Source organism: Salmo salar, chromosome ssa07 (assembly GCF_905237065.1).
Source record: "Salmo salar chromosome ssa07, Ssal_v3.1, whole genome shotgun sequence".
Taxonomy (NCBI): Eukaryota; Metazoa; Chordata; class Actinopteri; order Salmoniformes; family Salmonidae; genus Salmo; species Salmo salar.
The window spans coordinates 34,700,330-34,772,418 of record NC_059448.1 but is presented as its reverse complement, the minus strand read 5'-3'; the positions used below and the strand labels follow the sequence as shown (position 1 = coordinate 34,772,418).

The 72,089-nt window shown below is 41.5% G+C and overlaps 1 protein-coding gene across 1 annotated transcript; it reads right to left on the bottom strand.

The window, feature by feature from the left end:
* Positions 1 to 28,494: 28,494 nt before the first annotated feature.
* On the bottom strand, positions 28,495 to 61,122 carry LOC106609088 (bromodomain-containing protein 1). The gene is made up of 12 exons (XM_045722510.1): positions 58,755 to 61,122; positions 50,803 to 51,608; positions 48,211 to 48,376; positions 47,768 to 47,899; positions 47,448 to 47,576; positions 46,483 to 46,795; positions 45,782 to 46,215; positions 36,887 to 37,258; positions 36,604 to 36,631; positions 36,043 to 36,152; positions 29,267 to 29,421; positions 28,495 to 29,004 (listed from the first exon to the last, which is right to left on the bottom strand). Exons 1-12 carry the CDS (start codon positions 58,893 to 58,895, stop codon positions 28,821 to 28,823), a joined length of 2,970 nt encoding a protein of 989 aa, XP_045578466.1. The 5' UTR covers positions 58,896 to 61,122; the 3' UTR covers positions 28,495 to 28,820.
* Between the last annotated feature and the right edge of the window lie 10,967 nt (positions 61,123 to 72,089).

Sequence of the window (72,089 nt, the reverse complement as noted above, 5' to 3'; positions counted from 1 at the left end):
TCTAAAGAGATGAGTCTAGGAGGAGCTAAGTGGAAATATAAATGTACCAAAGCACACTGGCACCTAGATGTTGGAAACATTTAATGGATAATAAATTCAACTTCCATGCAGCTCGTAAATGAAAATAAGTGCGACTGACAAATTTAACAAATATTAGCACACATATGCAAAGAATATTATTTTTGATTGCTACTCTTTTCTTTATGAACTGGTTTTGTGTTTGCATGCAAAGGATATTCTCAAGTGTGTTCTTTCATTATTTTCTCTGAAATGTGCATGTTCTCTTTTCACACAAAGATTATGGATATTATTAATTGCCAAGAGTAACATACTGAACCACTACATGTAAAGGTACAGCTATGTTAAACTACATTAACATCTGACACTGCAATTTCTATGTTGATATCACATGAAAATCAAAACCTAGTCATGTCAGGCTTGTTAACACTTTATTAATATCTTCTCTCTTGAGGGTTGTCCACATGAACAGAGGCTCCAGGAGACCTCCAGCTGCACTAACCTAAAAAGCCTCCGCTCTAATTCATTAATTAGCATTTGACGCTAACCAGGTGGTTCTTCTCCAAAGGGCCTTGGCTCACATTAAAGGGCCTACGTTGGTGTAGAGAACATAACCCCGGAGGACACCCTGCTGGGCTGCCCACTGAGTAGAGCTATAGATACTTTCTTTAGAGCTATTCACAAAGGCCTGAGGTGTTTTCAGAGAGAGAGAGAGAGAGAGAGAGGATGGTTATAAAACCTTCATAATAGAAATGTATTGTGTAGGATATTATTCTCAGTTACAAACATATTGAGTCTGCTCTATATTGCATTTCCACCACACTGACAAATACAACACTAGAACATTTCACAGATGTTGCTAGGCAGATAAAAAGTGACATGTAAAAGGTAAACACATACAGGGAGAAATGGGGAGGGAGGGGCGATGGAGGAAGTGAGAGATAGTAGAGAGAAAAAGAAAGAGCAGAGAGAGGACTGCAGCCAGGACCAGGCCATTATTCTGCATCCCTTGGTAATTTGTAGGGTAATGTCCCATCCCTCCATCCCTTTGTTCTCCAATCAATAGTCTCCTCTCCGAAAGGAGAGGAGCGAGGCAACAGCCTTTATTCAACATTAATCATTTAACACTTTAGGCTGGTGGGAACTACAGCTTATTAAAACACTATCACTTCAAATACTCAGAAGCAACATGCAGGGAAATAAAGCATCTGGCAGCAGCATTTAGGTTTTAGTACAACAGGTCCATTCTGGTCTAGAGACCTTCTAGCTAACAAAGGGATAGAAATGTGAGAAGGAGGAAGGGAGAGAAAGAAAGAGTGGGAAGGAGACCAGTTATTATAGTTATTTCATCAGCTAGGTTATTGAGAGAGGAGAACACATTCTATTTTATGGTAACAACCTGCCTATAGCACAGAAGTAGACATTATCCTCTCTCTCGGCAGCTAGGGAGAGCTCCTCCTAAAATAATTTTGTTTTTAGTGAACAGTATTGTTGTTTTAATGCAGTTCATGTTTTCTCCACATCTGGAGGGACTAGGACATATTTAAAAAGCACAAGCTTCTCACAATAAGTTGGGTGAATTTTGGCCCATTCCTCCTGACAGAGCAGGTGTAACTGAGTCAGGTTTGTAGGCCTCCTTGCTCACACACACTTTTTCAGTTCTGCCCACAAATATTCTATAGCATTGAGGTCAGGGCTTTGTGATGGCCACTCCAATGCCTTGACTGTTGTCCTTAAGCCATTTTGCCACAACTTTGGAAGTATGCTTGGTGTAATTGTCCATTTGGAAGACCCATTTGCAACCAAACATTAACTTCCTGACTGATGTCTTGAGATGTTGCTTCAATATATCCACATCATTTTCCTCCCTCATGATGCCATCTATTTTGTGAAATGTACAAGTCCCTCCTGCAGCAAAGCACCCCCACAACATGATGCTGCCACCCCGTGCTTCACGGTTGGAATGGTGTTCGGCTTGCAAGACTCCCCCTTTTTCCTCCCAACAGAACGATGGTCATTATGGCCAAACAGTTCTATTTTTGTTTCATCAGACCAGAGGACATTTCTCCAAAAAGTATTATCTTTGTCCCCATGTGCAGTTGCAAACCGTAGTCTGGCTTTTTTATGGCGGTTTGGAGCATTGGCTTCTTCCTGCTGAGCGGCCTTTCAGGTTATGCCGATATAGGACTCATTTTAATGTGGATATAGATACTTTTGTACCCGTTTCCTTCAGCATCTTCACAACGTCCTTTGCTGTTGTTCTGGGATTGAGTTGCACTTTTCACATCAAATTACATTAATCTCTAGGAGACAGAACACATCTCCTTCCTGAGCGTTATGATGGCTGCGTGGTCCCATGGTGTTTGTACTTGCGTACTATTGTTTGTACAGATGAACATGGTAGCTTCAGGCATTTGGAAATTACTCCCAAGAATGAACCAGACTTGTGGAGGTCTACAATAATTTTTCTGGGGGTCTTGACTGATTTCTTTTGATTTTCCCATGATGTCAAGCAAAGAGGCACTGACTTTGAAGGTAGGCCTTGAAATACATTCACAGGTACACCTCCAATTGACTCAAATGATGTAAATTAGCCTATCAGAAGCTTCCAAAGCCATGACATCGTTTTATGGAATTTTTCAAGCTGTTTAAAGGCACAGTCAATTTAGTGTATGTAAACATCTGACCAACTGGAATTGTGATACAGTGAATTATAAGTGAAATAATCTGTCTGTAAACAATTACTTGTGTCATGCACAAAGTAGCTGTCCTAACCAACTTGCCAAAACTATGTACAATATTCCCTGATTGGAGACAAGAATACAATCTCTGACATGCTCTTCTATACAGAGCATACTGCTGCTTGGTATTCTGCCGCGTGAAGGCACTTTGACCATGCCAGAAAGAGAGGAATCACTAATGGTCGACAGATCTTGGTGTTTGATGAACAAGAGCCTTATAATGGACCCTTAACCATTAACACCTACAACAATGGCACCGTAATGATTTATGGCCTATAAGCTGCACTTATCCTCTATATACATGAGTTTACGTCACTGAAAAAGCTAGCAGACACCTTGAAAGAGAATGAAGTGTAACAGAGTGCCAATCAGAAGACTGACCTGATAAGAAATCAGTTAATTTCAAAAGTCCCCCACCCCCCCCACCCTCATATCTAACCAAGCCAGCATAGCAAACATGAAGAGTGACTACCTGCACCAGCTGTCCCAGGCCTTTGGCATCATCTCCCTACTGGAGGTAAAGGTGAATGAGCTTCGTGGTGAGGTGACTGTTCTGAGGCAGGATAAGGAGGAGCTCAGAGAGGACCATCATTAGTAGAGAGATAGCTGACATCAGGGAGGAGCTACAAAGAAAGTTACCTACAACAAACCTCACTACCACACCCTCACATCCCCTCATCGGCAGGACCACTGCCAGCGGAGCCATGCTGGGACCCTCACGAGAGAGGAAGACAACAAAAAGTCCCCAGCCCACTCCATCCAAAGAACATAACTTAGGACACCACAACCCACAACTGCAACACACAGGCAAAGCACACCATGTTCTTCATTTTATATGACTCCAATGGGATATTTCTCAGGAGAGAAACTGTTAATCCATGGCATGTCAGTCAGAAAGCTATTATGCCCAACAACACCAAGTGCCTTAAATTCTGTCAAGCAAAAAATTGAATGGGGCAAACCATATTATAATTCACAAATCTGGCATACATCCTCCAAGATCACAACCACTAGCCCCCAACCAGAGTGACCAGCACCATCGGGCCCCATCCAGAATGGCCAACACCACCCTACCCCATTGGGCCCCATCCTGAACAGCCTGCACCATCGGGCCCCTTCCAGAGAGGCCAGTACTTGGCGATCCCATTCTGTTAGCTTGTGTGGCCTACCACTTTGCGGCTGAGACGTTTCCACTTCACAGTAACAGCACTTACAATTGACTGGGGAAGCTCTAGTAGGGAAGAAATTTGACAAACTGACTTGTTGGAAAGGTGGCATTCTATGACAGTGCCATGTTGAATGTCACTGAGCTGATAGTGTATATTGGTGACCTGAACATTGACTGATTATAATCTAGTTGTCCTCTCAAGAGGAAGGTTTTTACTGTGACTAATTCCTGCAACATGACCCAGGTTATCACTCAACCAACTAGAGTGTATACCAATAGTGTTGGATCTGTGATATCCACTTGTGTTGATCATATCTTCACTAATGCTGCAGAGCTTTGCTCCTACACAATATCAGTTCCCATTGGCTGTAGTGACCATAACATTATGGCAATAACAAGGAAATCCAAAGTAACACAGTACTTTGGAGTTGTTTATAAGAGATCATACGAAATGCTTTCTCATTAATCTTTTGTTGAAGACGAACAGGTTTTAATGTTGGTCGGTGGAGGAGAATCCAGATGCAGCAGTTGGAGTATTTGTATAATAATTATTGCCAATTGTTGACAAACATGCACCTGTTAAGAAACTAATTGTGAGAACTGTTAGAGACCCCTGGATCAATGATGAATTGAAAAATTGTATGGTTCAAAGAAATGATTTGCTGACATGCTGTTAATTGAGAAATTGTCACTAAACGTAACAAATTGCGTTACCAAAACAAGATAAATGACAAACTATGGAAAAATACTTGAGCCCTTTAAATGATATTATGGGCAGAAACCCCAATTAATCTCCTTCATTCATTGAAGTTGATGGGTAATTTATAACAAAACCTTTTGATATTGCCATTAATTTCAATGACAGCTAAAGTAAACAAATTGACAAGTGAAATGACAACATTTGTTTATTGAAGATCTAATAATGAAAGAGAATGCTGTTTTGAATTTTTTGGTTTGTGTGGAAGAAGTGGAAAAACAATTGTTATCCATCAATAATGATAAGCCACTTGGTATAAACCTAGATGGGAAACTATTGAGAATGGTAGCAGACTGTATTGCCACCCCTATTTGCCATGTCTTTAACCAAAGCCTAAAGGATTGTTTGTGTCCACAGGCATAGAAGGAAGCTTAAGTAATTCTACTACTTAAAAAATAGTAAAGCACCCTTTGCTGGCTCCAACAGCTGCCCAATCAGTTTGCTGCCAGTTCTTAGTAAACTAATTGTTTGAACAAATACAATGCTATTTTTCAAAGAAGAAGTTAACTACTGACTTTCACCATGCGTATAGGGAAGGGCACTCAACTTGTACTGCACTGACTCAGATGACTGTCTAAAATAAATGGATAATAATATGATAGTTGCAGCTGTATCGTTAGATTTCAGTGCAGCCTTTGATGGTATTGAAAAAAACTTTACATCACCTGCCATCACATGGTTGGAGAGTTACTTATTCCAATAGCACTCAGAAAGTATTCTTCAATGGAAGCTTCTCTAAAATCAGATATGTACAGTGCGGTATCCCTTACGGCAGTTGCCTTGGGCCATTACTCTTCTCTATTTTTACAAGAAGCTAAAATTACTATGTATGCTGATGATTGCACACTGTACACATTATCACCTACAGCCAGTGAGCTCTCGAAGACTCTAAACAAGGAGTTAGTCAGTGTCAGAATGGGTAATTAACAAAATGTCCTTAAAAACGTCTAAAACCAAAATAATTGTTTTTGGTTCGAAGAACCTCAACTGGGGATGTGCATAAAGGGTGTGACCATTGAACAAGTTGAAGAAGCTGAACTCCTAGGAGTAACATTGGATGGTCAGTGCCTTCAGAAAGTATTCATACCCCTTATTCCACATGTTTTTGTTACAGCCTGAATTCCAAATTTATTAAATATATATTTTTCTCTCACCCATTTACAAACAATGACAAGAGTGAAAACATGTTTTTAGATTTTTTTTCAAATTGACAAAATGAAGTGCAGAAGTCAGAAGTTTACATACACCTTAGCCAAATACATTTAAACTCCGTTTTTCACAATTCCTGACATTTAATCCTAGTAAAAATTCCCTGTTTTAGGTCAGTTAGGATCACCACTTGTGAATACTTATGTAAATTAGATACAGTTGAAGTCGGAAGTTTACATACACTTAGGTTGGAGTCATTAAAACTTGTTTTTAAACCACTCCACAAATTTCTTGTAAACAAACTATAGTTTTGGCAAGTTGGTTAGGACATCTACTTTGTGCATGACAAGTAATTTTTCAAACATTTGTAAACAGACAGATTATTTCACTTATCACAATTCCAGTTGGTCAGAAGTATACATACACTAAGTTGACTGTGTCTTTAAACAGCTTGGAAAATTCCAGAAAATGATGTCATGAGTTCAGAAGCTTCTGATAGGCTAAGTGACATAATTTGGGTCAATTGGAGGTGTACCTGTGGATATATTTCAAGGCCTACCTTCAAACTCAGTGCCTCTTTGCTTGACATCATGGGAAAATTAGAAGAAATCAGCCAAGACCTCAGAAAAATAATTGTAGACCTCCACAAGTTTGGTTCATCCTTGGGAGCAATTTCCAAATGACTGAAGGTACCACTTTCATCTGTACAAACAATAGTACGCAAGTATAAACACCATGGGACCACACAGCTGTCATACCGCTCAGGAAGGAGACGCGTTGTGTCCTAGAGATGAATGTACTTTGGTGTGAAAAGTGCAAATCAATCCCAGAACAACAGCAAAGGACCTTGTGAAGATGCTGGAGGAAACAGTTACAAAAGTATCTATATCCACAGTAAAACGAGTCCAATATCGACATATCCTGAAAGGCTACTGCTCCAAAGAAGCCAATGCTCCAAGCCGCCATAAAAAAGCCAGACTACGGTTTGCAACTGCACATGGGGACAAAGATCATACCTTTTGGAGAAATGTCCTCTGGTCTGATGAAACAAAAATAGAACTGTTTGGCCATAATGACCATCATTATGTTTGGAGGAAAAAGGGAGAGGCTAGAAAGCCGAAGAACATCATCCCAACCGTGAAGCACAGGGGTGGCAGCATCATGTTATGGGCGTGCTTTGCTGCAGGAGGGACTTGTGCACTTCACAAAATAGATGGTATCATGAGGGAGGAAAATTATGTGGATATATTGAAGAAACATCTCAAGACATCAGTCATGAATTTAAAGCTTGGTCGCAAATGGGTCTTCCAAGTGGACAATGACCCCAAGCATACTTCCAAAGTTGTGGGAAAATGGCTTAAGGACAACAAAGTCAAGGTATTGGAGTGGCCGTCACAAAGCCCTGACCTCAATCCCATAGAAATTTTGTGGGCAGAACTGAAAAAGTGTGTGCGAGCAAGGAGGCCTACAAACCTGACCAGCTTTGTCAGGAGGAAATGGGCCAAAATTCACCCAACTTATTGTGGGAAGCTTGTGGAAGCTACCCAAAACGTTTGACCCAAGGTAAACAAATTAAAGGCAATGCTACCAAATACTAATTGAGTGTGTGTAAACTTCTGACCCACTGGGAATGTGATAAAAGAAATACAAGCTGAAATAAATAATTCTCTCTACTATCATTCTGACATTTCACATTCTTAAAATAAAAGGGTGATCCTAACTGACCTAAGACAGGGAATTTTTACTAGGATTAAATGTCAAGAATTGTGAAAAACGGAGTTTAAATGTATTTGGCTAAGGTTTATGTAAACTTCCGACTTCAACTGTATTTGATAATATCTATATTGGTCAGTCCAACATTGCTTTTTAATTGTGTCATGGAAATAAATGTTTTTCCTATTATCAAGTAATTTACCTATGCCTTTATTTTTTCCATGTGGAACAATTAAAAAAATTGGTGAATTCTGAAAAGCTATCCAAAGATTTGTTCCATAGGATTGTGCTTTTAGGGAGTGATATTGGTTCTTGTAGAATAAGTTTAATTTTGTTCCATATTGTTATAGTGTTTTTAACTATTAAGTTGTTCATGGTCTTAGCTTTATCATTTGAAAATAGACATGTGAATAGATTCTGGGGATAAGCATTGCGTCAGGGTTGTTGAGTGTAAGAAGGCTGTAGGATCAGTCCAACTTTTATTTAATTCTGATTTATATGTCTTTCAGAGAAGTTTTTAAAGAATAACATTTGGCAGCAATTACAGTGTGAGTCTTTCTGGGTACGTCTCTAAGAGCTTTGCATACCTGGATTGTACAATATTTGTCCATTATTCTTTTCAAAATTCTTTAAGCTCTGTCAAATTGGTTGTTGATCATTGCAAGACAACCATTTTCAGGTAGATTTAAGTCAAAACTCTAAATCGGCCACTCAGGAACAAACACTGTCTTCTTGGTAAGCAACTCCAGTGTAGATTTGGCCTTGTGTTTTAAGATATTGTCCTGCTGAAAGGTCAATTCATCTCCCAGTGTCTGGTGGAAAGCAGACTGAACCAGGATTTCCCCTAGGATTTTGCCTGTCTGTTTATTTTTTATACTGAAAAACTCACCAGTCCTTGACGATTGCAAGCATACCCATAACATGATGCAGCCCCCACTATGCTTGAAAATATGGAGACTGGTACTCAGTCATGTGTTTTATTGGATTTCCCCCAAAAATAACACTGTATTCAGGACAAAAAGGTAATTGTTTTGCCACATTTTCTGCAGTATTATTTTAGTGCATTGTTGCAAACAGGATGCATGTTTTGGAATATTATTCTGTACAGAAGTATTTGTACATTTTATGTGGACCCCAGGAAGAGTAGCTGCTGCATGTGCAGTAGCTAATGGGGACCCTAATAAACTAAACTCTCTCGCTCTCTACCTCCCTCATTCCCTTTCTCCTGTCCTCCCTCCTCGTCTCTCCTTCCCTCCTTCCTTCCCCACTCTCTCTGTTAAAATTGGGAGCAGTGTGTGTTTTAGTGCCACTGCAGCAATGAGTGATGGGGATACAAAAGCACAGGGAGGCAATAGTAACCAGCCATGCAGTATAAACCTGGAAAGAGGCTCAGTGTATATACAGTGCATTTGGAAAGTGTCAGATTTCGTCCAGACATGACGCTTGGCATTCAGGCCTAAGAGGTCAATCTTGGTTTTATCAGACCAGAGAATCTTTAGGTGCCTTTTGGCAAACTGCAAGCGGGCTGTCATGTGCCTTTCACTGAGGAGTGGCTTCTGTCTGGCCACTCTCCAATAAAGGCCTGAATGGTGGAGTGATGCAGTAATGGAAGAACCTTCCAGAAGGACAACCATCTACACAGAGGAACTCTAGAGCTCTGTCAGAGTGACCAAGAACCTCCCTGACCAAGGCCCTTCTCCCCCGATTGCTCAGTTTGGCCGGGCAGCCAGCTCTCCACCAATCAGGCCTTTATGGTAGAGTGGCAAGACAGAAGCCACTCCTCGGTAAAAGGCACGACAACTCGCTTGGAGTTTGCCAAAAGACACCTAAAGAACTCTGACCATGAGCAACAAGATTATCCGGTCTGATGAAACCAAGATTGAACGCTTTGGTCTGAATCCCAAACGTCACGTCTGGAGAAAACCTGTCACCATCCCTATGGTGAAGCATGGTGGTGGCAGCATCATACTGTGGGGATGTTTTTCAGCGGCAGGCACTGGGAGACTAGTCAGGATCGAGGGCAAGATTAACAGAGCAAAGTACAGAGCGATCCTTGATGAAAACCTGCTCCAGAGTGCTCAGGACCTCAGACTGGGTCCAAGGTTCACCTTCCAACAGGACAACAACCCTAAGCACACAGCTAAGACAATGCAGGAGTGACTTCGGGACAAGTCTCTGAATGTGGTTGAGTAGCCCAGCCAGAGCCCGGACTTGAACCCGATCGAACATCTCTGGTGAGACCTGACAATAGCTGTGCAGCGACGCTCCCCATCCAACCTGATAGGGCTTGAGCGGATCTGCAGAGAAGAATGGGAGAAACTCCCCAAATACAGGTGTGTCAAGCTTGTAGCGTCATACCCAAGAAGACTCAAGGCTTTAAATCGCTGGCAAAGGTACTGCAACAAAGTACTGAGTAAAGGGTCTGAATACTTATGTAAATGTAATAGTTACGTTTTTTATTTTAAAAAATGTGCCGAAATTTTCAAAAATCTGTTTTGCTTTTTCATTATGGGGTATTGTGTGTAGATTGATGAGGGGAAAAAACTTTTTCATCCATTTTAGAATAAGACTGTGATGTAACAAAATGTGAAAAAAGTCAAGGGGTCTAAATACTTTCCGAATGCACTGTATATTGACATTGTCATGACGTTGGCCTCTGAGTACAGGGAGGACAGTTGACCCCCTCCCCCCAACCTACCTCCCCCCACCCAGGCCCTGTGTGAAAGGGTTGTAAAACTCTAAGAGGAGAATCTCTTGCCACATGGCCCATAGAGAGACATAGGAAATTCTTCCAACTCACAGAATTGGGGAGCCAAGCAACATTTGTGTTCTGGAGAAGGTATGGAAGACTGGTGAAGAATCCAGCTACGAACTGGTCCGCTTGGTACAATTTTGTGATACTCAGAAGAGACAATATAGCCATATTACCATAAAACTGTTTATATAATAGCCTCAGCGATGGGACTTGCTTCCAAATGGTTGTATAGAATGTATTAACCTGTTTAGGATAGGGGGCAGTATTGACACGGCTGGATAAAAAACATACCCGATTTAATCTGGTTACCACTCCTACCCAGTAACTAGAATATGCATATACTTATTACATATGGATAGAAAACACCCTAAATTTTCTAAAACAGTTTGAATGGTGTCTGTGAGTATAACAGAACTCAAATGGCAGGTCAAAACCTGAGAGATTCCTTTACAGGAAGTGGCCTGTCTGACCATTTCTTGAACTTCTTTTCCATCTCTATCATTTACTAAGGATCTCTGCTCTAACGTGACACTTCCCACGTCGTCCATAGGCGCTCAGAGCCCGGGAAAAAACAGAATGTCGTCATTCCAGCCCCAGGCTGAAACACATTATCGCCTTTCTCAAGTGGCCAATCAAGGGACACTGGCTTATGCGCGTGACCCCGACCGCCCCCGCCTTTGGGATTTTTTCCTCTGTTTGCCGAAAAGGAGATTCCCTGTCGGAATATTATCGCTTTTCTACGAGAAAAATGTCGTAAAAATTGATTTTAAACAGCGGTTGACATGCTTGAAGTACGGTAATGGAATACTTAGAATTTTATTGTCACGAATTGCGCCATGCGCGCGACACTTCTTTACTATTTCGGATAGTGTCTGGAACGCACGAACAAAACGGCGCTATTCGGATATAACGATGGATTATTTTGGACCAAACCAACATTTGTTATTGAAGTAGCAGTCCTGGGTGTGTATTCTGACGAAGACAACAAAAGGTAATCAAACTTTTATAATAGTAAATATGATTATGGTGAGTGCTAAACTTGCCGGGTGTCTAAATAGCGAGCCCGTGATGCCTGGGCTATGTACTTAGAATATTGCAAAATGTGCTTTCACCAAAAAGCTATTTTAAAATCGGACATATCGAGTGCATAGAGGAGGTCTGTATCTATAATTCTTAAAATAATTGTTATGCTTTTTGTGAACGTTTATCGTGAGTAATTTAGTAAAATGTTAGCGAATTCCCCGGAAGTTTGCGGGGGTATGCTAGTTCTGAACGTCACATGCTAATGTAAAAAGCTGGTTTTTGATATAAATATGAACTTGATTGAACAAAACATGCATGTATTGTATAACATAATGTCCTAGGGTTGTCATCTGATGAAGATCATCAAAGGTGAGTGCTGCATTTAGCTGTCTTCTGGGTTTTGGTGACATTATATGCTGGCTTGAAAAATGGGTGTCTGATTATTTCTGGCTTGGTACTCTGCTGACATAATCTAATGTTTTGCTTTCGTTGTAAAGCCTTTTTGAAATCGGACAGTGTGGTTAGATTAACGAGAGTCTTGTCTTTAAATGGCTGTAAAATAGTCATATGTTTGAGAAATTGAAGTAATAGGATTTTTAAGGTTTTGAAAATCGCGCCACAGGCTGGCAGTGGCTGTTACGTAGGTGGGACGAATTCGTCCCGCCTAGCCTAGAGAGGTTAATAAGGATAAAGCTATTTGTAATACATTGAGATGCTATGTACTGATGTTAATGTGATAGAATTATATTTCTGTACCAAGCTTAACTCAGTCATCGGCATGCCCCCAGGGACACAGACAGGACCAGGCGTCATGTGACAAGCCTGTTCTATGTTCACTATAAAACCCACCCTGATTTACATTTCTGGAGACCAGGCCTCCACTCCATTGCGAGTTGGCCAATAGGTTTGACCATCCAATTCCGCTACTGAAAGTGAACTATACTACGTGGTTAACTTTTAGACTATTGATACTGACAGAATAAGAACAAGTCTTTGATATTAATTAATAGTCTGCAGCTAGAAATTATATCATTGAACGCGAAGACCGACGAAACATCCATTCTATAACGACATTAATGAATGTCGCTTTGAAAGATCCATTCTAACCGAGAGAGAGAGAGAGAGAACGCGGACAAAACTCTCCAACAGAACGACGCTCCAACAAGGATCCCGACGACACACTGAGCGTAAATATATATTGATTGCAATTGTTCCCAAATGAGTGAGCGTTCATGTGCAAAGGATTAGCATGTCAATTGTTAATATTAATGAACTCTGTGTACCTCCTCAGCTGAACTTTTATGACCCATTGTTGAACAAGACACCAGCCATGCCTGTTAGCCACTAGGGCACATTACTCTACCAATTCTTTGTGATGATAATTACTGTTTGTATACTTTCTGTGAATTACTTAGTTTAGTAAATAAATGATTTTAAGACAATTGATGTATGGATGATTTTAGTAAAGACTGGGTTCGTGCAGATACAACAATTTACGACGTTTGGAATGAGACTGGACGCGAGGTAAAATACACCATTTAAACCAGAATATAAATCGGCCTATACTATAATATATAATGTTATAATATAGGAAAGTTATATTAGGAAAATTATAACTTTGTAATCTGAATATTTTCCTTGGTGCCCCGATCTCCTAGTTAATTACAATTAAACGATGAATCAGTTTGATCGCGTGATAATAATTACAGGGAGTTAATTGACAAACATATCTTCAGTTTAATGGTACCCCAAAGACACGACAACATGATCCCATATAAAAAGGTGATTGTAGAGATGGTTGGTGCTTTCATATTGGACTTCAATCAAACCCACCATAGCAATGTTTATGCAGTGTCTTTGTTTACAAACTTCCCCCTGCACTTCAGAGGATGATTGAATAGATAGAATTGAGTTCTTAGAAAAGTTTGGAATAAACTCATACTGTAGTTTACCATCAGGGAACAGAGTGTGATTGGGTTCCGTGACAAGCCTGCCTCATATCAACGTTTCATTTCATATGTTCAGTCCTTTGAAGGAAGAAACATTAGTGGAAAAACCAGACTACTCTGGAAAAACCAAGCGGTGATGATGAAAGTGATGATGGCTCAGTGACTGCAGGTGCATCACTGTCTATAATCGCCTCAGCTCTGCATCCACGGGTATAAACAGGCAAGCAATACCCCACACACACACACACGGCAACCGGTAGTGCACATAAAACACACACATGGCATATATTATGTATTATTTTCACACAGGAATGTGCATGTGCACACAAAAGCACATAAATACACACCTTTACTCATACTTACACATAATCCCCAATTTGCCCTTACACTCCCTGTCCATCCACACATGCAAAGACTTACGCAGCTTTCCACACCTCACACTATGACACAGATCCAGAGAGAGACATCCTACACTATTCATGCTCTCAGATAGGTAATTATGTTTCTGTTTGTTAGAAAGAGAAGGTGGGGTGGAAAAGAAAGAGAGTGTAAATCTAATAATTCTTACAGAACAGGGCCTATGGCGAAGCCCTATAGGATCAACTCCAATTGTGACTAGATGCACATTAAGCCCTGTCACTCAGTAGCAGCACTACACTGGCTGCCCTTCGAACAGAGAGAGGAATGTTGATGACACTAGTGGTGGAGGTGGAGGGGGAGTTTCTCTCTTAGGAGCAAGAGATGAAGAGTGTAAACTCACGCATGCACACATGTGCATGTAAGGACAAACACGCACACACATGAAAACAAATGTGCACACACGCAAGGGATGAAGCATGTAGAAACGCAAGTACACACACACATCTGACCCATCATCCACGCCCCGACACCAGGCACCGTACCACAGCCAATCAAACACCGAAAACAACATTATGCCGCACTGAGAACACTACTTTGTGCCAAATCCAACACATATGTGGACACACACTACAAATACATGACACACACCCATCCAAAAGCAATGACGAGTCACTGTTTGATTAGGTTACCTTTCAGAGCGAAAAGCTCATATAGTAACGTAGTCAAAAAGCATTTAACGAGTCTATTTACTTTAGTGCTGGACTTTAGCTAACTGCAGAAGTAATTATCCTTCACTTCAAAGGCTCTGTCCCAAACGTCACTCTATCCCAGCTTACGTAGTGCACTATATAAGGAATAGGTTGCAATTTGGGAAGCAGCCCGTTCCCACAGCTTCCTGTGCAGACTGAAGCATGACAGATAATTGGCTGACCACTATGCTGCTGCTGTGTTTGATGAAAGGACATGTGAGAAGAGCCCCTACAGGTTGGGTACTAAACACACACTCGCACATAAGCATTTGCACTATCACACACACACGGGAATGCACACACTCGCACACAAACAGGCTTTTAATATGAGAGATAATGGGGATGCTACACATAGGCATTAACACCTTCAACCACTGAATGACTGTTAATAAAGGTGCTATAGACATATCTATCTTGGCAAAGCCCTGCAGAAAGCGAGTAAAATCAACTTCACCCCGAATTCCATCCTCTGGCCGCAGGTACAGCCAGCCAAATGTAAAAACCAACAGTGGCAGAAATTATTTTATTCCAAGTGCAATACTTCAGATGCACAAGATGTTAGCCTAATATACACTTTAAGCACTAAGACATGCAAATGTAGGCCCAGCCTTACTCAGACATTTTTAGACCCTTGCACTACCCTACTGACTTGTTTGTAAATATTCCGTTTTTTTCTGTTGTTGTGTTTTACATTTTAATATGTGATCGTGTCTGTATGTACTTTGACTGCTGCAAAATGAATTGACTCGAGGACATTAACATATATTCTGAACAACCACAGTTTTTCAGGGCAACATCCAAGCCGTTACACCAGAGATCCAAACCTCTTAACAAAGTATCTTCCGTTCAGATGCAGACTATGGATCGCTACAATAAGACGAAAAGAGAGTGTAATGGAATAATGCCCATTGGATCAATATATTAAATGTATGGGAAGTCCATAACACCATGATCTGCCTTGATTCAAGACAGTTAACTCCTTTCACCTCATGACATTAGTAGAATAATATCTAATCACATTTGACTCAAATGGATACATAATGCAGTTGTTTGACTGAAGCATGTGGATCCATAGTGGGCATGATGTCATGCCAACAGCATTGTGTTTGAATTTATTTACTCACCTGACAATAATTCTCTACTGTTCTTTGACATTCAGAGATTGAGGCAGCATTCCAAATGGCACTATATTCCGTATATAGTGCACTACTACCCTATGGGTACCGGTCAAAAGTAGCACACTATAAAGGGAATAGGATTCCATTTGGAACACACTCAGAGACAGACTATAAACTCAGGAAAAAAAGAAATGTCCCTTTTTCAGGACCCTGTCTTTCAAAGATAATTCGTAAAAATCCAAATAACTTCATAGATCTTCATTATAAAGGGTTTAACCTCTCTAGGCTAGGCGGGACGAATTCGTCCCACCTACGTAACAGCCACTGCTATCCTGTGGCGCGATTTTCAAAACCTTAAAAATCCTATTACTTCAATTTCTCAAACATATGACTATTTTACAGCCATTTAAAGATAAGACTCTCGTTAATCTAACCACACTGTCCGATTTCAAAAAGCCTTTACAACGAAAGCAAAACATTAGATTATGTCAGCAGAGTACCAAGCCAGAAATAATCAGACACCCATTTTTCAAGCCAGCATATAATGTCACCAAAACCCAGAAGACAGCTAAATGCAGCACTCACCTTTGATGATCTTCATCAGATGACAACCCTAGTGACAACCCTAGGACATTATGTTATACAATACATGCATGTTTTGTTCAATCAAGTTCATATTTATATCAAAAACCAGCTTTTTACATTAGCATGTGACGTTCAGAACTAGCATACCCCCCGCAAACTTCCGGGGAATTCGCTAACATTTTACTAAATTACTCACGATAAACGTTCACAAAAAGCATAACAATTATTTTAAGAATTATAGATACAGACCTCCTCTATGCACTCGATATGTCCGATTTTAAAATAGCTTTTTGGTGAAAGCACATTTTGCAATATTCTAAGTACATAGCCCAGGCATCACGGGCTCGCTATTTAGACACCCGGCAAGTTTAGCACTCACCATAATCATATTTACTATTATAAAAATGTCATTACCTTTTGTTGTCTTCGTCAGAATACACACCCAGGACAGCTACTTCAATAACAAATGTTGGTTTGGTCCAAAATAATCCATCGTTATATCCGAATAGCGGCGTTTTGTTCGTATGCGTTCCAGACACTATCCGAAATAGTAAAGAAGTGTCACGCGCTTGGCGCAATTCGTGACAATAAAATTCTAAGTATTCCATTACCGTACTTCGAAGCATGTCAACCGCTGTTTAAAATCAATTTTTACGACATTTTTCTCGTAGAAAAGCGATAATATTCCGACAGGGAATCTCCTTTTCGGCAAACAGAGGAAAAAAATCCCAAAGGCGGGGGCGGTCGGGGTCACGCGCATAAGCTAGTGTCTCTTGATGGGCCACTTGAGAAAGGCGATAATGTGTTTCAGCCTGGGGCTGGAATGACGACATTCTGTTTTTTCCCGGGCTCTGAGCGCCTATGGACGACGTGGGAAGTGTCACGTTAGAGCAGAGATCCTTAGTAAATGATAGAGATGGAAAAGAAGTTCAACAAATGGTCAGACAGGCCACTTCCTGTAAAGGAATCTCTCAGGTTTTGACCTGCCATTTGAGTTCTGTTATACTCACAGACACCATTCAAACAGTTTTAGAAAATTTAGGGTGTTTTCTATCCATATGTAATAAGTATATGCATATTCTAGTTACTGAGTAGGAGTGGTAACCAGATTAAATCGGGTATGTTTTTTATCCAGCCGTGTCAATGCTGCCCCCTAGCCCTAACAGGTTAAACACTGTTTCCCATGCAATCAATGAACATGCACCTGTGGAACGGTCGTTAAGACACTAACAGCTTACAGACGGTAGGCAATTAAGGTCACAGTTATGAAAACTTAAGACACTAAAAAGACCTTTCTACTATGAAAAACACCAAAAGAAGGGTCCCTGCTCATCTGCGTGAACGTGCCTTAGGCATGTTGCAAGGAGGCATGAGGACTGCGGATGTGGCCAGGGCAATAAATTGCAATGTCCGTACTGTGAGACAGGACGGACAGCTGATCGTCGTCGCAGTGACAGACCACATGTAACAACACCTGCACAGGATCGGTACATCCAAACATCACACCTGCGGGACAGGTACAGGATCGCTTTGGAGGTGGAGGGTCCGTCATGGTCTGGGGCGGTGTGTCGCAGCATCATCGGATTGAGCTTGTTGTCATTGCAGGCAATCTCAACACTGTGCGTTACAGGGAAGACATCCTCCTCCCTCATGTGGTACCCTTCCTGCAGGCTCATCCTGACATGACCCTCCAGCATGACAATGCCACCAGCCATACTGCTCGTTCTGTGCGTGATTTCCTACAAGACAGGAATGCCATTGAGCACATCTGGGACCTGTTGGATCAGAGGGTGAGTGCTAGGGCCATTCCTCCCAGAAATGTCCGGGAACTTGCAGGTGCCTTGGTGGAAGAGTGGGGTTACATCTCACAGCAAGAACTGGCAAATCTGGTGCAGTCCATGAGGAGGAGATGCACCGCTGTACTTAATGCAGCTGGTGGCCACACCAGATACTGACTGTTACTTTTGATTTTAACCCCCCCCCCCCCTCTTTGTTCAGGGACACATTATTCCATTTCTGCTAGTCACATGTCTGTGGAACTTGTTCAGTTTACGTCTCAGTTGTTGATTCTTATGTTCATACAAATATTTACACATGTTAAGTTTGCTGAAAATAAACGCAGGTGACAGTGAGAGGACGTTTCTTTTTTTTGCTGAGTTTAGTAATCAGGTTATCAACTACAGTTATTAAAATGTTCATTAGCTAGCTACTAGCAGCAGCCAATTCCAACATGCATGGCTGCATAGAAATGTAATGTACAACCGAATGAAATTATAAGACCTGCATTTATATTCTTTTGAAGTTGTTTGTTTGGCTTACCTTGGAAACACTCAATTCCTACTTCCCCTCTATGTGATGTTTTTGCGGTTTGCATTAATATTTATATAAAATGTACATCGGCCCCTATCCAGCCTAACTAGTGTTTTCACCATAGCTACTGGAAAGTGGGCTTATTGGGGGGAGAAGGTGGGATAATGCTGAATATTTGCCAGTTTGAATGTTTCTCAGTTGAAAGTTAGACCGTTTGTGTGTTGTTTATGGAAGACATGCAGTTTTTAAATATACATTAATTGAAATGTGCTACAACACACCTCATAGCCTTTTCCTCTGGTCACAAATGTTCCTAAAGAGAGATTCCTCTCATCAATTTGAATGTCTTTCACCTGCAGAATTTTGACATAACCCAAAACGTGTGTGTGTGTGTGTGCGCTTCATATGCGTGCGTGCACTCACGTGCAACAATGTGAAATGCATTAAACCACTGACATTTCCTATTCCTCCCTAAGCCAGGTTGGTGACACATCAGTATATTGGTGAGATTATGCATTCATCCCCTGCCCTCCTCTTTCTCTCTAGTTGCCACTATGGTTTCACCTGCTGGCTGCCTCCATGCCATCCTATCAACGTATCAGGCAGGGTGATGTCACACACGTCGAGCCTCAGGCCCTGCCATGCTCTGCAGCCTGCGGCATGGTGTGTGTGTATGTGAAAGAGAGAGCTTCTCTCGCTGTGTGTGCGTGTGTGTATGCGGCGCACACATGCCACTAGGCTAATTAGAGGGCTCTTAATTCTGTCAAAGTCATTTGATGACACTGATGTGACAGATTGATATTCACGCTTAACTCTCCCGTCCTCTCTCTACCTGAGTGCTTGCTGTTGTGTTGTTTGCTTCCCTACACAATTAGTATCGGATTGTTGATGGTTGGGGACTGAGTGAAGAGGTCTCACTGTGCAACCTGATGATTAGGAGATAGGTATATTCCTCCAATGTCACCAGCAACATTTTTCAAATCGCATTAAAATACCATAAAACTATAGGTTAACCCTTGTGGTATGGGTCAGATTGACCCGCACAGTTTAAACACACTCAAGACAGTCCAAGAATCAAGTAAAAACAGCCAAAACATTATTTTGTCTTTTCAGACCGTTCGTAAAGAAGAAATAGAAGAACATTTGATTTCAAAAACTATTTGTTAAACATATTTCCTTTCTCACAAACAAGCATTTTCTGTCTGGAGCTCATTTTGAGTGTGTGTGTGTTTCACCCAAACATAATTATAAAAGTGCAACCAGAACCAGTCAAAACAAAATACAAAGACACTTGTTAATTTTGGACCTGTGCAAATATCTGAACAGATGAAAGCCTCCGGGTCAAAATGACCCACATCATGTTTGTATACAAAATCTACACAGATATTCCACAACACATCAATGTCTCCACATTTTGAAGTTAGGTTCATGACCCTAAATGAGGAAAAGTCTTTTAATTTCATGGAGAAAAAGAGAGGTTAACTAGTATTTTAGACAACAAGTGGAAATGGGTCAAATTAACCCGCAACTTAATAGGAGGGTTGCTCTTTCATTCAGTGGTAAAAAAAAACAACTATATTTTCTCTGAACATGTGGTCCTCGGTTGGTAGAGCATAGTTCTTGTAATGTCAGGGTAGTGGGTTTGATTCCCGGTTCCAACCATAAGTAAAATGTATGCACGCATGACTATATGTCGCTTTGGATAAAAGCATCTGCTAAATGGTATATATTGTATTATGTGAAATCCATGCAAGCTATTGGAGTGTCTTCATGAAAATATACATATCATAAAGCTATAAAAGGGTTTCAATATAATAGTCTATGATTACACCTGGCTTCATCTGTGTAGTATGATGTGAGAGTAGAGTAAGCCTCAGTCTGCATTCTAAATGGCACCCTATAGCCTATGTCATCCTGTTGTATCCTGTACACGTGACAAATACATTTTGACTTGATGTAGGGAATAGGGTGCCATTTGGGACAAAACCTCAGTTATAGTTGTCTTTTGATTAATTCAATTTGCACCAAAGAAAACAAGTGATAGACTACAATAAAAACAAATTAAAATAGGGATCATTAATAAACAGTTATTTGTAATGGGTGTTTTTACCATATGCTGACATGATATCTGGTATGTGTACAAGCTGCACGTTAACCAAGCTGATTCTCTAGCACACCTAACATAGCTGATTGAGGAATCTGTTTATGCCAGGGATCATGCCTTCTCATTTTCTATAGAGCCACAGCGCCCCTATGTGAACAGCCGTAGAATGACACCCTATATGAATCAAATGATCAACCCTTAAATTTCCAATATCCCATGCCTCCACAAATCCAATGCTTTTAGATTTGTGGAAGTATTGAACGAGTGCACACTTCAGGAGAAAGGAGATGCAGGTGCTTCTACACCTGCATTGCTTGCTGTTTGGGGTTTTAGGCTTGGTTTCTGTACAGCACTTTGTGACATCAGCTGATGTAAGAAGGGCTTCATAAATACATTTGAATGATATTATTGGGACGGACCGTCTGTTTGAATGAGCATCCTGCCTCCCTTCTTCCTTGAAGTTATCACTGATCTCAAAATAATTGGATCTGTGAAAGCTAGTATAGCCATTGCCTCCAACTACTATATGTACTCACCTGCATGCACTCACCTGACAAAGACGTCTTTGAAGTCGAAACAATGTTGATTTTGGTGCAGGAATAAAGCACTGGAGAGCTGCAATTTTCTGCATCATTCCTTTTACTCCCCCTACTGTATTAGATTGAGGGAATCACTGATCCAGCACTATGAAGGTAGAAATTAGGAAATTTTAACAGTATTCAAACAAGGCATTAATTAATTACTCTAACCTTGCATAATTGTCAGGTAAGCAAGTATTGTCTGGTCAACTGCGGTTAATGGGATGGAAAGTGGGTCTTCCAAAGCTGGCTGTCCTCCATTTCAGATGCAATCTCATCCTTCTTCAGTTTGATGTCGCTCCTGAGCTGTTCCATATGTGATCTCTGAGCGTCAATACTGCTGAAAGAGGCATAGCATGAGTAATGGGTACAGTCCTGTTGAAAGATATTATGATACAATCTAAGAGATGACATTGCTCATAGTGATTTTACATCCTTGTCTTTTTATTATCTGTGTTTTGATAATAAAAAAAGGAAACAGTCCCAGCAAGACACGATAAAAAAAATCTACTAAGTATAAAAGTATCAAAAACTACTCAATGCTACCCAGAAAAAGAACATACAAAAAAAAAGAATGTTGTGAAGTCTACAGCTAAACCGTCAAAATGACCCAGAAGTAACAAAGAAAAAAAACAACCCAAGGATTCACCGCAAAATTTACCAATAACCACTATAAACTCTTACATGATTCTCCAAATATAAAGTAATGCAAATACTTTACAATAAATAACAGGCACATCTTCCTACGTCTACAATAAAAGTTCCTAGAAGTACAGTGAAATTACAGTCAAATTCACTTTTCACAACTGTTTGCAATAAACTTTCACACCACAGGCACAAACAAATCAAAGAATAAAATGATCTGGGCAGCAAGTTTTTTGGTTTCTTGAGAACGCACTTTTGGTTTCCATAACAACAAAACACTTCCCAACATGTGAGCATCTGAATTATACAGATATACAGTTGAAGTCAGAAGTTTACATACACCTTAGCCAAATACATTTAAACTCAGTTTTTCACAATTCCTGACATTCAATCGCAGTAAAAATTCCCTGTCTTAGGTCAGTTAGGATCACCCTTTTATTTTAAGAATGTGAAATGTCAGAATAATAGTACAGAGAATTATTTATTTCAGCTTGTATTTCTTTCATCACATTCCCAGTGGGTCAGAAGTTTACATACACTCAATTAGTATTTGGTAGCATTGCCTTTAAATTGTTTAACTTGGGTCAAACGTTTTGGGTAGCCTTCCACAAGCTTCCCACAATGAGTTGGGTGAATTTTGGCCCATTCCTCCTGACAGAGCAGGTGTAACTGAGTCAGGTTTGTAGGCCTCCTTGCTCGCACACGCTTTTCAGTTCTGCCCACAAATTTTCTATAAGATTGAGGTCAGGGCTTTGTGACGGCCACTCCAATACCTTGACTTTGTTGTCCTTAACTTCTCTAGGGTAAGGGGCAGTATTTTGACGTCCGGATGAAAGGCGTGCCCGTAGTAAACTGCCTGCTACTCAGGCTCAGAAGGTAGGATATGCATATTATTAGTAGATTTGGATAGAAAACACTCTGAAGTTTCTAAAACTGTTTGAATGATGTCTGAGTATAACATAACTCATATGGCAGACAAAAACCTGAGAAAAATCCAACTGGGAAGTGTGGAAATCTGAGGTTTGTAGTTTTTCAAGTGATTGCCTATACAGTATACAGTGACTTAGGGTTCATTTTGCACTTCCTAAGGCTTCCACTTGATGTCAACAGTCTTTAGAACGTTGTTTCATGCTTCTACTGTGAATAGGGAGAGAACAAGAGCTCCTGGAAGTAGATGAGTGAGAAAATGACATGAGCTCAGAGGCGCACCCTCACGTGAGAGTTAGCTGTGTTCCTTTTCTTTTTTGAAGACAAAGGAATCGTCCGGTTGGAATATTATGGAAGATTTATGATAAAAACATCCTAAAGATTGATTCTATACATCGTTTGACATGTTTCTACAAACTGTAGTATAACTTTTTCGACTTTTCGTCTGGACTTAGTAAGCGCGTGCCTTACATTTGGAATAGTGAACCTAACGCGCAAACAAAATGGAGATATTTGGACATAAAGATGAACTTTATCGAACAAAACAAACATTTATTCTGGAACTGGGATTCCTGGAAGTGCATTCCGAGGAAGATCATCAAAGGTAAGTGAATATTTATAATGTAATTTTTGTCATTTCTGTTGACTCCAAAATGGCGGGTATCTGTATGGCTTGTTTTGAGATCTGAGCGCTGTACTCAGATTGCAAATGTTTGCAAATGTCTGATTTTGTATGTTTGCCCACTTACAAAGAAATTATCAGTCTATAATTTTAATGGTAGGTTTATTTGAACAGTGAGAGACAGAATAACAACAACAAAAATCCACAAAAACGCATGTCAAAAATTTTATAAAATGATTTGCATTTTAATGAGGGAAATAAGTATTTGACCCCTCTGTAAAACATGACTTAGTACTTGGCCACCAGGCATTTCTTGTAGTTGGCCACCAGGTTTGCACACATCTCAGGAGGGATTTTGTCCCACTCCTCTTTGCAGATCTTCTCCAAGTCATTAAGGTTTCGAGGCTGACGTTTGGCAACTCGAACCTTCAGCTCCCTCCACAGATTTTCTATGGGATTAAGGTCTGGAGACTGGCTAGGCCACTCCAGGACCTTAATGTGCTTCTTCTTGAGCCACTCCTTTGTTGCCTTGGGCATGTGTTTTGGGGCATTGTCATGCTGGAATACCCATCCACGACCCATTTCCAATGCCCTGGCTGGGGGAAGGAGGTTCTCACCCAAGATTTGACAGTACATGGCCCCGTCAAATGATGCAGTGAAGTTGTCCTGTCCCCTTAGCAGAAAAACACCCCCAAAGCATAATGCTTCCACCTCCATGGTTGACGGTGGAGATGGTGTTCTTGGGGTCATAGGCAGCATTCCTCCTCCTCCAAACACGGCGAGTTGAGTTGATGCCAAAGAGCTCCATTTTGGTCACATCTGACCACAACACTTTCACCAGTTGTCCTCTGAATCATTCAGATGTTCATTGGCAAACTTTAGACGGGCATGTATATGTATTCTTGAGCAGGGGGACCTTGCGGGCGCTGCAGTATTTCAGTCCTTCATGGCATAGTGTGTTACTAATTGTTTTCTTGGTGACTATGGTCCCAGCTGCCTTGAGATCATTGACAAGATCCTCCCGTGTAGTTCTGGGCTGATTCCTCACCGTTCTCATGATCATTGCAAACCCACGAGGTGAGATCTTGCATGGAGCCCAAGGCCGAGGGATATTGACAGTTCTTTTGTGTTTCTTCCATTTCCGAATAATCGCACCAAATGTTGTCACCTTCTCACCAAGCTGCTTGGCGATGGTCTTGTAGCCCATTCCAGCCTTGTGTAGGTCTACAATCTTGTCCCCGACATCCTTGGAGAGCTCTTTGGTCTTGGCCATGGTGGAGAGTTTGGAATCTGATTGATTGCTTCTGTGGACAGGTGTCTTTTTTTTACAGGTAACAAGCTGCGGTTAGGAGCACTCCGTTTAAGAGTGTGCTCCTAATCTCAGCTCGTTACCTGTATAAAAAGACACCTGGGAGCCAGAAATCTTTCTGATTGAGAGGGGGTCAAATACTTATTTCCCTCATTAAAATGCAAATAATTTTATAACATGCGTTTTTCTGGATTTTTTGTTGTTGTTATTCTGTCACTCACTGTTCAAATAAACCTACCATTAAAATTATAGACTGATAATTTCTTTGTCAGTGTGCAAACGTAAAAAATCAGCAGGGGATCAAATACTTTTTTCCCCCCACTGTATATGTTTGGGTAACATGAACATTTTTGTTTTATTCTATAAACTACTGACAACATTATTCCCATATTCCAAATAAAAATATTGTCATTTAGAGCATTTATCTGCAGAAAATGATAATTGGTCAAAATAACAAAAAAAAATAACAATAACAAAAAAATGCAGTGTTGTCAGACCTTGAATAATGCGAAGAAAATAGGTTCATATTAATTTTAAACAACACAATACTGATGTTTTTAACTTAGGAAGAGTTCAGAAATCAATATTTGGTGGAATACCCGATTTTTAAAAATCACAGCTTTCCCTCCACCAGTCTTTCACATTGATGTTGGGTGACTTCATGCCACTCCTGGCGCAAAAATTCAAGCAGCTCTGCTTTGTTTGATGGCTTGTGACCATCCATCTTCCTCTTGATCACATTCCAGAGGTTTTCAATGGGGTTCAGGTCTGGAGATTGGGCTGGCCATGACAGGGTCATGATCTGGTGGTCCTCCATCCACACCTTGATTGACCTGGCTGTGTGGCATGGAACATTGTCCTGCTGGAAAAACCAATCCTCAGAGTTGGGGAACATTGTCAGAGCAGAAGGAAGCAAGTTCTTCCAGGACAACCATGATGGCTTGATTCATGCGTCCTTCACGAAGACAAATCTGCCCGAATCCAGCCTTGCTGAAGCACCCCCAGATCATCACCGATCCTCCACCAAATTTCACAGTGGGTGTGAGACCTGGAGAGGCCTGCAAGCCAGTGTCTCACGCCCACTGTGAAATTTGGTGGAGGATTGGTGATGATCTGGGGGTGCTTCAGCAAAGCTGCTTGAAGTTTTGCGCCAAGAGTGGCATAAAGTCACCCAACATCTATGTGAAAGACTGGTGGAGAGCATGCCAAGATGCATGAAAGTTGCGATTGAAAAATCAGGGTTATTCCGCCAAATATTGATTTCTGAACTCTTCCTAAGTTAAAACATTAATATTAATTTTTAAACAATACAATATTAACATATTTTCTTTGCATTACATGAGGTCTGACAACACTGCATCGTTTTTGTTATGTTGACCAGCTGAGAAATGTTGTCAGTAGTTTATAGAACAAAACAAAAATGTTAATTTTACCCAAACACATACCTATAAATAGTAAAACTAGAGAAACTGATCATTTTGAAGTGGTCTCTTAATTTTTTCCAGAGCTGTATAGAGACAAAGTGCCTTCGGAAAGTATTCAGACCCCTTGACGTTTTTCAAACTTTGTTACGTTACAGCCTTATTTACAAAATGGATTAAATTAAAACAAATCCTGAGCAATCTACACACAATACCCCATAATGGCCACGTGAAAAAAAAAGGTTTTTGAAATTTTGCAAATGTATTAAAATAACACAGGAATACCTTATTTACATAAGCATTCAGAACTTTTGCTATGAGACTTGAAATTGAGCTCAGGTGCATCCTGTTTCCATTGATCATCCTTGAGCTGTTTCTACAACTTGACTGGATCTACCTGTGTTAAATTCAATAGATTGGACATGATTTGGAAAGGCACACACCTGTCTATATAAGGTCCCACAGTTGACAATGCATGTCAGAGCAAAAACCAAGCCATGACGTGGAAGGAATTGTCCGTAGCGCTCTGAGACAGGATTGTGCCGAGGCACAGATCTGGGGAAAGGTACCAAAAAATTGTACCAAACTGACAAATAGGGGGAGAAGGTTCTTGGTCAGGGAGGCTACCAAGAACCCAATGGTCACTCTGACAGAGCTCTGGAGTTCCTCTGTGGAAATGGGAGAACCTTCCATAAGGACAACCATCTCTGCAGCACTCCACCAATCAGGCCTTTATGGTAGAGTAACCAGACGAAAGCCACTCCTCTGTAAAAGGCACATGAAAGCCCGCTTGGAATTTGCCAAAAGGCACCTAAAGACTATCAGACCATGAGCAACAAGATTCTCTGGTCTGATGAAACCAAGATTGAACTCTTTGGCCTGAATGCCAAGCGTCACGTCTGGAGGAAACCTAGCACCATCCCTACGGTGAAGCATGGTGGTGGCAGCATCATGCTGTGGTGATGTTTTTCAGCAGCAGGGACTGGGAGACTAGTCAGGATCGAGGGAAAGATGAGAGATCCTTGATGAAAACCTCCTCTAGAGCCCTCAAGACCTCAGACTGGGGCCAAGGTTCCCCTTCCAACAGGACAACGACCCTAAGCACACAGCCAAGACAATGCAGGAGTGGCTTCGGGACAAGTCTCTGAATGTCCTTGAGTGGCCCAGCCAGAGCCCGGACTTGATCCCGATCGAACATCTCTGGAGAGCCCTGAAAATAGCTGTGCAGCAACGCTCCCCATCCAACCTGATAGGGCTTGAGAGGATCTGCAGAGAAGAGCAGGAGAAACTCCAAATACAGGTGTGCCAAGCTTGTAGCGTCATACCCAAGAAGACTAAAAGGCTGTAATTGCTGCCAAAGGGGCTTCAACAAAGTACTGGATAAAGGGTCTGGATACTTATGTAAATGTGATATTACTAAAAATGTTGTTTTTTTTTAACTGTTTTTGTCTTGTCAATACAGGGTAATGTGTGTAGATTGAGGAGGGGGAAAAACAATTTCATCAATTTTAGAATAAGGCTGTAACCTAACAAAATGTGGATTAAGTCAAGGGGTCTGAATACTTACGGACAAACAAAAATATTGTAAAACTATTGTGTAAAAAATAAAAAATAAAAAAAATTGAAAAGTGATAAAATTGGATTACAGAAGGACTAATGCCAAAGGGAAGTTTATATTTTATAAACTTCAATAACTTAAAATAAAATACAAAAAAATGTAAAAGGATATACTTTAAAAAAAAATCCCCATTATTTTATACTGCTAAGGCTTTTTACACTTGTCTTATCTTCATAGCACTTCGAAATACCACACCGTAGTGCTTATATACTAGTATTTATACTTTTTGGTGAAGTAAGAAAATCCATTGTACAGTACAAATTCCATTCAATCTACAAAATAAGTTAGTGTGTCAGACAAATATTGCAGTTATTTACAGAGTTAACAAAAAAATGTAGTAGGTAGTTTTGAGTGGAAATAAATGGCATAAGGTGCAGTGGATTAAAGCATTTATGTAGTACTTTCAAGTATTTTTTCTTAAGTTGTTTTTTTGGGGTATCTGTACTTTACTATTTATATTTTTGACTACTTTTACTTCTACATTGCTAAAGAAAATAATGTACGTTTTACTCCATACATTTTCCTTGACACCCAAAAGTACTCGTTACATTTTGAATTCTTATTAGCAAGACAGGCAAATAGTGAAATTCATGCACTTATCAACCGAACATCCCTGGTCATCCCTAATGCCTCTGATCTGGGGGACTCACTAAACACACATGCTTCATTTGTAAATTATGTCTGAATGTTGGTGTGCCCTTGGCTTTCCGTAAATATTTATATTTTTTAAAATAAAATGGTGCCATCTGGTTTGCTTAATATAAGGAATTTGATACTTAAGTATATTTTAAACCAAATACTTTTACTCAGGTAGAATTTTACTGGGTGACTTAATTGAGACATTTTCTATTGTCTTTACTTTTACTCAAGAATGATAGTTGGGTACTTTTTCCACCACTGATAAGGCGAGACGAGTGAGTTGTTTTCTTCCATTTGGTGCATCTTGAACACGACCATGGAGAAAAGTAGATAGGAGGGGAACTGGGGCACATTCTTTAAAGCAGCAGTCGTCAGACCAGCGGGCGAGGGCTGACGTGGAAGGGGGCACCATACCAAGCCAGGGGGGTAGCCAGGCACCTGGTAAACACAGCCAGCATAGACCTTTGGAAAGACTGACAAAGAGGAGAAGGAAGGAGTGTAGGCCAGGCTCAGGTCCGGGACAAGACCATGAGCAGTAATTCAAGGGTTGGGTGTGTGTGTGTTAGTCCACGTCACTCATGTCGCTGACAGGTTCGTCCTGAACAATGCTAAGATGTTTCATGGCACGTTTGAAGGCAGTCTGAACAGCCTTACGGATGCTGGATGTTCTGCCCTCCATCATCTTGATCTTGTCGATGGTCTTGTCGATCCCCAGAGGGACCATCTTAGACCTAGGAAGCCATTGCCTGAGAAGAGAGAATAATGAAATCAAATTCAGCTACATTTCTTCTGATACAAATCTGCAAAAATGTAGAACTTATAATTCAGATTTGAGTTCTTTGTGTTGTCTGTTGGTTGTGTATGAAAATTCACAGCATGTATTGAAATAACACTTAATATTGCAAATGTAGATTGCAAAATGGTATATCCATGTATGTTGCTATCAACAACAACCAAAAATCCCTTTCAAAGCATTTAGTATTGGAGAACATAGGAGATGTGTCTTACCAGCTGCGTTTGTTGTCGAAGAATAGGACGAGGAACAGTTTTTCTTCGTTCTTGTACTGCATCCGTTCTCCGACCCGGAGGATGCCGAGGGGAGGCATGGGGATAGACACCCCTTTGTGCTGGCATCCCACCCGGGGAATGTGGGGGTCAACAATCTAACGTGGTGGAAGAGGTGTACCAGGTTTACTAGGGAGTGGTGTCTGGAATGTTATGGCACAGTATACTTGCATACACATGCTCAAACACACACATGCTCGTGCTTGTGTTGAAAAGAGGTGCATCCACTTCGTCCTCTCAAACTAAGGTCAAATCAGACCTGTTTATTTGACAATGGCACCATCTAGAGGACTTGGAAGATATGGACCTAGGATTTATTCTACCATGAAAGGCAAAGACGAAACTTGAACATCACTCACTCAAGATTTGATGAAGGGGGTAGCAAGCATGGCCTAAAATTAAACACCCACCAAATGCGGGTAGTTCTTGGCATTGGCGGGTACGAATTTCTAATTCACCAGCCACATTGGTCAAAAGTCAAGTATTGGCACGTGTGAGTAGTGATTTATAGAAAAATAAATGGGGCTGTAGCTGTTTAAAGTACTTATTCTGTTTTGTTTCATATCTGGCAATGCACAAACAAATAGGAATCGTAACGTTATAGCTATCTCAACTCGCAAAGCAACACTGCCTGGCTGGAGGGCTGTGTGCACTGCGAGTGAAGAGCTGAAAAGTTTGTTTTAGAAGCAATGGGTACAGGCATAAAAGTTGGTCTAACTACTACAGTGAGACTTTATCTTCTTGTTTCTTGTACATTTACATTGTTTAGTTCACAAATTAGGTTGTTTTTCAATGTGAGTTTGCTTCCACTGTGGAAGAGCAAGAGACGTTGTCAGCCTCTACTAGTCAGATTCTCACAGGAACACTAGAATCAATTCCTCGACTCCTTGCCCGTTGATTCCCAGTGTCGACTCACATTTCTGGGTGTCAGGCATCGACTAGTCGACTCCTAAGATTCAGTATTTTTGCAAGGGAGGAAACTAGTTGGCGTGGCTACTTCCGGGAACAAAAACTCTTGCATCTATCACAGCAAAGAAAGAGTGAGCTAACAAGGAAGGGAGCGAGAGGGGATGGGCAGTCTGGCATTTCGGCCACCAGGCAGAGTCTGAACCGTGCATTGGTAATCAAAAGATGTACAGGCGATCGCAACCAGTGATACCCGTCATTCAGGGTATGTTATTCTGGCATTAATACAGGTCCCATATCAGTTTGCAAACAATGAAAAAATATAATTGAGTTAGTAAGGCCACATACAAGCGGACTCTTTTTTTCTTTCTTCAGTAATGCAGCTCCAAAATGCAGGTGTTTCAGCCTAGCTCAGTGCTTTCTGTGGTGGTGGGGCAGCCAGCAGAAAATACGGAGCATAGGGGTTGGTAATGTTCTCTAGTTGCACCGTGATTGGCTCAGTGTTCCGTCACTCATTGGGACACCACGTCACCGCAAAATCTACAGGGAGAGCCACAGATAAAATGACGTCAAATCACGTTATATCTACAGTAGCTTTGATTGATCATGTCAACGTCATACTTTCAAAATCTTACCTAGCAGTCATCATGAATCACGTTAACAATCTACTGTCAAATCCTTTTCAAATAAAGAGAAATTTTAGATAAAAAGTATCGGCGCTCATCGGCAATAAACATTACACAACAAGTTGGAAAAAGCAAATTCAACAACGAGTGGTTTGGAAGGAATAAGTGGCTAACTGGCAAAGCAATCACAAAGCCTGCTGTTCAGTGGAGTGGATGTGTGGTCCAAGTCTGGGTTTAAGGGTCTCTTTCCAAGCTTAAAAGGATAAACATTCAACATTGACCATGCTGTCAATCCAGCATGACTTCTACCATAAATCCAGAGAATGCCAGACTTTGATGACAAAATTTGCCCACAAGAAAGACCACCACACCACCTTCCTGTTCAAGTGAGCACAGCACACCAAAGTGAGTCCAAAATGTATTGTATGCTGCTGCATAAATAATGTAATATGTCAAGGAGATATGTATACTGTAGCTAAGAAAGTAATACTAAGTGTATGTTGTGTAGTAAGCTGTTAGTAGCCCATGTGCCTCACCCTAATCATTTGGTCACTTTTCCCCTCATAATTTAGCCTACTGTTCTGACTTGGTGGTGCACGTAGCTTATAGCCTGTTTAACAAAATGTCATAATCAAATATTGTAAGAGCTTTCATTGTCTACTTATATGCCCCCTTTATTTATCCTACGGTTCTGACTTGTTGTACAGGGAGAATACTGTAAGAACGGCCCATGTTCTGAATTCTGTTGCTGTACATTTTAAAAGTGCTGAACAAAGTTATATTGACTAAGTTTGTCCTACCTCGCTCATTAATTGCCTCTTCTCCACTCGGCATCCCCTGATGCAATAGTTTATACATCTCAATTGTCAGAAACCACATTTGTTTAAGCAAGTCAACCATATCAGCTATGTTTTTTAAAAGGCAGTAAATGAGGCTGAATGAACGGTTTTGCTGCCAGACAAGGCTCGTCTGATAGCCGAGTGTAACAGCGGTAAGGTGTTGGGACTGCAATTGGGACAGCTTAATGTAGGCCCAAACAGTGTGTGGGCACCGTTTGTCACCATTACAGTCCAATTAATGTATTGTTTAGTGTTGTGTTGTGGCATGCATCTAAAAAAATGTTTTGAGATTGCCCCACCAAGATTTCCATCCTAAAATCGCCACTGATCGCAATGCGGTGTCCTGCAATGTCTCGCGCAAATTCACTAGTAGGGGCTATAAAAGGAGGAGACTGAGCTATTCTACACGAAACAGACCAAAGACTAAAACACACACTTGCGTTTTTCCTAGCAAAGAGAAAGACCAGGCGAGCCAGCGAGGGAGAGAGAGGATCGAGTCAGGCAGACAAACGTGCACTTGGTAATCTGTATCTCGCAATGTCTTGTCTTTCAAAGCCTCATCAATTCACCAAAAGTACATTAAAGTATATAATAGGCTATCAATGGCTAAGCTATTATTCATGGTGCCAGTGAATTGAAGTTAAACATCGCCAAATGCTTATTTAATAAAACCCTGGCTGGCTGTTGATGTCCTAAGTCAGGGCTCTCCAACCCTAAAAATTGTCAAAGACCCCAGCCACCCCGGTCATAGACTGTTCTCTCTACCGCATGGCAAGCGGTACCGGAGTGCCAAGTCTAGGACAAAAAGGCTTATCAACAGTTTTTACCGCCAAGCCATAAGACTCCTGAACAGGTAACCAAATGGTTACCCGGACTATTTGCATTATGTGCCCCCCCCCAACCCCTCTTTTACGCTGCTGCTACTCTCGGTTTATCTTATATGCATAGTCACTTTAACTATACATTCATGTACATACTACCTCAATTGGCCCGACCAACCAGTGCTCCAGCACATTGGCTAACCGGGCTATCTGCATTGTGTCCCACCACCCGCCAACCCCTCTTTTTACGCTACTGCTACTCTCTGTTCATCATATATGCATAGTCACTTTAACCATACCTACATGTACACACTACCTCAATTAGCCTGACTAACCAGTGTCTGTATATAGCCTTGCTACTCTTATTTTCAAATGTCTTCTTACTGTTGTTTTATTTCTTTTACTTACCCACACACACACACACACACCTTTTTTTCCCTCGCACTATTGGTTAGAGCCTGTAAGTAAGCATTTCACTGTAAGGTCTACACCTGTTGTATTCGGCGCATGTGACAAAAAAAACGTTGATTTGATTTGTTCCTGGAGAGCTACCTTCCTGTAGGTTTTCACGCCAACCCCAGTTGTAAACTAACCTGAATCAGCTTATCAACCAGCTAACTATTGAATCAGATGCAATAGATTAGGGTTGGAGTGAACACATACAGGACAGTACCTCGCCAGGAACACAGTTGGAGAACTCTGTCCTAGGCAATCGATCGCAAAGCAGGGCATCCCCACTAAACTTGTTGGAAATGGCAAGTTCACTTTCTCATCCATAAATACAAATATGGTCCACCAACTTAAATCATCAGGATGGGGTGCATTGTTATTAGAAAGGACGCCTACCATGGATCGCTAAAATAATGATTATGATCACACTTAATCAATTTAAATATTATGGGGACACATACAGTGCCTTCAGAAAGTATTCATATACATTGACTTATTCCACATTTCGTTGTGTTACAGCCTGAATTCAAAATGGATTAAATAGATTTCTCCTCACCCATCAACACTCCATAATGACAAAGCCAAAACATGTTTTTAGAAATGTTGCGAATTTATTGAAAATTAAATACATAAAATCACATTTACATAATTATTCACACCCCTGAGTCAATACTTTGTAGAAGCACCTTTGACAGTGATTACAGCTGAGTCTTTCTGGGTAAGTATCAAAAGAGCTTTCCACTCCTGGATTGTACAACATTTGCCCATTAAGCTCTGTCAAATTGGTTGTTTATCATTGCTAGACAACCATTTTCAGGCCTTTCCATAGATTTTCAAGTAGATTTAAGTCAAAACTGTAACTCGGCCACTCCGGAATAGTCACTGTCTTCTTGGTAAGGAGCTCCAGTGTAAAATTGGCCTTTTGTTTTAGGTTATTGTCCTGCTGAAAGGTGAATTCATCTCTCAGTGTCTGGTGGAAAGCAGACTGAAAAAGGTTTTCCTGTGCTTAGCTCCATCCAATTTCTTTTTTTATCCTGAAAAACTCCCCAGTTCTTAATGAATACAGGCATAGCCATAACATGATGCAGCAACCACCATGCTTGAAAATATGGAGAGTGGTACTCAGTCATGTGTTGTATTGGATTTGCCCCAAACATAACACTTTGTACTCAGGACAAAAAGTGAATTGCTTTGGCACATTCTTTGCAGTATTACTTCAGTGCCTTGTTGTAAACAGGATGCATGTTTTGGAATATTATTCTGTACAGGCTTCCTTCTTTTCACTCTGTCAATTAGGTCAATATTGTGGAGTAACTACAATGTTGATCAATCCACCATTTTCTCCCATCACAGCCATTAACTCTAACTGTTTTAAAGGTTCCTTCCTCTTCGGAAAATGAGTTAGGAAGGATGCCTGTGTCTTTGTAGTGACTGGGTGGATACCCTATCCAAAGTGTAATGAATAATTTCACTAAGCACAAAGGGGTATTCAATACCAGCTTTTTTATTTGTACCCATCTACCAATAAGTGCCCTTCTTTGCAAGGCATTGGAAAACCTCCCTGGTCTGTGGTTGAATCTGTGTTTAGAATGCACTGCACGACCTTACAGATAATTGTATGTGTGGGCTAAAGCGATTAGGTAGTCATTAAAAAAATTATGTTAAACACACCAAACACTTTTGTGACTTGTTCAGCAATATTTTACTCCTGAACCTTTTTAGGGGTTGAATACTTATTGACTCAAGACATTTCAGCTTTTCATTTGTATTAATATGTAAAAATAAAAATAAAATAAAAACTAAATAATTCAATTTTGACATTATGGGCCAGTGACCAACAAATCACAATTTAAATCAATTTTAAAATCAGGCTGTAACACAACAACATGTGAAAAAAGTCAAGGGGTGTGAATACTTTCTGAAGGCACTGCATACATTTGGCAGCCAAGCATGAGTTATCAGTATAGCCTATTATAGTCTAGACATGACTATGACATATCTTCATGCCTAGAATAAAAACCTCCAGGCTTCCATCAAGAGTCAATTAAATTTGAGGGGAAAAAAATAATTACAAGGGGCAGTTTGGAGTAATCCTGTGTGAATCGTCTTCTGGAATAACGCACATGCTTGGATAATAATTACATAACCAACGTCTCTAGTAATACCCATCCGAATAGCGCTATAACATGGCAAAGAATGGACTTATCAGCGTAGAACGTGCAGCATCATCACATGGGATCGTCAAGGCTGCGTACAGCAGAAATATCACCAAAATATTGTAGTTCCTACACATCACCTATATAAAAATAAAACAAATTAAATGGGACTTTTATAGGCTAAGTTAATGAACAAATGGGCACCATCATGTTCATATCAGTCCTCTAGAACGCAAATGTAGTCTTCCTAGTAGGATGCAGCAATAATGAGGTGCGTACGTGTTTCAGCTCCTTTTGGGAGTTGAGCAAGAGTCGACTCTTGACTCTAACCACAGCAGTCAGAGTTGACTCCAAAAATCCTAGAGTCACGCACCACTAAAGGCATCTGCATGTTTCCCAGCCAGAACAGCTTGTGCATATATTATGACGACATTGTGACATTACTGTTATTTGTTTTTTATGAGGCAAGCCGAAGTCGGTAGCCGAAGTCTAGTTTTTCAAGCAAATTATTTTAAGAGAGTATGCGAGCACACTCGTTTCGTTCGCCTAGCTGAGCATACTGATGCCTTATGGCACATGTGACAACTTGAGTGGCCCCATTACCACGGTAAGCTTAAAAGGGGCAGCTGAACATTTGTCTCATCTGTGATATTTTGATGAGAAGACTCAGGTCACAAAATATTAAATTGAGCAATACAACATTACTTCCTATTAGTAATACACATTCCTTGATTTAGAAACACAACTAAGCATACTCATACATTTTGATTTGTGTTTGTTGTAAGGCAAAAAATATATATTTTGGCTCCTAAAAAATCTGAGTGACAGGTAAACAAAAAGTTAGTTGTAGGCCCTGGTAGCAAGCACTGAGAAGTGAGAATTAGATAGTCAGGTGTCATACATACGCTCACTGTCACTCACCAAGGCAGGATAGGAAGGGTATCCGCTACATTTTGCCCAAACTAGCTTTAGAGGCTCCAGAACAACTGTTGCAGCACTAGCAGGCATCCAAATATTGTTATTGCCAACTTCTGTGGATGCAGCAATAACAACAATCAAGTTAGGAGGGGTTCACTGTAAATATAGCAAAACAATTCCAGAGCCATGCTAATAGTGACAGCGTCAACACATACAGGTTAAATACATCACAACTCACTGAAAAATGTGATAATACAAAAATACAATTTGGACTGTAAATCATGAATAGAATGGCTTTAATTTATGTTTATCTCGCCTACATTGCTTAGAGTGTTTGATTGAGCCTGCCTGTGTTTCCACAGTTGGGTCTATTGTAGTGGTTCCATTGTGCCAGGCGGGCTCAATCAAGCTCAGTTTAAGTAATTGAAAGACTAATTCTATTTGAACCCAGGTCTGTTGTGAGGTATATGCATGTGCCTACCTGGTGCTGCCCAGCAGACTACAACTAGTTGAGATGCTGGACTGAGGCACACCGTCTCCTGGTTTCTAGAGGCCTGCTGGCACTTAGCTCCTTCCCTTCATCAATTACCTCCTCCATCACAAAACCATTAGACAGGCCTGAGGCGAGTAACACAGAGCAGTACAGCAGTCAGTATACTACACATAAACCAACTATAGCATAGACCTACAACATTTGAACCTTTATTCATGAAGCGTCTCAGTAGGGGTGCTGATCTGGGATCAGTTTAGTCTTTTAGATTATAATTAATAAGATTACATAGACAAGGGGAACCTGATCTCTTAATTAACAAGTCTGGGAAGATAATTTTCTACTTCTTATTCATGCTCTATTTAAGAGTCCCATTAAGATAAGCACTTTATTTTCTGACACGGCAGTGCGGCGATTGACAGTCGTCCCCGAGGGATGGGTCAGGGTTGAGGTGGCCACCACACTCACGCCCCCCTCTAAGAGAAGCAGGGGGTTCTGGGACTCGGAGTGGCCATTGAGAAGGGTCTTGGTAGTGTTTAAGGAAGTGTTGTTGGGTTTCTCCCGGTCAAATTTGACCTTGCTGTCCGGAGTGGGGTTGGGGTGGATGGGTTTAAGGGTAGGGAGTTCTGAGTTACTCTCGAAGTGCAGGAAAGGAGGAAGGGAGTCAGAGGGTTCCAATTTGGGAGGTAATGATTTGTCCCCTGTTGAAGAATACAGTGAGAAAACACAGAAAGCATAACATTATATAGATCACAATGTAATATGAAGAGGGAATTGTACATCTTGAATAAAAACACCAGAACCATTCCTAAAGCACATCATCCTTATACTTGCAGAATTACAAGACCTCAATACAAATGATCTTGCCTTCTATAATGCATAGCTAAATAACCAATGAGACAGCAAAATATTTTAAAATCACATCACATTTACATTTTACATTTACGTCATTTAGCAGACGCTCTTATCCAGAGCGACTTACAAATTGGTGCATTCACCTTATGATATCCAGTGGAACAACCACTTTACAATAGTACATCTATATCTTTTTTTGTGGGGGGGGGTTAGAAGGATTACTTAATCCTATCCCAGGTATTACTTAAAGAGGTGGGGTTTCAGGTGTCTCCTGAAGGTGGTGATTGACTCCGCTGTCCTGGCGTCGTGAGGGAGCTTGTTCCACCATTGGGGTGCCAGAGCAGCGAACAGTTTTGACTGGGCTGAGTGGGAACTGTGCTTCCGCAGAGGTAGAGAGGCGAGCAGGCCAGAGGTGGATGAACGCAGTGCCCTTCTTTGGGTGTTGGGACTGATCAGAGCCTGAAGGTACGGAGGTGCCGTTCCCCTCACAGCTCCGTAGGCAAGCACCATGGTCTTGTAGCAGATGCGAGCTTCAACTGGAAGCCAGTGGAGTGTGCGGAGGAGCGGGGTGACGTGAGAGAACTTGGGAAGGTTGAACACCAGACGGGCTGCGGCGTTCTGGATGAGTTGTAGGGGTTTAATGGCACAGGCCGGGAGCCCCGCCAACAGCGAGTTGCAGTAATCCAGACGGGAGATGACAAGTGCCTGGATTAGGACCTGCGCCGCTTCCACGCAACGTATTCTGCATTCTAGAAGGGAATCTAATAGTTACTGAGTCAGTGTAGGTTTATTGTGAATCAATTCAGGCTCCTAGCATATCAACTCCACTGTACCAAGACCATGTTAAAGAAAAAGCCTTGCTACCATGCAGTTATACTGTATAACTACAATAGTATCCCACTTCAACACTCATCAACCAGGCAATGGGATGTCCTGAGGCAAGGGATATCATGTGACCCAGCATGACTACGTCATAGCAGGTTAGCATGGCTAAGCACACTATATGGTATGATGGTGTGACTAACTAGGGGTTAGAGGTTACGGTTAATTCCTGATCTAGCTATAGTTTATATCTTGTTTCCGCCAATAAAACAAAGAACTGCGAAGCACATAACATCATGACACCAGGTCACTGGTGATATCTGAGTGCTTGGCCAAAGCCAGGTCCTCCCTCTCCTGACGCTGAAACCCTCATACATGCATTCATCTCCTCTAGTCTTGACTACTGCAACTCACTACTCTCCGGCATCAACTCAATGTCCTTCCATAAGCTCCAAATGGTTAAAAACTCAGCAGCCTGCCTTCTCACCAACACTAAGCCCTAGCAACACATCACTAATGTTCTCCGTGAACTCTACTGGCTGCCAACTAATTAATTACAAGATCCTCTTTCTGACCTACAAAGCCATTCACCACCCTGCTTTACCTCTCAAACCTTCTTCTCCCCTACCAAACCACACACGCAATCCATTCCGCCACAGAAGGCCACCTTGACATCCCAGGTCAAAACACACCAACTCATTCCAGGGTTGTTCTTTAGTTTTACTATTTTCTACATTGTAGAATAATAGTTGAAGACATCCAAACTATGAAATAACACATATGGAATCATATAGTAAATACAGAAGATAGCCCTAATTGGTAAAAGACCAAGTCCATATTATGGCAAGAACAGCTCAAATAAGCAATGACAAACGACAGTCCATCATTACTTTAAGACATGAAGGTCAGTCAATACAGATAATTTCAAGAACTTTGAAAGATCTTCAAGTGCAGCCGTAAAAACCCATCAGGCGCTATGATGAAAACGGCTCTCATGAGGACTGCCACAGGAAAGGGAGACCCAGAGTTACCTCTGCTGCTGAGGATGAGTTCATTAGAGTTACCAGCCTCAGAAATTGCAGCCCAAACAAATGCTTCACAGAGTTCAGACATCTCAACATCAACTGTTCAGAGGAGACTGTGTGAATCAGGCCTTCATGGTCAAATTGCAACAAAAAAAAAACACTACTAAAGGACACCAATAAGAGGAAGAGAGACTTGCTTGGGCCAAGAAACACAAGCAATGGACATTAGACCGGTGGAAATCTTTCCTTTGGTCTGAGTCCAAATTTGGGATTTTTGGTTCCAACCACCGTGTCTTTGTGAGACGCAGAGTAGGTAAACAGATGATCTCCGCATGTGTGGTTCCCACTGTGAAGCATGGAGGTGGTGGTGTGATGGTGCTTTGCTGGTGACACGATCAGTGATTTATTTAGAATTCAAGGCACTGTTAACCAGCATGGCTACCGCAGAATTCTGTAGCGATACACCATCCCATCTGGTTTGCGCTTAGTGGGACCATCATTGGTTTTTCAACAGGACAATGACACAACACACCTCCAGGCTGTGTAAAGGCTATTTGACCAAGAAGGAGAGTGATGGATTGCTGCATCAGATGACCTGGCCTTCACAAATCACACAACCTCAACCCAATTGAGATGGTTTGGGATGAGTTGGACTGCAGAGTGAAGGAAAAGCAACCAACAAGTGCTCAGCATATTTGGGAATGCTAAGAGTGAGCAAAGCTGCCATCAAGGCAAAGGACATCTACTTTGAATAATCTTAAATATAAAATATTTTGATTTGTTTAACACTTTTGGTTACTAAATTCCATGTGTGTTATTTTAAAGTCTGTTTTCACTATTATTCTATAAAACGTAGAAAATAGTAAAAATAAAGAAAAACCTTGGAATGAGTAGGTGTCCAAACTTTTGACCGGTACTGTATATAAGGAACCATTATGTCGAAGTAAACAGAGTCATGCGATGATAAGCTACATTGTACTTCCATTACAACGTGGAAAAGCATAGGCAGATGATGGATGCTGATAAGCTTGTTGTAAATTTCCAACAAAAAGAGGGATTTATTTGAATGCTGTTGACATGATCGATGCTTTGGCTGCCAATTATTAAATTAAAACTAGATTGCCATTATCCATATCTCATTATATAATCTAACTGGTACACTATCAGTGAACTTCTTTTTTAGAGAACATGCGACAAAATCAGATTGGGCAAGTTTGCTATATATCGCAACTGTTTTAGTGACAAAACCATCAGTAGATTTTAAAATGCAATGGAAACACATTGAACTTAAAATGTTTATTTGGTACATGAAAAGTGTTGATTTTCTTAATGCAAACATAAGAATATTTGCATGAAAATCTGTTACAAATTGGATGGAAACCTAGCTACTGTCGGACTTGGTTATACTGAAAAGAGAGCCACCCACCTGGACATTTCTGGGGGGGGGGGGGGAATGGCCCTAGCTCTCACCCTCTGATCCAACAGGTCCCAGACGTGCTCAAAGGGATTGAGATCCGGGCTCTTCGCTGGCCATGACAGAACACTGACGTTCTTGTCTTGCAGGAAATCACGCACAGAATGAGCAGTATGGCTGGTGGCATTGTCGTGCTGGAGGGTCATCTCAGGATGAGCATGCAGGAAGGGTACCACATGAGGGAGGAGGATGTCTTCCCTGTAACAGTGTTGAGATTGCCTGCAATGACAACAAGCTCAGTCCGATGATGCTGTGACACACTGACCCAGACCACAACGGACCCTCCACCTCCAAATCGCTCCGGAGTACAGGCCTCGGTGTAACGCGCATTCCTTCGACGATAAACGTGAATCTGACCATCACCCCTGGTGAGACAAAACCGCAACTCGTGAAGAGCAGTTTTTGCCAGTCCCTTCTGGTCCAGTGACGGTGGGTTTGTGCCCATAGGCGACGTTGTTGCCGGTGATGTCTGGTGAGGACCTGCCTTACAACAGGCCTACAAGCCCTCAGTCCAGCCTCAGCCTATTGTGGACAGTCTGAGCACTGATGGAGGGATTGTGCGTCCCTGGTGTAACTCAGGAGTTGTTGCCATCCTGTACCTGTCCCGCAGGTGTGATGTTTGGATGTACCGATCCTGTGCAGGTGTTGCTACACGTGGTCTGCCACAGTCCATCCTGTAGCGCTGTCTTAGGTGTCTCACAGTACGGACATTGCAATTTATTGGTCCTGGCCACATCCGCAGTCCTCATGCCTAAGGCACGTTCACACAGATGAGCAGGGACCCTGGGCATCTTTCTTTTGGTGTTTTTCAGAGGCAGTTGAAAGGCCTCTTTTATTGACCTACAATTCATAACTGTGACCTTAATTGCCTACCGTCTGTAAGCTGTTAGTGTCTTAACGACCGCTCCACAGGTGCATGTTCATTAAATTGTTTATGGTTCATTGAAGAAGTATGGGAAACAGTTTTTAAACCCTTTACAATGAAGATCTGAGAAGTTATTTGGATTTTTACGAATTCTCTCTGAAAGACAGGGTCCTGAAAAAGGGACATTTCTTTTTTTGCAGATAGGATAGGACACACACACCCATTCAAAAGTTTGGGCTCACTTAGAAATGTCCTTGTTTTTGAAAGAAAAGCAACAAAAAAAGTGTCCATTAAATTTAACAAAATTGATCAGAAATACAGTGTAGACATTGTTAATGTTGTAAATGACTGCTGTAACTGGAAACTGCAGATTTTTTTATGGAATATCTACATAGGCGTACAGAGGCCCATTATCAGCAACCATCACTCCAGGGTTCCAATGGCACGTTGTGTTAGCTAATCAAAGTTTATCATTTTAAAAGGCTACAATAGTCATACATTGTCTTTCTGATCAATTTGATGTTATTTTAATGGACAAAAAATATGATTTTCTTTCAAAAACAAGGACATGTATACAGTTGAAGTCGGAAGTTTACATACACCTTAGCCAAATACATTTAAACTCAGATTCACAATTCCTGACATTTAATCCTAGTAAAAATTCCATCTTTGGTCAGTTAGGATCACCACTTTATTTTAATAATGTGAAATGTCAGAATAATAGTTGAGAGAATGATTTATTTCATTCATCACATTCCCAGTGTGTCAGAAGTTTACATTTACATTTTAGTCATTTAGCAGACGCTCTTATCCAGAGCGACTTACAGTAGTGAATGCATACATTTCATAATTTGTATTCTCCGTACTGGTCCCCCGTGGGAATCGAACCCACAACCCTGGCATGGCAAACACCATGCTCTACCAACTGAGCCACACGGGACCACTCCAAAGCCCTGACCTCAATCCTATAGAAAATTTGCGGGCAGAACCGAAAAAGCGCATGTGAGCAAGGAGGCCCAAAAACCTGACTCAGCTACACCAGCTCTGCCAGGAGGAATGGGCCAAAATTCACCCAACCCACTGTGGGAAACCTGTGGAAGGCCACCTGAAACGCCTGACCCAAGCTAAACAATTCAAAGGCAATGCTACCAAATACCAACTGAGTGTATGCAAACCTCCGACCCACTGGTAATGCGACGAAACAAACAAAAGCAGAAATAAATACTCGCATATCTGGTGTATATGCGAGTAACATGGTCACACCTTAGCATTCAGATTCAGTTATCCAAATTTATATTCAAAACCAGAGACAACATCCTGGTACTTTGCCAGCAGGAAATGGTAGAAGAGAACAGATCAAACGCTCTGTGTTAAATAGGTTTCTGGTAGTTTCTGAAGCCAATGTTGCCAATCATTTTAATGATTACTTAATTGTCAAAGTGGGCAAACTTAGGCAGGAAATGCCAACAACGAATAGTGAGCCATCATACTCAAACATAAAAAGACAAATATTGAAAGAAAAGCAATGTAAGTTGGAATTTTGTAAAGTTAGTGTGGGAGAGGTGGAAACAATATTGTTATCAATCAACTATGACAAACCCCCTGGCATTGACAACTTTGATGGAAAGCTGCTGAGGATGGTAGCTCACTCAACAGCCAATCCTATGTGTCATATCTTTAAAATCAGAGCCTAGAGTAAAGTCTTTGTCCTCAGGCCTGGAGGGAAGGCAAAGTCATTCCGCTACCCACGAGTGGTAAAGCGGCCATTTCTGGTTCTAACAGCAGACCTATCACCTTGCTACCAGCTCTTAGCAAACTGTTGGAAAACATTTCTCTGTAAACAAATTAACAACAGACTTTCAGCATGCTTATAGAGAAGGGCACTCAACATGTGCTGCACTAACGAATGGCTGAAGATTGGTTGAAAGTAACTGACAATAGGAAGATTGTGGGAGCTGTACTGTTAGATATCATTGCAGCCTTTGATATTATTGACAATAACCTGTTGAGAAAACATACAGTACCAGTCAAAAACGTTAGGACACACATACTCATTTCAAGGGGATCTCACTATCAAGACTGTTGGAAAAGCATTCCAGGTGAAACTGGTTGAGAAAATGACAAGAGTGTGCAAAGCTGTCATCAAGGCAAAAGGTGGCTACTTTGAAGAAACTCAAATATAAAATATATTAAAAATAAACAAATATATTTGTTTAACACTTTTCTGGTTACTACATGATTCCATATGTGTTATTTCATAGTTTTGATGCCTTGACTATTATTCTACAATGCAGAAAATAGTAAAAATAAAGAAAAACCTTTGAATGACTAGGTGTGTCCAAACTGTTGACTGGGACTGTATGTAGTATGGCTTTTCAACCTCTGCCATAACATAGATGGTTACCTTTAAATAGAAGCTCCTCTAATATCAAACATGTAAAGTGTGGTGTACCGCAGGGCAGCGCTCGAGGCCCTCTACTCTTTTCTATTTTTATCAATGACCTGCCACTGGCATTAAACAAAGCACGTGTCCATGTATGCTGCTGATTCAATCATATACGCATCAGCAACCCCAGCTACTGAAGTCACTGAAACCCTTAACAAAGAGTTTGTCTGTTTTGGTATGGGTAGCCAGAAATAAACTGGTCCTGAACATCTCTAAAATTAAGAGCATTGTATCATTACCTACAGTTGAAGTTGGAAGTTTACACACACCTTAGCCAAATACCTTCAAACTCAGTTTTTCACAATTCCTGACATTTAATCCTAGTAAAGATTCCCCGTCTTAGGTCAGTTAGGATCACCACTTTATTTTAAGAATGTGAAATGTCAGAATAATAGTAGAGAGAATTATGTATTTCAGCTTTTATTTCATCACATTCCAATTGGGTCAGAAGTTTACATACACTCAATTAGTATTTGGTAGCATTGCCTTTAAATTGTTTAACTTGGGTAAAACATTTCAGGTAGCCTTCCACAAGCTTCTCACAATACGTTGGGTGAATTTTGGCCCATTCCTCCTGACAGAGCTGGTGTAACTGAGTCAGGTTTGTAGGCCTCCTTGCTCGCCCAAGCTTTTTCAGTTCTGCCCACACATTTTCTATGGGATTGAAGTCAGGGCTTAAGCCATTTTGCCACAACTTTATAAGTATGCTTGGGGTCATTGTCCATTTGGAAGTCCCATTTGCGAACAAGCTTTAAATTAATTACTGACGTCTTGAGATGTTTCTTCAATATATTCACATCACTTTCCTCCCACATGATGCCATCTCTTTTGTGAAGTGCCCCAGTCCCTCCTGCAGCAAAGCACCCCCACAACATGATGCTGCCACCCTCGTGCTTCACGGTTGGGATTGTGTTCTTCGGCTTGCAATCCTCCCCCTTTTCCTCCAAACATAACGATGGTCATTATGGCCAAACAGTTCTATTTTTGCTTCATCAGACCAGAAGACATTTCTCCAAAAAGCACGATCTTTGTCCCCATGTGCAGTTGCAAACCGTAGTCTGGCTTTTTTATGGCAGTTTTCGAGCAGTGGCTTCTTCCTTATGGAGCGGCCTTTCAGGTTATGACGAGATAGGACTCGTTTTACTGTGGATATAGATTCTTTTGTACCCATTTCCTCCAGCATCTTCACAAGGTCCTTTGCTGTTATTCTGGGATTGATTTGCACTTTTCGCACCAAAGTACGTTCATCTCTAGGAGACAGAACGCGCCTCCTTCCTGAGCGGTATGAAGGCTGCGTGGTCCCATGGTGTTTATACTTGCGTACTATTGTTTGTACAGATGAACATTGTACCTTCAGCCATTTGGAAATTGCTCCCAGGGATGATCCAGAATTGTGGAGGTCTACAATATTTTTTTCTGAGGTCTTGGCTGATTTCTTTTGATTTTCCCATGATGTCAAGCAAAGAGGCACTGAGTTTGAAGGTAGGCCTTGAAATACAGTCACAGGTACACCTCCAATTGACTCAAATGATGTAAATTAGCCTATCAGAATCTTCTAAAGCCATGACATCATTTTATGAAATGTTCCAAGCTGTTTAAAGGCACAGTCAACTTAGTGTATGTAAACTTCTGAACCACTGGAATTGTGATACAGTGAATTATTAGTGAAATAATCTGTCTGTAAACAATTGTTGGAAAAATTACTTGTGCAATGCACAAAGTAGATGTCCTAACCGACTTGCCAAAACTATAGTTTAACAAAAAATTTGTGGAGTGGTTGAAAAACAAGTTTTAATGACTCCAACCTAAGTGTATGTAAACTTCCTACTTCAACTGTATATACACACACATGCACAGTTCCCCAATGCAGATAACATAACTTGAAAAAAAAACTACCCTCGTTATCATGGCTCTGTCCATTGGTCTTCACCCCCTCTGCCTCCCCAGCTTTACTCCTTTCTGGATGGTATGACCAGTGGGAGGAAGAGGAGTACGAATGTGAGTGGTAGGAGGCCCTCCTAAGGCTGAGGCTCATCTCACTGCGCACGTTGTTGATGGTCTTCTTGAGCAGCTTGAGGCGTTTGGAGCGTGACGGACTGGACTTCATGGAGTACGTCATGTCCAGTTTCTCCAGCAGCTCTTTCAGCTGCTCCTCCAGAGGCATGTGCTGCCGGTTGGCTGGGACCAATAACTGGTCCACTGGGAACGAACAACAAGATAATACTGTCATTGGGAGACATTTGCTTGATGTTAACTAAACAATGAGTAGCCTAGGTAAGTAGAACTATATTGAGGATCCATATTAAGCAAACTCCTAGACAAAAATGCTCAAAGGAGTATCTCAATTGACCAGGAATATGCTTTATGAATTTGGATCTGTGCAAACACTGCTGTCTGTTCCAGTATTCTACATTGACTGATTTATCCATTTAATTTCTACAACTCTTCGTCTCGCTAGGTCTTTACCATCCTCCCAGGAAAACCGCGGAGGCGCTTCGATTTTGGGCGGTTCGGAAAGGTGCATCCCACCGTCCTTCACGAAGCCGATTCGTTCCACATCCCTATGCATCTTCCTGATCAAAGCCCCACCCTGGTCTCGGAGACGGGCGGCCGCCCGGTGGAAGAAGGTATCCTTACAGTTGTACTTCATGCAGTTGAAGATGATGAGGTTGAAGTCGAACTCAAAGTCATTCAGGTTGCTGTAGGCCTGGTCGTCAATGCGTTTCCTCATAGTGGAGAAGTCCATGGGGTTCCTGATGTGGTCAAGGTATTCAGGCACCTAAAGCTTTAATGATAGACAGAGATATAGAAACATCTGATAGTCGGCACATACAGAGCATTGAAATGTAAATGTAAAATCTGATATTTTTGGAAATACTTTTTGAAGATGTTATAAATCAGTCCAAATGAGACCAGACTAGGAGGAGAATGAATGAATGAAGAATTTAGATATAAATAAAGTATACAATTTTGAAAAAAATCATGAAAGTAAAAAAAAACGTCAAAGGACAAAAGCAGCATCTCAACTCTAGTCTGGCTGACACCAAACTCTGGAGAGGCTGTTTGATGTTAGGGTTAATGAAGTTGATAATGAAGGGGGCTGTGCCTCGGTGTCTTTCTTCCTCAAACACCCACATGTACAGCAACACACAGTTCCCGAGCGCCGCTCCCTTCCATTATAACTGTTGGATTTTTTTTATCCAGAACACACAAGAGGTTTAAACTCTCCAGGGGGGAAAAAAACATTTGAGAACACCAATAAAAACTTGATGAATTTCTGGCCGAATATTACATTATTATACGGACTCCTGTCCAAACCAGTGGCTCTCCGTCGCTGTGTACCACGCAAGTCGCGTCAGCAAGGCTATCTCAGGCCGTACATACACGTTATAGTAAGAGCTGCTCTCCTAGCCATGGTAAGTAAGCGTTACCTCTTTGATGTCGACAGGATGGGCAAAGATATTGGCCTGGTCTCTCTCCTGTAGCTGTTCCAGTACAGACCTGAGCAGGATACTGAAGGGAGTCAGCTGGACCTCCAACAGGCTCTGCTGCAGCTTCATCTGAGGACACACAAGGGACCATTAGCATCATGATGTACTGTATATGGAACCTTGGAGGGAGAGAGACAGGCAGAAACAGGGGGGGGGTGCAGCTCCTATTGATACTATACTACTAATTGTCTTATAGTTGGCTTGTGAGCTATATTTATGTATTGCTGGCTTGCAGGGACAGCTACAGTTATCTAACCTACCTCTTCTCTCTTGAGTTTCTCCCTCTTGCGTATGAGCTCCAGCAATAGACGGGCTCTCTCCAGGTCATGTCTTAGACGATGCCACTCCGTGAGCTGCTCCTTCAGAGCCCGGCTCTCCTCCTCACTATCCTTCTGTGGTTGGAATCACACAAATCAGATTTAGAAAACATCACAGACAAGTACAGTTAAAAAACAATATCACCAACATTAGGGTTAGAAAACAGAGGAATTGTAATCCAACAAGGAGAGCAGTGGAGCTCTCATTTATACAAACAATCATATGCCTCTGGGTAGTTTTTGCCTGTTCTCTTTGACATTGCTATGGTAATAAGGAGAGGGGTATGTTATAATGATAGGAGTGTGAGAAGAAATGTAGTGTACCAGCCAGGGGACGTGAATTGTGTCAGAAACAGGGGACAGGAGTGCATAACCATCTGACTGACCGGCTGTGCAGCATGGGTCTTCTGGTGGGACTGTTGGCTGGACTGTAGTCGTCTGATGAGGGGTACGCCGTTCCTCGCCTGTCTCTTTAGACTCCAGTAGTTTAGAGCCAGCTCCACAAACGCCTTCTTCTTCTGCATAGACACCCGGTTGAGGATGGTGTTTAACCTACGAACAGATGGAGAAGATTTTTTAATTGTTACTATGTTGCTTATGGAAGGAAAATGTCCAAGTCTGAAATTAAATAACATGTTTTTTTCACTTTAAGTCTTGACATCTTTTTCTATAAACTGCTGTGAACTGTTAGTTAAGAACAAATTCTTATTTACAGTGACGGCCTACAATCACTGCCGGTTGTGATACAGCCTGGACTCGAACCAGGGTGTCTGTAGTGACGCCTCAAGCACCGAGATGCAGTGCCTTACACCATGCCCAAACCAGGCGTGCACCATCGTGCGCAAATGTATTTTGTCCCCTCACACCAAACGCAATCATGACACGCAGGTTGAAATATCAAAACAAACTCTGAACCAATTATATTAATTTGGGGACAGGCCGAAAAGCATTAAACATATTTAGCTAGCTACCTAGCTTGCAGTTGTTAGCTAATTTGTCCTATTTAGGCAGCTTGCTGTTGCTAGCTAATTTGTACTGGGATATAAACGTTGAGTTGTTATTTTACCTGAAATGCACAAGGTCCTCTACTCTGACAATTAATCCACACATACAACGGTGAACCGAATTGTTTCTAGTCATCTCTCCTCCTTCCAGGCTTTTTCTTCTTTGGACTTTATATGGTGATTGGCATCGAACTTCCATAATAAGGTGTATTACCACGACCAACCTCAGTTCACCTGTCAGTCACTCACGTGGGTATAACCAATGAGGAGATGGCACGTGGGTATATGCTTCTATAAACCAATGACGAGATGGGAGAGCCAGGACTTGCACCACGTTCAGTGTCACAAATAGAACTGACTCCTATTTTAGCGCTTGGCAACGCAGACGCTTGTTGGCGCGTACGAGCAGTGCGGGTGCAATGATTGAAAAACATGCATATGTAAATATATTTTGCGATGCGAGCTGTGTAGTCAACATTTTAGACCGCTGCGCCACTCGGGTGCCCTGATGAGCATGCTTTGTAATATTTCTAAAACAATAAATGTCTTACTAGTAACAAGTGATGTGGTTTATTGCTCTGTTATTTCATTATTTGTGACCTGAGTCTTTTAACCAAAATATCCCAGATAAGACAAACATTTTCAGCTGTCCCTTTAAGGGTGGGATGTTACCATGGCAACAAGGACAAGGCTTGAATCCAGTGTGCCTGTGAGATAGTCTGACTAGTAGACAATGTGTCTTCGCTAGCAGTTGAAACAAACTCAAACATTGAAAAACAACCTAACTTGTGTGTCTTGGCTATTTACATTGTTTTGTTCACAAGTCTCACTTTAAATTACACCAACTTTTATGCCTGTGCGTAGCGCATCTAAAAATGTATCTTACTGCCGCACTTCAATCACAGTGCGCACAGCTCCCCAGTCAGGCAGTGTTGCTGCACATGAGGTTGGATATTATAGGATTTGTAGTTCTTTGTGTAATTAGCATTCAGCTATGATACAAAACAACAGAAATGCTTTGAACACAGCTACTACAGCATTTACTTTGCTTTAACAAAATGTTTATTCACAAATGCAAGTGAAATGCAGAGCCCTTACAATTATTTATTTTGGGGGGGGGGGTCGAGATGAGGAGGAGGATTATATAAAAAATACTGTTTGAAGAGGCAGGGTTTCAGATATTTTAGGAAGATGGGCAGGGACTCTGCTGTCCTAGCTTCAGGGGGAACCTGGTTCCACCATTGGGGTACCAGGACAAAGAAGAGCTTGGACTGGGCTGAGCGGGAGCTGCCCTCCCGGTAGGTGTGGGAGGGCCAAGACACCCCAGTTGGCAGAACGGAGTGCTCGGGTTGGGGTGTAGGGTTTGAGCATAGCCTGAAGGTAGGGAAGGGCAGTTCCTCTTGCTGTTCCATAGGTAAGCACCATGGTCTTGTAGTGGGTGAGAGCTTCAACTGGAAGCCAGTGGAGTGTGTGGAGGAGCGGGTGACATGGAAGAACTTGAAAAGGTTGAAAACCAGGCGGGCTGCTGCCTCCTGGATAGGTTGCATGGGTTTGATGGCAGAAGGGAGTTTGCCCCATTTCGGATTCCCTATTTTTGCATATATTTTTTTACACTGAACGTTATCAGATCTTCAACCAAAACCTAATATTAAATTTCAACAGCTACATGAAGCGTTTGGTTGCAGTCATTGCAGCTGAAGGTGGCACAACCAGTTATTGAGTGTAAGATGGCCATTTTTTTCACACAGGGGCATTGGGTATTGCATAATTATGTTAAATAAATGAAATAATTACCAACATTTTATGTTATATTAATATTAATGTTTTGGTTAAAAATCTGACAATAGATAAAATCAGAAAGGGGGCAAATACTTTTTCACGGCACTGTATGTTGTGTATTGTCACATTTACTGATACGTCTGGTCATCTACAAATTATGAAAATGATTCTTAGATGAATGGTGAGTGAATCTACCTTTGGGGAGGAAAGCTAGGCACAGCCACAGGCGGGACCTCATTTTCTGGCTCCACCTTCTTGCTCTTCATCTTCCTGCCTTTCATCAGTGCATTGGCGCCCCTCGTCTTCTCCTCTTTCAGAGGGGAACACAATCCATTTTGGGGTTTGGTGTCCTCGTAGATGGTGAGGGGTCTCGTGACCGAGCTGTTGGGGGTGTGAGACCCGCAGTAAGTCGTCTTCTTCACCGAAAATGTTGGATCGCCGGTCTCCGTAACCTCCTTGATAGGTTCCATCTTCATAAAGAGTCCGGCTTTCTGAGCACAGCTGACGTGGAAGGCGATGTAGCAGTTAGCCTTGGGACACTGGATACAGGCCCCCACCCCCTTCTCCTTACAGATGTAGCAGGTGAGCTTCCAGCGGGCGGACGGAATGTTGCTGACTCTGTCGATGAAGACCGTGTTGGAAAACCCTACCTCCGGCACCCACAGGGCACACACCACATGACCCCAGCGGTCATCGTCAGTCTTTTTCACTGCTCCGCCTTTATTAGGACACAGTATGCAGCCTGCGGGCTGGGTGGGCAACTGGAGGCAGTGCCGGCACAGCCACTGTCCCTCTGGGATGTAAGGGACACCGTAACACTCTTGGTGCACGGCCAGGTTGCACATGTCACAGAAGAGGATGACGTTGCTATCCTGGCCATCTCCATCCATGCAGATGCAGCAGACAGCATCCTCGTCTATGGTCAGCTTGTCCTGGCCCTCCTCCATCTGGGTCTCCTTCTCAAAGCGGTCCACCAGGAACTCAAACACATTATGGGACACCTGGTGGTGGGAGGGAGAACAGTAAACAGTTGCACATTAATTGTAGTATTAATTATACATTGTTGACTATTGTCGTGTTGTACTCTTTTCTTAGCCTGTGATTCATTTGTGTTGTATTCTTTTCTTAGCCTGTGATTCATTTGTTTTTGTTTCTTTAGGAGGGGGAGCTAGCCTGACTGCCAGTCTGTTTCTGCTCTCTTGTCTAGTTGACAAAAGAGTAGAAACAGAAAGAAATCAAATCCAAGTTTATTAGTCGAGTACACAGTTTAGCAGATGTTATGGCGGCTGCAGCGAAACGCTTATGTTATTAGCTCCTAACAATGCAGTATAATGTCAAAGTTCACAATCAAAAATATATCAAGAAAATAAGATCAAGAAATGCCTAAATTAATCCAATAAACAATCCAAATAACACAACAATAATAACAATAATAACATAACAATACCACTAACAATAATCCAAATGCAATCTATGCGTATATACAGTCGTAGACAAAAGTTGAGAATGACACAAATATTCATTTTCAAAGTCTGCTGCCTTAGTTTGTATGATGGCAATTTGCATATACTCCAGAATGTTATGAAGAGTGATCAGATGAATTGCAATTAATTGCAAAGTCCCTCTTTGCCATGCAAACAAACTGAATTTCAGCCCTGCCACAAAAGGACCAGCTGACATCATGTCAGTGGTTCTCTCGTTAACCTGTTAGGGCTAGGGGGCAGTATTTACACGGCCGGATAAAAAACGTACCCGATTTAATCTGGTTATTACTACTGCCCAGAAACTAGAATATGCATATAATTATTGGCTTTGGATAGAAAACACCCTAAAGTTTTTAAAACTGTTTGAATGGTGTCTGTGAGTATAACAGAACTCATATGGTAGGCAAAAACCTGAGAAGATTCTGTACAGGAAGTACCCTCTCTGACCATTCCTTGGGCTTCTTGGTTCTGTTTATTGAAAACTTAGGATCTTTGCTGTAACGTGACACTTCCTACGGCTCCCATAGGCTCTCAGAACCCGGGAAAAAGCTGAATGATGTAATTCCAGCCCCTGGCTGAAAAACAATAGCGCCTTTGGTAAGTGGTCTATCAGAGGACCATCAGACTGAGGCGCATGCACGGGGCGACACCATGTTTTTATTTTCTCTCTCTTTGTAATAAAACACGATTTCCCGGTCGGAATATTATCGCTTTTTTACGAGAAAAATTGCATAAAAATAGATTTTAAACAGCGGTTGACATGCTTCGAAGTACGGTAATGGAATATTTAGAATTTTTTTGTCACGAAACGCGTCGGGCGCGTCACCCTTCTTTACCCTTTTGGATAGTGTCTTGAACGCACAAATAAAACGCCGCTATTTGGATATAACTATGGATTATTTTGAACCAAACCAACATTTGTTATTGAAGTAGAAGTCCTGGGAGTGCATTCTGACAAAGAACAGCAAAGGTAATAACATTTTTCTTATAGTAAATCTGACTTTGGTGAGGGCTAAACTTGTTGGGTGTCTAAATAGCTAGCCCTGTGATGCCGGGCTATCTACTTAGAATATTGCAAAATGTGCTTTCACCGAAAAGCTATTTTAAAATCGGACATAGCGAGTGCATAGAGGAGTTCTGTATCTATAATTCTTAAAATAATTGTTATGTTTTTTGTGAACGTTTATCGTGAGTAATTTAGTAAATTCACCGGAAGTTTGCGGGGGGTATGCTAGTTCTGAACGTCACATGCTAATGTAAAAAGATGGTTTTTGATATAAATATGAACTTGATTGAACAAAACATGCATGTATTGTATAACATAATGTCCTAGAAGTGTCATCTGATGAAGATCATCAAAGGTTAGTGCTGCATTTAGCTGTGGTTTGGGTTTATGTGACATTATATGCTAGCTTGAAAAATGGGTGTCTGATTATTTCTGGCTGGGTACTCTGCTGACATAATCTAATGTTTTGCTTTCGTTGTAAAGCCTTTTTGAAATCGGACAGTGTGGTTAGATTAACGAGAGTCTTGTCTTTAAAATGGTATAAAATAGTCATATGTTTGAGAAATTGAAGTAATAGCATTTCTAAGGTATTTGAATAACGCGCCACGGGATTCCACTGGCTGTTACGTAGGTGGGACGAAATCGTCCCACTGGCCCTAGAGAAGTTAACACAGGTGTGAGTGTTGACGAGGACAAGGCTGGAGATCACTCTGTGATAAGAGAATTATCTAATAAAGGTAAATGAATCAATAAACCATGATGAATTATTAGTCATACAGCATGGTTAATGAATAATCAATGTAATGATCAATGTAGTGATTGATTGGTCTGATTAGTTCCAGAAAGTCCAGGAACCACTGGAGAGGGAAAGAAATGTGTGTATGCAATTAGTATAGAGAGCAGGGGACAGATGGTAAAGGAAGTAAAACTTCAAAGGGTTCCTAACCTTGAGGGAAAGGAACAGGCTGAGCTCTGAATAGTGATAAACAGTGTGTGAAGTCAATGGGGGAGGCAGGTCACCAACAGTTTGTGTGTAAATGCATGTGCGTAAGTAAGCAAGAACTATAAAATGACTGTTTTGTTATCCTGACCTCAGAACGTTCTCATGAATAAAGCAACAGAAACCTTTTGCAGAAAGCTGAGTCCTTGCCTAATTATTTAACCCATTGTCTTACAAACCTTGGGCATTAGCCAAGGCGAATTGATTATTGATTATTATCATCAAGATATAAAATTCCTTTAACACTCCGTCATGCTGATTGAGTTCGAATAACAGACTGGAAGCTTCAAAATGAGGGTGGTGCTTGGAATCATTGTTCTTCCTCAGTCAAACATGGTTACCTGCAAGGAAACACGTGCCTTCATCATTGCTTTGCACAAAAAGGGCTTCACAGGCAAGGATATTGCTGCCAGTAAGATCATCAAGAACTTCAAGGAGAGCGGTTCAATTGTTGTGAAGAAGGCTCCAGGGCACCCAAGAAAGTCCAGCAAGCGCCAGGACCATCTCCTAAAGTTGATTCAGCTGCGGGATCGGGGCACCACCAGTACAGAGCCTGCTTAGGAATGGTAGCAGGCAGGTGTGAGTGCATCTGCACGCACAGTGAGGCGAAGACTTTTGGAGGATGGACTGGTGTCAAGAAGGGCAGCAAAGAAGCCACTTCTCTCCAGGAAAAACATCATGGACAGACTGATATTCTGCAAAAGGTACAGGGATTGGACTGCTGAGGACTGGGGTAAAGTCATTTTCTTTGATGAATCCCCTTTCCGATTGTTTGGGGCATCCGGAAAAAAAGCTTGTCCGGGGAAGACAAGGTGAGCACTACCATCAGTCCTGTGTCATGCCAACAGTAAAGCATCCTGAGACCATTCATGTGTGGGGTTGCTTCTCAGACAAGGGAGTGGGCTCACTCACAATTTTGCCTAAGAACACAGCCATGAATAAAGAACGTTACCAACATATCCTCCGAGAGCAACTTCTCCCAACCATCCAGGAACAGTTTGGTGATGAACAATGCCTTTTCCAGCATGATGGAGCACCCTGCCATAAGGAAAAAGTGATAACTAAGTGGCTCGGGGAACAAAAGATCGATATTTTGGGTCCATGGCCAGGAAACTCCCCAGACCTTAATTCCATTGAGAACTTGTGGTCAATCCTCAAAAGGCGGGTGGACAAACAAAAACCCACAAATTCTGACAAACTCCAAGCCTTGATTATGCAAGAATGGGCTGCCATCAGTCAGGATGTGGCCCAGAAGTTAATTGACATCATGCCAGGGCAGATTGCAGAGATCTTGAAAAAGAAGGGTCAACACTGCAAATATTGACTCTTTGCATCAACTTCATGTAATTGTCAATAAAAGCCTTTGACACTTATGAAATGCTTGTAATTATACTTCAGTATTCCATAGTATCATCTGACACAAATATCTAAAGTCACTGAAGCAGCAAACTTAGTGGAAATTAATATTTGTGTCATTCAAAACTTTTGTCCACGACTGTACACCAGATGAAATTTACAAAAGATAGTCTTCTTAGTACACGTACAGCAGAAGCTATACACTGAATGTACAAAACATTAGGAAAACATTTCTAATATTGAGTTGCACCTCCTTTTTCCCTCAGAACATCCTCAATTTGTTGGGACATGGACTTTACAAGGTGTTGAAAGTTTTCCACAGGTATGCTGGCCTATGTGGACTCCAATGCTTCCCATAGTTGTGTCAAGTTGGCTGGGTGTCCTTTGGGTGGTGGACAATTCTTGATACACACGGGAAACTGTTGATCGTAAAAAACCCAGCAGGGTTGCACTTCTTGTCACACTCAAACCGGTGTGTCTGGCACCTACTACCGTACCCCATTCAAAGGCACTTAAATCTTGTCTTGCCCATTCAACCTCTGAATGGCACACATACACAATCCATGTCTCAATTGACTCTTGGCTTAAAAATCCTTCTTTAACCTGTCTCCTCCCCTTCGTTGACACTGATTTCAAGTGGATTTAGCAGGTGACATCAATAAGGTATCATAGCTTACACCTGGATTTACGTGGTCATTCTATCATGGAAAGAGCAGGTGTTCCTAATGTTTTGTACACAGAGCGTATCAGAGCGAGTTACAGTTGAAGTCGGAAGTTTACATCCACCTTAGTCAAATATATTTCAACTCAGTTTCACAATTCCTGACATTTAACCATAGTAAAAATTCCCTGTCTTAGGTCAGTTAGGATCACCACTTTATTTTAAGAATGTGAAATGTCAGAATAATAGCAGAGATAATTATTTATTTCAGCTTTTATTTCTTTCATCACATTCCCAGTGGGTCAGACGTTTACATACACTCAATTAGTATTTGGTAGCATTGCCTTTATATTGTTTAACTTGGGTCAAACATGTCGGGTAACCTTCCCACAATAAGTTGGGTGAATTTTGGCACATTCCTCCTGACAGAGCAGGTGTAACCGAGTCAGGTTTGTAGGCCTCCCTGCTCGCACACACTTTTTCAGTTCTTCCCACACATTTTCTATAGGATTGAGGTCAGGGCTTTGTGATGGACACTCCAATACCTTTACTTTGTTGTCCTTAAGCCATTTTGTCACAACTTTGGAAGTATGCTTGGGGTCATTGTCCATTTGGAAGACCCATTCACGACCAAGCTTTAACTTCCTGACTGATGTCTTGAGATATTGCTTCAATATATCCACATAATTTTCCCACCTCATGATGCCATCTATTTTGTGAAGTGCACCAATCCCTCCTGCAGCAAAGCACCCCCACAACATGATGCTGCCACCCCCGTGCTTCACGGTTGGGATGATGTTCTTCGGCTTGCAAGTCTCCCCCTTTTTCTCCAAACATAACGATGTTCATTATGTCCAAACAGTTCTATTTTTGTTTCATCAGACCGGAAGACATTTCTCCAAAAGGTACGATCTTTGTCTCCATGTGCAGTGGCAAACTGTAGTCTGGATTTTTTAAGGCGGTTTTGGAGCAGTGGCTTCTTCCTTGCTGAGCTGCCTTTCAGGCTCTGTGAATATAGATACTTTTGTACCCGTTTCCTCCAGCATCTTCACAAGGTCCGTTGCTGTTGTTCTGGGATTGATTTGCACTTTTCGCACCAAAGTACGTTCATCTCTAGGAGACAGAACGCATCTCCTTCCTGAGCGGTATGACAGCTATGTGATCCGGTGGTGTTTATACTTGCGTACTATTGTTTTTACAGATGAACGTGTTACCTTCAGCTGTTTGGAAATTGTTCCCAAGGATGAACCAGACTTGTGGAGGTCTACGATATTTTTCCCGAGGTCTTGGCTGATTTCTTTTGATTTTCCCATGATGTCAAGCAAAGAGGCACTGAGTTTGAAGGTAGGCCTTGAAATACATCCACAGGTACACCTCCAACTGACTCAAATGATGTCAATTAGCCTATCAGAAGCTTCTAAAGCCATGACATCATTTTCTGGAATTTTACAAGCTGTTTAAAAGGCACAGTCAACTTAGTGTATGTAAACGTCTGACCCACTGGAATGGTGATACAGTGAATAAGTGAAATAATCTGTCTGTAAACAATTGTTGGAAAAATTACTTGTGTCATGTACAAAGTAGATGTCCTAACCGACTTTCCAAAACTATAGTTTCTTAGCAAGACATTTGTGAAGTGGTTGAAATACGAGTTTTAATGACTCCAACCTAAGTGACTCCAACCTAACCTCCGACTTCAACTGTATATCAAGAATCTAGTATATAAATAAATATGCACTGTATAAAGAGTAACTAAATTGCAATGAACAGTAGTAGAAAGATAAGAATAAACTGTCGAGAATACAGTATTTAAATACACAGTACAATGCCCCACAGCAAAAAGGATTGACTGGCACCCAGGCTACGGGGGAGCAGCCTCATCATTAACTTCTCTTGGGTAGGGGGCAGTATTTTGACGTCCAGATGAAAAGCGTGCCCAAAGTAAACTGCCTGTTACTCAGGCCCAGAACCTATAATATGCATATAATTGGTAGATTTGGATTTGCACTCGAAAGTTTCTAAAACTGTTAAAATTATGTCTGTGAGTATAACAGAACTGATATGGCAGGCGAAACCCCGAGGACAAACCATCCCCAGCCTACCACTATTTTCAATGGCTATCACTTTTATTATAAGGCCAAGTCCTCCCAGATTGCAGTTCCAAGGGCTTCCACTTGACGTCAACAGTCTTTAAAAATAGTTTCAGGCTGGTTTTTGGAAAAATTTGCCAGAATTGTAGTTTTTCTAGGTGGGTCCCATTTTGGCTGTAGTGTTTCCAAGCGCGTGGAAGAGATCGCGTTCTTTGGTATTTTTCTCTGGTAAAGACAATAACGATTCTCCGTCTTAAATTGTATCGTTTATTTACGTATTAGGGTACCTAAGGTTTGATTATAAACGTTGTTTGGAAAAGTTTATTAGTAATGTTTGGGATTCGTTTTGTATGCATTTTGATGGAGGGAAACTGGGTGGATTATTGGCTGAAGGGCGCCAGCTAAACTGAGTTTTATGGATATAAAGAAGGACATTATCAAACAAAAGGACCATTTGTGATGTATCTGGGACCTTTTGGAGTGCCAACAGAAGAAGATCATCAAAGGTCAGGCATTTTTTATGTCGCTATTTCTGACTTTCGTGTCGTACCTGTCTGGTTGAAATATGTTTTTCATGCTTTTGTATGCAGGGCGCTGTCCTCAGATAATCGCATGGTGTGCTTTCGGCGTAAAGCCTTTTTGAGATCCGACATAGCAGCTGGATTAACAAGAAGTTAAGCTTTATTTTCATGTATTACACTTGTGATTTTATGAAAGTTAAATATTTATAATACTGTAGTTTGAATTTCGCGCTCTGCAAATTTATCGGATGTTGGCCAGGTGGGACGCTACCGTCCTGCCCATAAGAAGTTACGGGGACCCTGTGGTGCCGAGCCTTCTTCCTCATCTTCGACACCTGAACAGCTGCAAGAAGAGAAACAGGTACATAGATGAGTCTATATTACTACACAATAAAGTTAACAAGCATGAGGAAGACAACAGAAGCAGACATAGATTACCATCACAATACAATGTTATTAAGTAAAAAAAACTAAACAAAGATTATTTTTGACTGGTTTTACCACAGAGACAAACACCAGGACATTCTAGACAAGCATCAACTGGTGAAGAATTTGAATGGGCCAACTTCCAGCTATCTATCTGCTGATCGACAATGTGTGATATCAGTTTGAGGATTTAAAATTCAACAATGCTATGGAAATGTATTTACATTAGAAACTATAATGTATAAATCGCGAGTGGGACTGGGTGAGCATCTGCTAAGACATAAGAATAAAAAAAGTGTGTCACTAAAATGCATGAGGGACAAGAGGATAGTAGTAATATTAGAGGGGAAAAGGCATGGCTTGTGTTCAAAAGAAACTCGGGTTTCCCATGACAGCAAAAGTATGAGATAACTGCTAACGTTATCAGCAGTGCAGTCAGCTACTAACAAGATCAGAGTTGAATTCGAAGTTCGAACAAAATAAAACTCTGCATGGGTTTGTATGGAGAACGCGTTGCGCTTTAGAGTGGTTATATTTATACTGTCTGGTTATTATTATGGATCTTTCAATATTTTAAGGTGCGAGATCACGCAGTAAATAACATAGCCTAAACGTTACAACACAGACACAGGAAATGTTTTGGGTTGCTAGAGACAATCTAAATGTCGAATCAAATAACGTGTGCTATGCCCGAGAGGACATATTCTTCACAGAACAAGGGGAGTGTTAACTTTAACCTTTTAAAATTGTACCAACTTTGTTACACCTAGGAGTGGCAGCCAACTGAGCCAAGCACCCCACCCACCAAACTATACACTGCACCATGATAAATTGCAGCATTTAATTTACCATTTGGTCCGTTCGGAGGATGTTATGGTTCTTTCTAGCAAACTAGCAGCTGGCTGAAGAAAGAAAACAGCGATACCAACGAATAGCGCAAACAGAGGAAGCCAATGTGGACTAGTAACTAACAATAACATTACTGTACCTACTAATGCTAGTTAGTTACCTAACAACCTAACGTTAGCAAATGGCGTCAAACAAAACAAGGCAACGGAGCCCTTTAAATGTGTACTGTGCTTCCTATAACACATGCAGAATTAAATCGGTTACTGACCGACTACGCTCTTCATAATCCATGATAAAATGCATCGGGGGAAAAAAATGCACACACCTCAGAGCTAGAAACAGCTTTGCTGGTTGTAACAGATAGAAGCTTGTCAAAAGCCTTTGAAAGCAATGCCGATGTGGCCTGCTCAGAGACTGTCATTCCGCGTAAACAATGTTCTAATCCAACGGGAGATGCTCAGGCTTTTTCAGTAATAAATGACAATAATGCAGTTGGGAGCCATCTGCGTCTTGCTAAATACTAGATTGGGTTCTATCATGCGTATACAAGTATTTGCTCATGGATCTGAATTGGCTTTCCTCCCTATAGCTTGGAGGCTGCAACTGCATGCTCGAGCTCCCCCCCACCATCCAAAACAATGCAGTGCACACGAGCGTTGTCCCACCCGCTACGCACAACGCAACAGGTAATGTTATAGCGTGCATACACAGAGTACACACGCGCACACACACATTGAACAATGAGCCCAATATTACATCGGATGTATAAATGTGACGCATCCGGTAGCGTTTAACACTCACTACCAATATGGTGATGAGAGGCAGCCAGGTTTATGGCAGTCGGAGAAGATTGAGCGAGATGGATTTTGGCCGAAATTCTGCAAATTTGCTCACCGATTAAACATTTTCATCGGTGAGCAGTTTTCTGTTTACAAGAATCAGTAACAAACAGAGCGGCCTGCGTTTTGTAGACTTTAGCCTTTGCCAAAGTTTTTTTTTAAAGGGCGAATTGAATTATTGTACACACGCGCTTCAGACTGGGCGTTCCCTAACGGAAATATGCAAATAAATGCTAGAACTAGCCAACAGGATTTCACTAGCACGTGCCTGGCTCTGCTCAATTTCCTCCAATTGGCAACGACAGGCCCTGGTCTATCTTGGGTTAGTTATAAAAACCTTTGTTATCATGTGGAACCAGGGGCGAAAATCTGATATCAACTTTGGAGGTGACAATTACATGACATTTTCTCAAGAGCAATTCCTGAGGGGGACACCAAAAGTAGCGCTGTAACACATAGCCTACATTGTAATATGGTAAATGTATATTGAGGAACCAAAGAAATAAGGTGTTTGCCGTACTCCTAACTACCGGTACCCACAACTAATCACAACAGCAATACCATTGCCTTTAACAAATCTTAGTTCAGTCACCAGTTTAAGTTGAGAGTGGGGGTATCCATGGCATTTTCCAATTATGTTCCTATTTTACAAGCCAAAAAAATTGAGAACCTTTCATAATGTTGCCAAACAAAGACTCAACAAACTTACCTGAGACTCCCTGTCTCTGCCAGTCTGTCCCTGCATAGCTGTCCCAACTCTGCTGTCTGTGTGCCATCTGTTGCCTGCTCTGCCTAATGACATCATTGTGAAATATTTCCATTAGAATTTCATTTCTTTCTTCTGAACATTTTATCAACTAGTCTTTGAGATATTAGGCTACTAGGGTTCTTACTATGCGTTTTGGTGTACTGACAAATCATATTTTTCCCAGGATGGGGGGGTCGTGTCCCCCCCAGGATTTCCACCCCTGTTTAATGGCTAGTTAGTTAGCGGTGGTGCGCACTAATAGCGTTTCAATCAGTGACGTCACTCGTTCTGAGACTTGAAGTAGGGTTTCCCCTTGCGTTGCAAGGGCCACAGCTTTTGTGGCACAATGGTTCATGGGGTGTCAGTTGTTGATGTGTGCAAGGGTCCCTGGTTCGAGCCCAGGTTGGGGCTAAGAGAGGGACAGAACTTACACTGTTACATTGGTGCCGTGACCCAGATCATTACATTTGCGTCATTTAGCAGACGCTCTTATCCAGAGCAACTTACAGTAGTGAATGCATACATTTCATACATTTTTTTTTTCTTCTCCGTACTGGTCCCCCGTGGGAATCGAACCCACAAACCTGGTGTTGCAAACACCATGCTCTACCAACTGAGCCACACGGGACCACGATTGGTTGCTGCGGAAAAGGAGGAGGTCAAAGGGGGGGTGGGTGTAACTGATGTGAAATGGCTAGTTAGTTAGCGGTGGTGCGCGCTAATAGCATTTCAATCAGTGACGTCACTCGCTCTGAGACTTGAAGTAGGGTTTCCCCTTGCGTTGCAAGGGCCGTGGCTTTTGTGGCGCGATGGGTAACGATGCTTCGTGGGTGTCAGTTGTTGATGTGTGCAAGGGTCCCTGGTTCGAGCCCGGGTTGGGGCGAAGAGAGGGACGGAACCTACACATGCCAGAACAGGTCGTCACAGTCACGAAGTCAGAAGGCCCGCCTAGTCGACCAATCAAATGAGGGAGTGTGATTGGTCATTTTTTCTGATCGGGGCCACTCTGGTCAACTTATTGCTCCGCCCCATATTTAATACCACACAAATTACAGGGTAGCCTCTGGCTGGGTCTCTGCTCTCCATGGCAGTTGCAACTCAATCATCAATTTGGTGTTAGCAGCGCGTGCTGCCCTAATTGCGGGCCCTTCCGACAGTAGGCTATGCGATTTAAAAACAATCCACAACAATCTGTGGCCAAATCATGCTTTCTGGTGTAGTAGCCTATTTGTTATACTTGTATTTATTTCTCTATAGACAGGAGTAAGTTTATTAGGGCAGGCCTATATAAGTTTGGCAATTTAATTACATTTACTTTAGGGAAGGCTAAGGCCTTTTAATGCAACCGCTGTGCCAGATTTCAAAAAACCTTTACGGCAAAAGCACACCATGCGATAATCTGAGTACAGTGCTCAGTCACCAAAACAAGCCATACAGATACCCGCCATGTTGTGGAGTCAACAGAAGTCAGAAATAGCATTATAAATATTCACTTACCTTTGATTATCTTCATCGGAATGCACTCCCAGGAATCCCAGTTCCACAATAAATGTTCGTTTTGTTTCGATAAAGTCCATATTTATGTCTAAATACCTCCTTTTTGTTCGCGCGTTCAGTTCACTATTCCAAATGCAGAAGGCGCATGCACTAAGTCCAGACGAAAATTCAAAAAAGTTGCATTACAGTTTGTAGAAACATGTCAAACGATGTATAGAATCAATCTTTGGGATGTTTTTATCATAAATCTTCAATAATATTCCAACCGGACAATTCCTTTGTCTTCAGAAATGAAAAGGAACTCAGCTCGCTCTCACGGCTGTGCGCATGACTGAGCTCATGACATTTTTCCAGACACCTGATTCCAATAGCTCTTATTCTCTCCCCATTCACAGTAGAAGCCTGAAGCAACGTTCTAAAGACTGTTGACATCTAGTGGAAGCCTTAGGAAGTGCAATATGACCCCACAGACACTGTATATTGGATGGGCAATCACTTGAAAAACTACAAACCTCAGATTTCCCACTTCCTGGTTGGATTTTTCTCAGGTTTTTGCCTGCCATATGAGTTCTGTTATACTCACAGACATCATTCAAACAGTTTTAGAAACTTCAGAGTGTCTTCTATCCAAATCTACTAATAATATGCATATCCTAGCTTCTGGGCCTGAGTAACAGGCAGTTTACTCTGGACACCTTATTCATTCAAGCTACTCAATACTGCCCCTAGATCCCAAAGAAGTTAAGCATACACGATACTCAAATTTTCCCTATACCCATCGTGAGTTTGCTACAACCTAGCCTATGAATGAAAGTTTACAACATACTGTAGGTGCACTCAGGTCAGTGTAACATTCAATAGTGCCTTGCACACTCTTGCCTGCATCTAGCTGATCTAGGGTGTAATCATTAGTCCAACAGTTGCAAACGAGAGTTTCTGTTGGACAAATTCAGGTATAGTATGTTTATCCCCGTTTCGTTCTGTTTGCTTCCGTTGAAGAAACATTTTTCAACAGAATCGGCAGAATGAATACACCCCTGATCACGAGTAAACACAGTTCACTTTCATAGCAGCCAAGTTGTATTCCTTCTCGCATCTATGCGCTCTCCTCATCTCACCTTTTACCTTAGCTTATGGACTTCAATGCACAACACTTCAGCTGTATGTGACCAGGTGAAAAAACCTTTCCAAGCCAAAACATATCATAACCGCTACCGTAAAGTAAAGTCAACATAGCTAATAGAATTAATGCGTTAGTAAACCTGCTATAATCATACAGTAACGTTACAGTGTACAGTCAGTAAGCAGTTTATCACTTACACCAGTGGGCCTCGGTGGCAATAAATTAGTACAACTTAAAGCCGTGCTTCTACACCTGCATTGCTTGCTGTTTGGGGTTTTGGCTGGGTTTCTGTACAGCACTTTGTGACATCAGCTGATGTAAGAAGGGCTTTATAAATAACTTTGATTGATTTGATTGACGGCCTGGGAATGTGATGAAAGAAATAAAAGCTGAAATAAATCATTCTCTCTACTATTATTCTGACACTTCACATTCTTAAAATAAAGTGGTGATCCTAACTGACCTAAGACAGGGAATTTTTACTAGGATTAAATGTCAGGAATTGTGAAAAACTGAGTTGAAATATATTTGGCTAAGGTGTATGTAAACTTCCGACTTCAACTGTAGCTGTAACCATGAAAAACAGCCCCAGACCATTATTCCTCCTCCACCACACTTTACAGACAACCTCAGGAAGCTGGTTGAGAGAATGCCAAGAGTATGTAAAGCTGTCATCAAGGCAAAGTGTGGCTACTTTGAACAATCTCAAATATAAAATATTTTGATTTGTTCAATATTCAATATTGTCTTCACAATAATTCGACAATGTAGACAATAGTAAAAATAAAGAAAAACCCTTGAATGAGTAGGTGTGTCTTAACTTTTGACTGGTACTGTATGTAAATAAAGTATCTGTTTTTCACTTTTATTAAATTGAATCGATTTTAGAATAAGGCTGTAACATAACAAAATGTGGGAAAAGGGAAGATGTCTGAATATTTTCAGAATGCACTGTATATCGTGTAGATGTAGGAAGCCTATAGCCCCTGATAGGCCCTTTGTCTTTTTGTCAGGTAGTCGCCTAGGCAAAATGTAGTGAAGATGTAAACTGAACGATTTAACAGCTTGCTTAGTTCAAATTAACAGACTAATTTATTCAACATGAAGAGTTTGGTGATTTTCAGGTAAGAAGTGCTTGTGTTTCCCAATATCCTGCTGGAATAGGCTACTGAGGATGGGGTCGTAATTTCAATCACTGAATAAAATATAAATAATATGTATATGAACTGAATATGCTTGTCAAGAACAGCCAGTGTTTATTTTGTTTTATCTGTAGTCTAATGACTGACTGTTACCATCAATCTAATGAGTTCTAACAACTGATCGGCAATTGTCATAAAGCTTTGATAACTTCCAATTTAATTAACTAAACATGGTTATTAGCACAAGGCTACAACAACAATACACTGAAGTTATAGGCTATTTATTAAAGCCGTTTGCCAGCTCCAGGTAGGCTACACAAGTGGCACAAATTGATTTGCAATGACTCCAATGATAGTCATTTCAACATCAACATATGTAATGTATCAAATGGTAGCCTAAAGTAGCCTACAATGGCATATAAATGAATAGGCTACTTGACGGCCAACAGATGCAAATGTATTATTCTCCACATTTAAATGTCAGTTTCATTGAGTACTTTTCCCCATAACAGAAGCACATTAGGGAGTTCCATAACTTCCTTTTAAAATTTCCACTTGCTCATAATGATAAGTTAATGCAACCTGTAAAAAGCTCTCTTCCCTCTCACTCACGGACTCAACCAATTGTGGTTGCATGCTGCAGTGCTCTGTCAACACACGTATGGGGGGGTGATAAAGGCCTAAATTCAACCTAGGCAACAGTACCACCGTGTGGCTGTCGGTTATCATTGAACGTCTGACTGACATGAAATAATCCCAACGCCTTACTAACTGTGTGACGCCTGCGTGTCAATAAACCTAGGCAACAGTACCACCGTGGTGCTGTCGCCTACCATTGAACATATAACTCACATTTTCCGGTCACAACTTGTGGACTTGTTTACGTGATGCTGTGCGGTTTGTTGCTAACGTTACTTTGCTACCTGCCAACTTTACAGTTTTTAATTCATTACCATTTATATATTTTTTTGAATTCCCCTCGCTCAACTTTTTTCATTCAACTTTTTCACCGCGGACGCTTTATCTGGACATGGTTCAATAGGACCTCCACCAGCCGAAGCTAATATGCTCTCATATTATCTATGAACATAGACAGGGCTCTAACTCTTCTAACTCCACAATGAGATAGGATAGGGTGCAGGCCAGGCAGTAGGCTGTTAGCCAGCCTACCAGGTTAGTGGAGTCTGCCATTAGTACAGTCAGTGTAATCTGCTCAGCTATCCCCATTGACCATATCCTCTGCGCATCCCACAAAGGCGGAGGGGTTGCTAACATTTACGATACCAAATTTCAATTTACAAAAAAAAATGACTGAGTTTTTGTCTTTTGACAAAATCTATGCAGCCTACTCAATCACTTTTTATAGCTACTGTTTACAGGCCTCCTGGGCCGTACACAGCGTTCCTCACTGGGATCCTATCGAACCTTGTAGTCATGGCAGATAATATTTTTTTTAATTATTCACATGGAAAAGTCCACAGACCCACTCCAAAAGGCTTTCGGAGCCATCATCGACTCAGTGGGTTTTGTCCAACATGTCTCCAGACCTACTCACTGCCACAGTCATACTCTGGACACAGTTTTGTCCCGTGGATTAAATATTGTGGATCTTAATGTTTTTCCTCCTAATCCTGGACTATCGGACCACCATTTATTACGTTTGCAATTGCAACAAACAATCTGTTCAGAACCCAACCAAGGATCATCAAAAGCCGTACTGTAAATTTTCGGACAACCCAAAGATTTCTAGATGCCCTTCCAGACTCCCTCCGCCTACCCAAGGACTTCAGAGTACAAAAATCAGTTAACCATCTAACTGAGGAACTAAATTTAACCTTGCATAATAACCTAGATGCAGTCGCACCCCTAAAAACAAAAAACATTTGTCATAAGAAACTAGCTCCCTGGTATACATAAAATACCCGAGCCCTGAAGCAAGCTTCCAGAACATTGGAACGGAAATGGCGCTACACCAAACTGGAAGTCTTACGATTAGCTTGGAAAGACAGTACCGTGCAGTATCGAAGAGCCCTCACTGCTGCTCGATCATCCTATTTTTCCAACTTAATTGAGGAGAATAAAAACAATCCAACATTTATTTTTGATACTGTCGCAAAGCTAACTAAAAACCAGCATTCCCCAAGAGAGGATGGCTTTCACTTCAGCAGTCTTAAATTCATGAACTTCTTTGATGAAAAGATAATGATCATTAGAAAGCAAATTACGGACTCCTCTTTAAATCTGCGTATTTCTACAAAGCTCAGTTGTCCTGATTCTGCACAACACTGCCAGGACCTAGGATCAAGGGAGACACTCAAGTTTTTTAATACTATATCTCTTGACACATTGATGAAAATAGTAATGGCCTCTAAACCTTCAAGCTGCATACTGGACCCTATTCCAACTAAACTACTGAAAGATCTGCTTTCCGTGCTTGGCCCTCCTATATTGAACATAATAAACGGCTCCCTATCCACCGAACGTGTACCAAACTCACTAAAAGTGGCAGTAATAAAGCCTCTCTTGAAAAAGCCAAACCTTGACACAGAAAATATAAACACTAATGGCTTATATCGAATCTCCCATTCCTCTCAAAAAATATTGAGAAAGCTGTTGCTGCCTTCCTGATGACAAACAATGTATACGAAACACTTCAGTCTGGTTTTAGACCCCATCATAGCACTGAGACTGCACTCGTGAAGGTGGTAAATTACCTTTTAATGGCATCAGACCGAGGCTCTGCATCTGTCCTCGTGCTCCTAGACCTTAGTGCTGCTTTTGATACCATTGATCACCACATTCTTTTGGAGAGATTGGAAACCCAAATTGGTCTACAGGGACAAGTTCTGGCCTGGTTTAGATCTTATCTGTCGGAAAGATATCAGTTTGTCTCTGTGGATGGTTTGTACTCTGACAAATCAACTGTAAATTTCGGAGTTCCTCAAGGTTCCATTTTTGGACCGCTATTGTTTTCACTATATATTTTACTTCTTGGTGATGTCATTCGGAAACATAATGTTAACTTTCACTGCTATGTGGACGATACACAGCTGTACATTTCAATGAAACATGGTGAAGCCCCAAAATTTCCCTCCCTGGAAGCCTGTGTTTCAGACATAAGGAAGTGAATGGCTGCAAATGTTTTACTTTTAAACTCAAAACTTTACTTTTAAACTCAAAACAAAACAGCAATGCTTGTTTTAGGTCCCAAGAAACAAAGAGATCTTCTGGTTGATCTGACAATTAATCTTGATGTTTGTACTGTTGTCTCAAATAAAACTGAAAGACTTCTGCGTTACTCTGGACCCTGATCTTTCTTTTGAAGGACATATCAAGACTGTTTCAAGGACAGCTTTTTTCCATCTACGTAACATTGCAAAAATCTGCTAAACACGGCTGCTAGAATCTTGACTAGAACCAAAAAAATGTACATATTACTCCAGTGCTAGCCTCTCTACACTGGCTTCCTGTTAAGGCCAGGGCTGATTTCAAGGTTTTACTGCTAACCTACAAAGCATTACATGGACTTGCACCCACCCATCTTTCCGATTTGGTCCTGCCGTACATACCTACACGTACGTTACGGTCACAAGTCGCAGGCCTCCTTATTGTCCCTAGAATTTCTAAGCAAACAGCTGGAGGCAGGGCTTTCTCCTATAGAGCTCAATTTCTATGGAATGGTCAGCCATTTGAGAGACGCAGACTCGGTCTCAACCTTTAAGTCTTTATTGCAGACTCATCTCTTCAGTAGGTCCTATGATTGAGTGTAGTCTGGCCCAGGGATGTGAAGGTGAACAGAAAGGCACTGGAGCAACGAACCACCCATGTTGTCTCTGCCTGGCCAGTTCCCCTCTCTCCACTGTGATTCTCTAACTCTAACCCTATTACGGGAGCTGAGTCACTGGCTTACTGGTGCTCTTCCATGCCGTCCCTAGGAGGGGTGCGTCACTTGAGTGGGTTGAGTCACTGACATCATCTTCCTGTCCGGGTTGGCGCCCCCCTCGAGTTTGTGCCATGGGGGACATCTTCGTGGGCTATACTCGGCCTTGTCTCAGGTTAGTAAGTTGGTGGTTTGAAGATATTCCTCTAGTGGTGTGAGGGCTGTGCTTTGGCAAAGTGGGTGGGTTATATCCTGCCTGGTTGGCCTTGTCCCGGGGTATTGTCGGATGGGGCCACAGTGTCTCCCGACCACACCTGTCTCAGCCTCCAGTTTTTATTCTGCAATAGTTTGTGTCGGGGGGCTAGGGTCAGTCTGTTATATCTGGAGTATTTCTCCTGCCTTATCCGGTGTCCTGTGTGAATTTTAAGTATGCTCTCTCTAATTCTCTCTTCTTCTTCCTTCCTTTCTCTCTTTCTTTCTTTCTCTCAGAGAACCTGAGCCCTAGGACCATGCCTCAGGACTACCTGGCCTGATGACTCCTTGCTGTCCCCAGTCCACCTTGTGGTGGTGCTGCTCCAGTTTCAACTGTTCTGCCTGCAGCTGTGGAACACTGACCTGTTCACCAGATGTGCTACCTTGTCCCAGACCTGCTGTTATCGACTCTCTCTCTCTCTCTCTCTCTACCACACCTGTTGTCTCTAACTCTGAATAGTCAGCTATGAAAAGCCAACTGACATTTACTCCTGAGGTGCTGACCTGTTGCACCCTCTACAACCACTGTGATTATTATTATTTGACCCTGCTGGTCATCTATAAACGTTTGAACATCTTGGCCATGTACTGTTATAATCTCCACCCGGCACAGCCAGAAGAGGACTGGCCACCCCTCAGAGCCTGGTTCCACTCTAGGTTTTTTCCTAGGTTCCTGCCTTTCTAGGACATTTTTCCTATCCACCGTACTTCTACATCTGCATTGCATGCTGTTTGGGGTTTTAGGCTGTATACCACTTTGTGACATCGGCTGATGTAAAAAGGGCTTTATAAATACATTTGATTGATTGATTGATGTCGTCTTACCAACGCCTTACCAACGTCTGCGTGACGCCTGTGTGTTAATGAAAGTCATAAGTTGCATATTTTATATTTATATTAATTTAATCTCAACCATAAATGTTAGAAATGTACCGTTTTTTCTGTGCAAGGCGACATTCCGATGTAGCCACCTTGAGCTATAGTGTAGCCTACGGCTTGTGTATTTCCTGTTATCGCTAATTGCCTAGAAAATATTTTATCCAATTTATAGGTAATCTGTCTTTCCCTCAACACCTCATGGGATGGGATGTTATCTTACCTAGCTATATACAGATCTAAATGTTGTTAGCCAATCACAGACTGTGTTGTTACCAGTTCCCAGTAGCCTACATCAGACATCCAATAAGAGTTGTGTCCGTGGCTTTCAGTCGAATAGAGGAATTCATAGGCTTTCCCAGAGGGCCTGTGCTTTTTGGGATCCTTGGGATATCCCTACCTCAATTAAGTAGAAATGTAAAATGGTTAAGGTAAGGGTTACGTTTAGTGTTAGGTAAGGGTTATAGTTTAGGGTTCAGGGTACGGACGTCCCAAAGAATCAGAATAACAGTGTCCGTTCAAAGAGTGAGAGACGGGCACAGTATTTGAGAGCTCGGCGGCGACACAGACGTTTGTTTTTTTTACAAGTGGCAAATGCGATTTTTGAGAGTGTCTTCCCCAGATAGTTTCCTTACACGGAACCCAAACCGTCTGCACGCGTGCGCCATCGGGCGCCATCATGCATACATTTATTTTGTCTCCCCACACCAAATGTGATCACGACACGCAGGTTAAAATATCAAAACAAACTCTGAACCAATTATATTAATTTGGGGACAGGTCGAAAAGCATTAAACATGTATAGCAATTTAGCTTGTTAGCTTGCACTTGCTAGCTAATTTGTCCTATTTAGCTAGCTTGCTGTTGCTAGCTAATTTGTCCTGGGATATAAACATTGAGTTGTTATTTTACCTGAAATGCACAAGGTCCTCTACTCCACCAATTAATCCACACATAAAATGGTCAACCGAATCGTTTCTAGTCATCTCTCCTCCTTCCAGGCTTTATCTTCTCTTGACTTTATATTGCAATTGGCAACATTCATAAATTAGGTGTATTACCGCCACCGACCTTGTTCGTCTTTCAGTCACCCACGTAGGGATAACCAATGAGGAGATGGCACGTGGGTACCTGCTTCTATAAACCAATGAGGAGATGGGAGAGGCAGGACTTGCAGCGCGATCTGCGTCACAAATAGAACTGACTTCCATTTTAGCCATTGGGGACGCAGATGCTTGTTGGCGCATGCGAGCAGTGTGGGTGCAATAATTCAATAATATAGATTTCTACATTTATTTTGCTGCGCGAGCGGTGTAGTCAGCCTGTTAGAGACAATGAAAATAATTACTGAGATGTCCTTGATCCTATTGAGGAGTAAGAAGGCTATATTTAAGTTGTGATATTGTTAGGAAATGATTATCTGTGTTAAGGCAAATTTGGTTTATTTGAAAATAATTACATTTTGTTGATATCGAGTTGATAACGTATTGTCCAAAATACGTAGACAATGTTATTTCCTGTGTCGATAGGGGAGTAGGCTAGTGTACAATAATAACGTAATTTGATGTGCTAGTATTATTTATTTAATGGATTAAATAAATTGTAAATGAAAATATACACACGTGGTGCTATAAGATATGTTACATTGTAATACACTACCCCTACATTCCATTATGTGCTGGAGCTATGGGTTTATTTTTCCACTGTCACTAGGCCTACACATTCACACTCA

Coding starts and splice junctions, on each gene's coding strand:
- LOC106609088 (XM_045722510.1), bottom strand. CDS start 58,895: ATGAAAATAAAGCTTAACTTCTTGTTAATCCAGCTGCTATGTCGGATC. Junction 48,377..50,802: donor CCTAGCTTTCCTCCCCAAAG/GTAGATTCACTC, acceptor ATCTGTTCGTAG/GTTAAACACCATCCTCAACC. Junction 29,422..36,042: donor ACCCTTCCTATCCTGCCTTG/GTGAGTGACAGT, acceptor CCACCACGTTAG/ATTGTTGACCCCCACATTCC.